This window comes from Labeo rohita, chromosome 2 (genome assembly GCF_022985175.1).
Source record: "Labeo rohita strain BAU-BD-2019 chromosome 2, IGBB_LRoh.1.0, whole genome shotgun sequence".
NCBI lineage: Eukaryota > Metazoa > Chordata > Actinopteri > Cypriniformes > Cyprinidae > Labeo > Labeo rohita.
Genome location: NC_066870.1, coordinates 14,733,151 through 14,802,751, shown reverse-complemented (window position 1 = coordinate 14,802,751; position 69,601 = coordinate 14,733,151). Strand labels below are relative to the sequence as shown.

Below are 69,601 nucleotides of genomic sequence, written 5' to 3'. Positions count from 1 at the left end.
AGTATGACCACAATGGTGGCTTTTATAATTCTGAACCCCTCAGCGGGGATACAACCGTCTAAGTCATCAATCCCTGCACAGGCCGCTGCTCAACCTAGCATTTCGGCATTGCCGTACGGCATTGTGAGGAAGCCCAAGCTGTGATAACCCAGCTGCATGCAGTATTTATCCAACCAGCTGCTGCCATATGCATATTGGAGGGTCTCCACTGGGGTAGCATTGTCGGCAGGCATCGCTGGCATGGCGGCTGTAGGTGCAGCACTGTCGACAGCCATTGTTGGCTCAATATCCATTGGTGTAGCATCGTCATTAGGCATCGATGGGGAGGTATCCATAGGTGTAGCGTTGTCATCAGGCATTGCTGGTACAGTCTCAGGGGTATTGCTGTAGCAACAGGCCGGTGACAGATCTTGAGACATGAAGAGATCACGTTTCACGTGAGAAACTTAATCATGCTAACTCCTTGTTTTTTCTTTGGTGCAAAAGTTAACTCTTCTCTCATTTCAGCAGGACCTCTAGTTGGAGAAATACGCAGCACATTTCTGACTGAATTAGCGTTTTTTGGAGTCGCAGCAGTCATTGTAGAGATCGAGTGAAGAATGTCTTCAATACCTTAACCGCAATGTCCTAAACCTTATTTAAAAACCTACTAGAAGGCTTGATGGCCCAACCCCTCCGAGATTACGTAACGCATCATAACACACGGTAAAACAAAACGGCTGAAACGTCTCCTGATCACAAAATGGACCCTGCCATAAACAGGTGTCATCAGGAAACAGGAACAGGAGGTCAGAAGTGTCAGATCAACACATGGAGGTCATAAACATCAGGAAACAGGAGGTCAGAGGTGTCTGTTGGACACCTAGGTGTCATAAACAGCAGGGAAACAGGAACACAACGTCACATAAATCATGGGTCATAAATCAATTTTTGACACATAGTCCCCCATATTTTCTTCTACAGTGGATTTTTACCACAATCTAGTGATGCATTAAAAACTTAAAAACTATAGTGTTTCCTTTTTCTTGACAAATTTACTCTTCTTTCTGTCCCAGCTGAGCTGAGATGAGATGAGAAGGACATGGAATAACATGTTAGAATAGCCTACACAAGTCATGTGCAGACAGGAGGGGATATTAGTCTACATCAAGTATCTCTAACCCAAGAGTACCTAACCCAGGTGTCATAATGCTTTATATTCATGTCATGACACATAAAGGCAAAACCGGCTATTAGAGAAGTAATCACCAGCAATTGCAATGAAAAAGTAAAGTTTATGAAGATAAAAAACATTATGAAATTACACTACTGAGTTCCCACACCATTTTCCGTCATTCCCTATAGCTGGAAAATAATAAAATAATAAAATAATAAAATAAAATTCTGTAATTAATAGACCTAATAATAGATAGACATTTACGTCACTTATCCAGGTTAAAAAAGATGGAAAAGTGAAATTAGCCTAAGTATGATGTCAGCAGATCAGTGTCACAATTATGACATTGTTATATTATAACTTTATATCATCTAATAATAAACAAATTATAAATAGCAAAATACACTTATGTCAAAATTATGACACGGTTAACTAATACTAACTGTTGGATACAGTTAAAGAATTAGTTCACTTCCAGAATATAAACTTCCTGACAGTTTACTCACCCCCATATCATTCAAGATGTCTTTCTTTCTTCAGTCGAAAAGAAATTTTTTTTGAGGAAAACATTCAAGAATTTTTCTCTATATACTTCAATGATGTATGAATGTTGTTTCAGTGCAACTTCAAATGGCTCTACATTAATCCAGTCAAGGAATAAGGGTCTCATATAGCGAAACGATCTGTCATTGTCTAAAAGAAAAAAGAAATTCATATTTTAATTTATATGCACTAGCTTGACCTCACACATTACATAATCGCACATGCATGACATAGGCGGAAGTACAGACCCAGTGTTTACAAACTGAACATGCAAAGGAAGTCAAACACATTCTAAAAAATGTTGGGTTATTGTTTTTTTTAAACCCAAATGCTGGGTTCAGCTTATTGGGTAATTTTATTGGGTTGTTTTTAATATTTTTTACCCAGGTGCTGGGTAGTTTTTCCGTAACTAATAAGCTGGGAGTGGTTCTTAACGCCACTGATTTGGTGCACTTTTTCAGTGAATTAAAGGTTTGTGTATGTTTCATTTCATTTATAAAGTTTTTACTGTGCTGTAAATTACATTAGTTTATGCAACGCAACATACAAAGAGTAGATGTCAGTCAGCTGCGCCAGCAGCCATTGTTTTGCATGATGGAAATGCCCTTTGCCTTGCATAACATAAAGTGATTTTATCTGTTAAACACTGAATTTAATATAATTTGATGTTAAAATATGTTCTTTAATCTCAGTACTGTTTGTTTATATGTCAGATTAAGCAATACTGTTGTCTAATTTACATCCCTGCTCTGGCATCGAAACAATGGAGATCTGACTGTTACATCTGATCTGAGGTAAGACGCTCATGTCAATCAACTATCGTGTGAGCGGCCTCTGTGGGTGTGACGCCACACCCACAGGCATCTGAGAATGGCTCGATTTGAAAAAGGGGATATTAATTTTACAGATTAATTAAAAACCACTGCATGGATTTTTATCATTATAGGGTAGATTTGTACATACACTGCCAACACACATTAATGTTCAAACAACATGAAAAAGTGAAGTTTGCATCCGATGACCCCTTTAAATGTACGTAATATTGTAAACTATGCTGTATTCACCTAAATATATTTAATTAGTCTTTAATTTCCAGCCCATTTTAAGCCAGCAATATAATAATTTTTAAACAACAACTGACTTAAATAAAACAACGACCCAGTGCTGGGTTGCCAAAAAACTAAAGTTTTTTTTTTTTTTTTTTTTTTAGAAAATGACAGATCGTTTTGCTAGATAAGACCCTTATTCCTTAGCTGGGATAGTGCAAAGGCCTTTGAAGCTGCATTGAAATTGCAATTTGGACCTTCAACCTGCTGATCCCCATTGAAGTCCACTATATGGATATATTCCTCAAAAACCATCTTTTCGACTGAAGAAAGAAAGACATGAACATCTTGGATGACATGGGGGTGAGTAAATTATGAGGACATTTTTATTCTGGAAGCAAACTAATCCTTTAAAACCTTTGAGGTTAAAATCTTAGCTTTTCACACTATACTTTCATGCTTGCTTTTAAAAACAATATGACCCTATTTACGCTCTAAAAAATTCTAAATTAACATACAAAATAAAGCAACCAGCTGCAAAGCATTTTTGAGTTTTGTCAGCTAATTTTTGCAATTTAGACCAGTTGTTCAGCCAAACTAATGGTTTAAGTTAAATGAACCTTCATGAGCATGTACATTTTGTGGCTTTAATGGACAGGACAGTAGAGAGATGACGGGAAAGTACAGGGCAGAGAGAGAGGAGTAGGATCAGCAAAGGACCTTGAGACAGGAATCAAACTTGGGTCGCCACGAACACAGTTGTGCTTACGTCGGTGCACTAACCACAAGGCTATCAGCGCAGACACACCTTTATTTTTAAGAGTGTAAGTAGGACTATTTGTTAAATAGAGGGTTGAAAAACTAGTTGGTTATTTTAACTTCAATAAACAAGTTTCCACAACTAATAGATTCTGAAGTCGACTACAAACCTAAAAAGTAACACACATTATGCTAATGGTGACTTAAAAATAAAATAAAACCTCAAAAATACTAAATAAATGTTTTATCCTTTCATTATAAAAAACAACTAAGTGATCCCCATGTTTTGACCAATTACATAAAATTAAATTATTCGAGCGAAAGGGATTATGGGTATTCCCTCCAGGCCTACCACAATGCTTCTCCAGTAGATATGCTCAGTATTAGACTCAAACAATATAGCTTTATTTACTGTATTGAAAGCAAAATCAAACTGTCCACTTTTCAGGTAAATACATGTGCCAAAATAAAAGTTGTAAGTGTCAGGGTTTGGACTTTGTTTTCCGTGTTTTCCCCCCAGCCTTAGTTCCTGTATTTCCTTATTTGGTCTCCTTCCTGTTTTTGTTTAGTTCATTGATTACTCCTCCACCTGTTCCTAATTTTCCTGTGTATATTAGTTGTGTGTATGCCTGTCCAGTTTCCCTTCGTCTGGTCTTAGTGTTCTTTTGCTGTACATGTGTTTACCTGCCCCTGGTTTTGGATTTTCCTTGTTTTACTTTTATTAAAGACTGTTTATGCTCCGTTTCTCCTGTGTCCTCCCTACAATGTACACCATGTGCCAGGGTCTGTGTTTTGTCTGTTTATCTCTTTCTGTGACAGGCTGGTTTAATTCCTCTACTGTAATCCTATTACATCACACCATATTATTACTGAGATGTGACCATGATGTCCATAGCATTATTATCTGAGGCGGTGGACAGCAAAGACAGGTACTCACAGCACAACACTCAGGTAAGAAAGACAGTTCTCTGAGCTTTCTGTTCTTTACTATACCTACATACAATGGATTGAAATATTAAAATGTTAATGACCACTTTAGAATGTTTCTTTGAGACCGTTTTTTCAGGTATTATTGTATGTATATATGCAGGACGCTCAAACAAAAATGTGGTGTTTCTGAAACTGCTCAAGGCCTAGTTTAGACAGGACAATTTGTTAAAACAAAAATAACCTGGTGAGCAATATATTTGACCTTATAATGTTTAATTATGCAAAATAAAACACAATGATTTCATTTTTGGTGTTTAGGTCTATAATACTGAAGGAACAAATCTAAATCCAGAATAGGCCTTAGATAGACTTGCTGTGCATGAATACTTTAACTAGCACTTTTTCCATTGAAACTTGTTGATGTGAGTGGAAATCTGAGATAAAATAGAGGGATGACAAAGCAGTCTCTAGAAGCTGGATTGAACAAGATTACTTCTGACGTATTTCCAAGTATGTCTTGTTGGTAGAATCCAGTGTCGTAGCTGATCAGCACATTTCCTCGCTAAGATCACATGTACATTTTTAGTGTTTTGAGAAAGCCACGTAAATGTAGGTGGTTTGATAAGATTGATATGCTCAACAATTCCTTATTCAGGTGTATATATGTCACATTAGTACAATACTTTTACATGCAAAGAAACAGGAGCACTGTGAGCAAGCCCATTACTCACAACAATATAATCTGATTGTAATTCTAATCCAACACCTATAAGAAAGTAATCTGCTAATTCCACCTCAACCTAGATAATTGTAACATACTCTGACAGTGTCAAGAGCTCACGCAACACAAATAAAATCTACTATGATTACATCAGAATAAGTGTACTAGCGTAACCCATCATAACAAAAACTTCCCATCTGTTTGTTCATCTCATATTGTCTGGAAATGTAAAATGGACAGAGGAAACGTCAACCACTGCAGGCCATTTCTTAGAGGAAGTTGCACAAAATGGGCATATTTAGATGGAGCAACAACTTACTATTAACTGAAACCACAAGCACAAACAAATGAATAAAGACAAAAAATGTCTCACAGGAACATTCACTTTCTATCATCAGGTCTCCTCTGAGGATTCAACATGTCAGATTCACCTGAGATCGAAGAACTACCAGCAACACATACAGGTGAAATAAGATTTAATTACTAACACTGAAACAAATAATTATAGAGTATCACACTGATTGCAGATCACATCCTGCTAACAGCTTTGTTGTTATGTACAGTAATGATGTCGTAATACTGGAGATTTCTTTCATTATGCTGTCATACATACACCCAAGATTATCTGTAATTAAAGACTGCATTATACTGTAGATCTGAAAACTAAATTAACAGGATTTATCCATCAATCCATTGATTGATGACAAATTCAGATCTTAAATGACAAAACACCTTCGCATCTCAGGCCCCAAAGGTGTGATCCATGACTGGAGAAAGTTCAAACTTGAGAGTGAGGACCATGAAAGCATTCCTCCCAACAAGAGAGAGCTCCTTAGACAGATGTCAAACCCCAAATCCAGTAATGACGACAACAGGGAAAAAGTCAACCGCAAGGTAACAGTAAAAAAATTCCCAGCTGACATCTACGTATAACAAGCCAAACAGGTAATTTTACAGGGTTAGTTCACCCAGAAATGAAAATTCTGTCATTAATTACTCATTCTCATGGCGTTCCAAACCAGTAAGACCTTCATTCATCTTCAGAACACAAATTAAGATATTTTTAATGAAATCCAAGAGCTTTCTGACCCTGCATAGACAGCAATGCAACTGACACTTTCAAGGCTCAGAAAGGTAGTAAGGACACCATTAAAATAGTTCATGTGACATCAGTGGTTCAACTGTAATGTTATACTTTCTGTGTGCAAAGAAAACAAAAATAACAACTTTATTCAACAATTTCTTCTCTTCTTTGTCAGTCTCTGAAGCACTTTTTTCCTGAGAGTACCATGACACATGAAATGTTTGTGGAAACCACATTTATTTAACTAGTTAGGGGAAACCACAAAGCATTTTTAAGGATTCTTTAAGAACAGGAAGTTAACAGTATTTTTGTGAAATCGAAATCATTTGAAACACTCATTTGAATTATTTTTTCAACCCTCTGGTTGTGTTCGGATTCCTGTCACACTTGTCTTGTTCCTGGTCAAAAATGACCAGACTCCAAACAATTACTTATAACACCACAAGTGGGACTTTGTGCAATTTTGTACAGTTTTGCCTACTTTCAGACAATGAGGCCTATGATTAATCTGATGCAAATAGAAACACAAAACCAGGCCTAAATGAAAGAAAACAAGTCGACAAAAAGATTGAATCCAATATTTGGTGATAATATAGCATAATGAGAGATTTATAAGCAGTTGTTTAGAGTCTGGTAATTTTTTGACCGGGAACACCACAAGTGTGACTTTTTGCAATTTTGTACAAAATAAAGGCCTTTAAAAGCAAACTTCCTTATTAAACATTAAAACACACTAGTGTGATACACTGTGCAAATTTTCATCATTTTTTTCTCATATTGTGAAAATTATTCAAAAAAAAAAAAGATTTTTTCACTCAAAAAACCTGAACACAACCAGGGGGTTAAATCTTACTGACCCCACGCTTTTGTACAGCATATGCTGGACATTTTTTGACTGCTTTTCCTTCGCTATTCGGTCTAAATATATTAATAAAAACTAAGCAAAACAAGATAGAATTTAGGTTTTGTAAAGAAATGTAAACATACAGGAAGCACAATTTGTAGTTTAGAATTGTTTTGCACTTTAAGGCGAGACACTACAGGTAAAAATACTGTTTATTTTGGGCTTTTTGGCTTTTCATGAAGTAAATACTTTTTTGCGAGTTTCTTTTGTCCACCTTTTTCTTCACATAAGGGTGAGCACGGCCATTTGCAAATTTTATGGGTCAGGCTTCCGGTCTCATCCGCGTCCAGCTATTTTTAGCTATACAAAACGGCTCGTTTTGCTGCTTGATATTGCAAGTCGGTGTGTCTTACCATATTATGATCACGCTGGTTTGTAGTGCAAACAGTTTTACTGTTTACTGCAAGTTGTTGTTGTTCTTGTTATAATCTTTACGCTAATGACACGGAAGTTTCACTCATAAGCTTACTTCTGCAGATGGATTAGCATTTTCTAGACTGTTTTCTTTCCACTAGTCTGAAAAAATACTTCTTAAAAAAGCCAAAACACCCAAAATCTCAAAATCGACAGGTACATGAAAAAACTGTATTTTTGCCTGTTGTGTCTCACCTTACAGGGCTAAACACTTTAAATTAGTTCTGTAGCTAATTCTAAACTACAAATTGTGCTTATGTATAAATTTCTTTACAAAACTTACATTCTATTTTGTTTTATTTTTTATTAATGTATTAGACTGAATAGTGAAGGAAAGCCAAAACATGTTAAAACATGTCCAGCATATACTGTTCAAATGATTTGAAGAAAAAAATTAACCCTTAAATGCATGAATGTTTCGCCAATCATTATTACATATTCAGGTCTTTAACGACCCGAACCTATATATCCAGCACGGATGGATCTCTAACTTCTGCAATAGCAAAAAACTCTCTTGATATTTAAGAACAGAAGAATAAAATAAAGCATATTTCATTACCTTTTGAAACTTAGAAGTTTCTTAGACATCTCAGACATTTTCTCAAAACTATGGTTTTTAATGACTTCAGAGTCAATATTTTGATCGCTGGCAGCTTATTCACCACATCCACCATCAAATAACAGTGACATTTATATTTTATTGCTTACAGTAATTGCTCTGCAGTAAAGCCATTCAAACCAATTAAATTTCTGCTGATGATATTCTTTTCTTTTATGCCTGAGTGAAACATCACATCATTATTGTCCATCAGACAGTGCCACCTCGAGGAATGTGAATTGCACGTATTGAGTTATCAGATATTTACATTTTTTTGTGCACAAAAAATATACTTACACTATTACACACCTCGGGTCTCTAGCGACCCTGTACACTTTTTCCAAAAAATAATCAGAAAACAGACAATCTTTTATCTTTTATATATATATATATATATATATATATATATATATATATATATACATACATATAAATTTTTTTTTTCTTGTTATATTGTTTATAATTAACACATTAAGGAATACTAAGAAAGTTGATGTCAAACGTAAAAAAATGGAGGGAGAGGGTTGTGAATGACGTTCCGGGTCGCTAAAGACCATAAATATGCATTTAAGGGTTAATACTTTTATTGAGCAGGGATGCATTAAATTGATCAAGTGTTTCAAATGATTTCTATTTAACATAATTACTGTTGTTTTGAACTTTCTGTTCATAAAGAATCCTTAAAAATGTTTTGTGTTTTCCACTAATTAACTAAATAAATAAATGTGGTTTCCACAAATATATTATGCGTTGTGGTACTCTCAGGAAAAAGTGCTTCGAAGACTGACACAGAAGAGAAGAAACTGCTGAATTAAGTCGTTTTCTTTGCACACAAAAACCACTGATATCACATGGACTATTTTAACAATCTCCTTACTACCTTTTTGGGCCTTGAATGTGTCAGTTGCGTTGCTGTCTATGCGGGGTCAAGCTCTCAGATTTCAACAAAAAATATCTTAATTTGTGTTCTGAAGATAAACAAAGGTCTTACAGGTTTGGAACGACACAAGGGTGAGAAATTAATGACAGAATTATCATTTTTGGGTGAAAGGTTTTTAAGAATAATTTTAGAATTCAAGTTTATCCAGTATGTTTACTGGCACTGTAAGAGTTGCTTTGCATGTGTATTAAAACTGCTGTGTCTGACCACATGTAGATGAGCGTTCAGGAGTACGAAATGATTCAAGAAGAAGACGAAAGGTGTCTGCGTAAGTATCGCAGGCAGTGCATGCAGGAGATGCACGAGCGTCTGAGTTTTGGCCCTAAATTCGATGCTGTGTTTGAGTTGCATAGTGGGGAGGCCTTCTTGGATGTCATAGAGAATGAACACCACATGACCGTAGTGGTTGTGCACATCTATGATGACGGGATCAGAGGATGTGATGCTCTCAACAACTGTTTGACTTGCCTGGCAGCGGAGTATTCCACGGTCAAATTCTGCCGAATCCGAGCCTCTGACACAGGAGCGGGTGAGCGTTTTTCAGACGACGTTCTGCCCGCCCTACTGGTGTACAAGGCTGGAGAGCTGCTGGGCAACTTTATGTGCATCACAAAGCACCTGAATGAGGAGTTCTTCGCCACGGATGTGGAGAACTTCCTAAATGAGTACGGTCTGCTGCCAGAGAAAGAGTTTGCAGCCTGTCCCGACGAGGAAGAGAATGCTGACGTGGAATAAAAGAGAAAATACTAAGGGTGGAAGTGAATTATATTAGTCAACCTGTCAGACTTGTTTCAGAGATAGATCGTGTAATGACGCTCTGACTGCTGGGCCATGACTCCAACAAACACGCACACCTCGAGGCATTTCCTAACACGCGATTTACAGCGGTTAAGTACTTCATAGTGCTATCAAAGGCACAGTCATGCTCATTTCATTTGCCAGGGTTCCCACAATTTTTGACTAATGAGTTTACAAGACTTTCCATGCCCTTTCCAGTTTGTGGTTACTGGATAGGGATTTTTTAAAAACCATTCAGATTTAGATCCAATCACTCATAAGTCATTCTAAGTGAATCAATGGGTTTGTGTAAGAAAACTATTTATATTTTAAAACTTTACAAACAGTAGTCTCTAGCTTCCGCTAACTGTTGTACAAGTGTTCACGAAAGAGTGGCGTTCCAGCAGATGACGTAGGCGTAATGTAAGCTCAGATGAGAAGTGACAAGTACGGAATTGTACAAAACAAGGATTTGTAAAGAAAAATGTTAGAGGATTCAGAAATAAGCGAAGAGGAGACTGGTTGTCCTTTTCTGTAAACAAACCTTCGCCTCTCGCAAGAATAGCATATTTTCATCGGAACATACGTTACACCTACGTCTATGTGTGCAATATTGTCTGCATTAATAACGTAATTGTTGTTTTAACTATGTGCGATTCAACATTATCGAGTATATCATGAAAGCAAACAAAACAAACCTAGTCTGTAAGTCTAGTAAATTAGGTTAGACTGTTCATTTAACAAGAAGTTAATATTTAAAGATACTTACGTTTTAGACAACAAAAAATCAACAAAAATCATTCCAAACACAACCACAGCACTGCTTTACGTCTTTGAGCAACATGGCGGTGTTTCGTTCCTGAATGAATCAACCATTTAAATGATTCGGTTCAGTCGCAATGACTCACTTAACAGAAACTTGCTGTATTAATTTCACATTTTAAAGTACCTTTGCATTTTTAAATAATTTCAAATCACAATTATTCGACGTTATTAGAACATTTTTTATGTATGTGTAATTGCAAGTTTAATTCCATGTCCCTCTGAGCTGCGTTAAACAGTGTGTAAATACATCAGCAGCTTCTGTTTCCTCTGCATTGCAAATATGAATTTTGTTGATACTGATTTAATTTGCTTGTTAATAGCCCAAATGTAAGAAGTTGACTCAAAGGATGCACACTTTTAGAAAAATGGCTTTATAAGGTAAAAATTTCAATAAAAAGTAAAAATCATTTTATAAATGTTTTGGACAATATTAATTTCTATCACTGCTGTGAACTGACCACACAGAATATAAAGAATATGAAAAAGCCAGGAGTCAGCTGTCCACAGTAGTCCTTAAGATACCAACTCAACAGCACACTCAGGAAAATATCGTCTCTGATTGCATTTGTCTGAAAGATAAAAGACATCTAGAACGGCTTGTTGGTAAATAAATAGGGTAATTTTTATTTTTGGGTGAACTATCCCTTTAAGACAAAAAACGACCCCAAAATATTACCATGTTACTATGTTATATTACTATGTACACTATGTTTGGGTGTCAGTATTTGCACAAGTTTGGGGGCAGTATTTTTTTTTTTAAAGAAGATAATACATTCATTCATGCATTGAATTAATCACAGTTGATTATGACATTTACATTTTTTTATTTCAAATAAATGCTATTCTTTTGAAAATAAGCATTCAAAGAATCCTGTAAAAATGAAGCAGCACAACTGTTTTCAAACCTGACATTAAGAGGAAACAACATATTAAAATGATTTCAGAATGATCATGAGTAATGGCTGCTAAAAATTCAGCTTTGCCATCACAGAAATAAACTACGCATCAAAATACACTTTAAAAAGTGTAATTCACTCAATATTACTGTATGTTTAATTAAACAAATGCAGCCCCAGTGAGCAAACCTCAAACTTTTAAACAGTAGTGTACATTAATTACAGAAATTGATTTTTTTTCTGACATTTTTTTTTTAGGTCTAGAAAACAAGATTTTAAATATCCTCTACAATTTCCTTTTTTTCCATAATTATGGGAACTCTGATAGTAGCCATCTAACTTAAGCATACTTTGGCTTGCCACATGGAGCAAACTTACATGAGAGTCAAGCTGTCATACTGTGACACTGTATTTGTCATCCACTCAGTATCGAGTCGCTATCTGCTTAATGAATAAAACATATGAGATAAGAAATGTGATTTCATATGTTGTAATGCCGCACTACATTACATCAGGGTGACTTACTTCAATAAAACACAGAGAGGCAACCGACACTCTTTGCTCCTTTATGTCTTCATGACTAGTTTTGTGCTACAAATGCCATTCCAGGTAAAATGTGTCCAGACACGTCCCCAGCTAACTCCCAAATCATACGACTACCATGTGTATGAGAGAGTATTTATGTCTAAGTGCACGTTTAAGGGTGCACGTGAGTGTGGTTTAGGTCACTAAATGACTTTAAGGATACACCATTTTGATGATTTTGGGGTCCTTAAAAGGGGGTCCAACAATTATGTAACTACATATAACAATATAGATATATTTACTAAAAACAAACCTAAAGTTCATCTAAATGTTTTACTGCCCCACTGCATTAAAATAAAAAGTCCTTGATCTGAAAAATGTTTTAGAAAGGAGTGTCATTAACTTTCATCATTACAATCATCATAAAAAGTTTTTCTTTTGATCTGTTATTAAAGCTGTATGAGTGAAAACATGCCACTAGTCCTCCAACAAAGAAAATTAGGAGAGAAAATACAATATTATTACTTACAGATTTAAAATATATTTTAAGCTAAACTATATGGCCAAAAATGTCAATGCAACATTATAAAATGACATTCTGAAGAACTGTTTCCTTTAGAGCCTATTTCCTGCATGAAAAAGTAATTTCCGTAAAGAAGTGGATTTACTTGTCTGAACAAAGCCTATCACCCAACATCAGACCTCACTGGCGCTCATGTCTCTTAATGAACATTTAATTTCAGAAGAATGCTACCTACCAGTGAACATCAGTGAGGTTAGGCAGTGAATGTCGAAAACATAATTCTCTAGATTGTCATTGTATAGCATAACATTCAAATTTTTCCTGACTCAAATAGCCAACCTATTGATTAGAAGGGACATACTCTCCACATACTTCGCCATACATTTTGTTTTATATAGGGCTGTCAGTAAAATTTGTAATCGAATTAATTACATTATGTTTTAACTAAATTTGGCTGTGAAAATACCCACAAAAGACTATTTAAAGCTATTATTGTGTTAAATGAGAAAGTAGCAAGTAGACATTACAAATAGTAGCTTTAGAAAGAAATAATTTATTTGATTCAGCATAAAATGTATTACACATAAACATTTAGGCTGCAACGGCCTAACGTAAACTGTGGAACATAAAAGAAGATCATTTGAGAAACATCTCAGTATTTTTTGTTCATACAATGAAAGTCATTGGTAACCAAAACAGCTACCAACAGTCTTCAAAATACCTTTTTTATGTTCCACAAAAGAAAGGTTTGAAATGACATGAGGGTGAGTAAATGATGACAGAATTAATTTTTGGGGGGTGAAATATCCCTTTAATGTTTTTATTATTATTAGTGTTATTATTTTTATTTAATGGAATGATACTCCAAATGGCTGATTTGAAGTAAATGGCTCTCTTTAGAATGGGCCTTTGAATCATTGATTCACATGATTCGTTTAAAAACGGATTCATTCATAAACTAAACACCACTGTGTGGCTTGGAGACATACAATTCTAGTAAGTAAATTTCTAGTATGCCTAGTAAGAGCTTGATTAGCTAATTCAGGTGTGTTTAATTAGGTGTGTTAAAAATTCAGGAAGACAGGACCGAGTTTGGGCACCCCTGTGCTATGGCTTTGAAGGTAATATGTTCTCTGCAAAACTAATCAAAAACACATGATATTGTGCTTAAAATAATACATAATATCAACTTATTACTTACTGAACTGTTGTATAGATCAATTTACTCTCTGAAAACAGTGATGATGTTTTTTTGTGGGCGGAGCCTATCTGGTTGCAGATAATGAGTCAATGGAAGCCATGGAGTAAAAGAATAAAAAAGGTAAATTTGAGTTTATATTTCAAAATTCTGACTTTATTCTCACAATTCCAAGTTTATATCCCACAATTCTGACTTTTTTCCCCTCAGAATGGACAAACTCGGCATTGTTGAGTTAAATCGAGTTATAAAGTCCGAAATATGAGATATAAACTTGCTTTTGCGAGAAAAAAGTCAGAAAATGTGGAATAAAATAGGTTAATGTGAAATGTTATATCTTTAAATAGTATTTTACGCTGTAACTGCAGGGCCAATATAATATGTTCCCTATGAACTGCATATGTGAATATTATGTAGACCTATTGTTTAAATCAAATTTATGGTATAAAAGTAGAATATATGATTTGCATTCTGATTCTAACATCCGAAGTCACAACAATACATTTTATCTCTTATTCCGTGGATTTTTCCCATTTCTCTCCACTTGTTACCAGTGTTTTTCTGCAACCACAATGTGTGTGACACAACTGTGACGTCTACTCGAAATTGGTCTATAATAACACATAGATTGGGATAAAATCAGCACTCATGTCATATTGCTCTTGCTGCCTGTGTGATATAGTGTGATATGTGATATATAAATATGAGACAAAACACATACAGGGGCATTTCTTGTACCAATATCTTGAATTTTAGAGCATAACCGCATCTATGGAGTTGCTGCCCTGTATCATATTTTTCAACAACAATCAACTGTATGAAATATATGATGACGTACAGGTCTGGGGGCGGGGCCAGCGTGCTAACTGTGTTAAAAATTTTTAATTGTGTTATTTTTTCATAACTAATTGATTAAGTTAAACTGACAGCCCTAATTTCATATAATCCTATAATAGTCCAAATTTAAGAATTACATTTGAAATCATATTTAAGATCATTCAGTATATTATACAAATGTACACACTCACTCATACAAACATGTTTACTATTTCCATTGTCATTCACTGAGATACAGTAGAGATGTGGCTGTGGCAAGGAGAGCGATAGCTGCTGCTATGGCCACACCTGCATGTTTGAGAGAGAAAAGAGAGGTCATCAGTCATCAAGAGGTGGAAATGGAACAATGGGAATGTGAGAATGTTTCTAGGAATTTTAGGAATCACACAAAGGACAATATGGTCACATCAGCCTAACATGGAGTCACTCACACTGTATCATTATACAGTGTATTGTTATTATTAAAGGAGAAATCCACTTTTTGAGGGAAACATTTCAGGTTTTTTTTTTTCCATATAATGGACTGCTATCAAACAATTCAGCTTCAAACTATCCCAAATGCGGTTGTAAACGATCCCAGCCAAGGAAGAAGGGTCTTATCTAGCGAAACGATCGGTTATTTTCAGAAAAATAATACAATTTATATACTTTTTAATGTCAAATGCTCGTCTTGTCTCACTCTGCCTGAACTGTTTTTTTCCGGTTCATGACAGTTAGGGTATGTCAAAAAACGTCTCATGTTCTCCCTCAACTTCAAAGTCGTCTTATATCGCTGTTTTACCTTTTTTGTTAAGGGTGTTTAATGTTTTCAAAGATTGGGTTGGTACTTCTGCTGTGATGTAGGATGATTTTGAAATGATTTTTGAAGCTGAGGGAGAAAATACTGATAATTTCGAGTTCTTTACGGCTGAAGAAAAAAAGATATGAACATCTTGGATGAAAAGGGGGTGAGTACATTATCTGTACATTTTTTGTTCTGGAAGTGGACTTCTCCTTTAATATGAATAATTATGAATAATATCAGGCACTCACCAGCATAATATTGAGGGGCTTTCTGAATTTTGGGATTTTCTGCTTGAACTGAGGTGACATGCTTACTGGAATCATCACTGTGGCTGTCTGTTATCCCTGATCCAGAAACAGTAAAAAAATATTACTAAATACTAAAGGTGTGTGAAATACTAAAAAAAAAAAAAACAAGCGCAAACATGTAAAAAATGTAATTACTAGGTATAGGCTTGTACCATTGAAGAGGAAGAAATTACAGGAAAAAAAGGGGAAAAAATCTTGTCTTTCCAAGCTGGAGGTTGTGTTTTCACAGAGATGATAATCCAACATTCCCTGAAGGCCTTGTTATTAGAAGGGATCAGATATTCTATAGCCTGCAGCTAGTCATATTACCCCTTCCACGTTTTTCCTTTTAACCATACTTGGAAACCATTTGTGGGCAAACGTGAACTGGTTTGAACAAGAGGCGAGGTGTAGCTGGCTATTATTTTGGAGGAGAAATGAGGCAGGGTGTGTCACAAGAGGTCTGTATGCACCCATTTTAACAAGGTTTATCCTATAGTCACACACCTATACACATTCTTCACCGTTTAACCATAAATGCCCCACAATACTTGTGTCCAGTCATTCCTAATGACTTTGTAAGGGCTTGCTCTACATTGCACAATACCCTAGTAAAACATATGACGTCCACCTGAAAAAGCCTAGAGGTAATACAAATCAATACAATAGTGCGTTTCCATAAGTACCGACGTTTCATTATTTAAATAAGCCATAACATGAGACACTCAAATAAAGTGAGAGAATTACTGAACCCCACAGTCTTAAACATACATTGATTGCTCTCCAAACTAGTATCTATGTCCTCCTCTGGGGTTTCGCAGTCTAGCATCTCTTTCAGGCGCTCGGCCACATCAGCTGTACTTTCGTCTGGGAACATGTAGTCACACACAGACAGGCCGGCGATGGGCATCGGTGCAAACACACGTCGAGGAAGGGCCTGCTGCCCACTGCACAGACCTAGGGAAACAATATGGTAACTTATGAACAGTTCTGTCACTCACTAAAAACAACTGCGGCAACCTACTGCCATCTAGTGGTTACTTTTTGATGTTTGCACAAGTTTGTTGTGGAACTTCAAGGAATAGACCACCAAAAATGTAAAGATTTTGTCATCATATACTCATACTCATGACATTTAAAACTTGAATCTGTCTTCTGTGGAACTTAAAACAAGATCTTGGTAACCATTTTCATTCGTTTTTTCAGTTATATGGAAAAAACTGCAATGGAAGTCAAGGGAAACCAACTGTTTGGTTACCAATATTCTTCAAATATCTTCTTTTATGTTCCTCAGAAGAAAGAAGATACACGTTTTGAACAACACAAGGGCGAGTAACCGATGACAGAGTCCTTTATCCGATTTTTATCCTTTTGTAAGACGTGATGATGGACTACTGTACCTTTTTGACTTTCTTCATTCATTAAAAGATCTTCCAGAAACATCTCCACTCTGGAGCAAACCGTGTTTATGACGTCTCTCTTAATGGCCTACCAGTACAAGGAGAATTTAAATCAGAAATGAAAGACAGTACATAACAGGCAAACAGGAAAAAAAAAAATTAAAAAAATTTAGTGTATTTAGTCAGTTTTCTGATCATGACAAATATTGTGAAATATGTGAACTAATTTTCATGATATGACTGGTAATTTTTTTCTTTTGTATAATAGTAAAACAATAAAAATAATAAATAATTTGTGTTGTCAAACGATTACTCGTAATTAATCGCATCCAAAATAAGTTTTTGTTCAGATAATATGTTAGTGTACTGTAAATATCTATTATGTATATATAAATGTGACCCTGGACCAAAAAACCAGTCTTAAGTCGCTGGGGTATATTTGTAGCAATAGCCAAAAATACATTGTATGGGTCAAAATTATAGATTTTTTTTTATGCCAAAAATCATTAGGAAATTAAGTAAAGATCATGTTCCATGAAGATATTTTGTAAAATTCCTACTGTAACTATATCAAAACTTATATATGAATTTTTGATTAGTAATGTGCATTGTTAAGAACTTTATTTTGACAGCTTTAAAGGCGATTTTCTAAATATTTTAACTTCTTTGCACGCTCAGATTCCAGATTTCAAATAGTTGTATCTCAGCCAAATACTGTCCTATAATAGCAACCATACATCAATGAAAAGCTTATTTATTCAACTTTTAGATAATGTATAAATCTCAATTTTGAAAAATCGACCCTTATGACTGGTTTTGTGGTCCAGGGTCACAAATACACATATACACGCATGTATATATTTAAGAAAAACATGTTGTTTATATATTTAAAATATTTACATATAATGTCAATTATATGAATAGAAATATATACATGTAAACGTATAAATAAACACATATATTATGTAAACAAAAAATTATTTTAGTAGTGATTATTCATTTGACAGTCCTAAAAAATAATATTAAATTAACTGTTTTGAATGCTACAAATTAATTCAGCATTACAACATAAAAAAAATAATATTTACTTTGATTTCATTTAAAAGTGTTATTCAATTATTAGTGTTTAAAAGATTTTAAGTGAGTGTTAGATGATGGCAATTGTAAAGAAAAATAGTGGGAAATTATGACAAACAATTAAATATCCAATATCAATATATTTGATATACAGTTGAGGTCAAAAGTTTACACACACCTTGCAGAATCTGCAAAATGTTAATTATTTTATCAAAATAAGAGGGATCATACAAAATGCATGTTCTTTTTTATTTACTAATGACCTGAGTAAGATATTAAACATAAAAGACATTTACATATAGACCACAAAAGAAAAACAGCTGAATTTATAAAAATTACCATGTTCAAAATTTTACATACTTTTGATTATTAATACTGTGTTGTTACCTGAATGATCCACAGCTGTGGTTTTTTGGTTTGTTTGTTTAATGATAGTTGTTCCCTATCCCTAAGGGACTCCCTATGAAGAGTCCCTTGTTTGTCCTGAACCGTTAAACTGCCCGCTGTTCTTCAGAGAAAATCCTTCGGGTCCCAGAAATTCTTTGGTTTTTCAGCTTTTTTCAGTATTTGAACCCTTTCAAACAATGACTTTATGATTTTGAGATCCATCTTTTCACACTGAGGACAACTGAGGGACTCATATGCAACTATTACAGAAGGTTCAAATGCTCACTGATGCTCCAGAAGGTAAAAAAAAAAATGATGCATTAAGAGCTGGGGGGTGAAAGCTTTTGAATTTGAGGATCAGGGTAAATTAAAAAATGTTGTCTTCTGGGAAACATGTAAGCATTTTCTGTAGCTTCTGAAGGGCAGTACTAAATGTAAAAAAATGTACATATCACCATTCTGTTCAAAAGTGTACACCCCTGGCTCTTAATGCATCATGTTTCCTTCTGGTGCATCAGTGAGCTTTGAACCTGTTTGTTTTTGAATAATTTAATAAAATGATTACCATTTGGCAGATTCTGCAAGGTGTATGTAAACATTTATAACTAACTGTATATCAAACATTAGCTGCATCTCATTTCAGAGGCTGCGTCCTCCGGAGGTCACATTTGAAGGCTGCAAATTGGTAAATTGTTAAGTAAAAAATAAATTACAGTATTTTACACCAAGGAAGAAGAGTCCCTTTTATTTGTTACTTTGCTTAAAGAAGACTTCCATGATGATATATGCAGCCTACAAATGTGACATCCGGAGGATGCAGCCTCCAAAATGAGACCCAGCTATTGTCTCATTACAATATTGTAGTGAAACACTGAAACATCCCTAAGCATTAAGCAGTATGAGTAGGCATTTATTACCTGTGCTGCATGTCTGGCTTTGGGTTTGTTATTGTGGATGTAGGCCCTGCAGTGAACCACTCCTCGAACCCTCATGGAGCTACTGCACACCTGAACCAGTGCACTGCTTCGCTTATCCAGCTCTGCCTGTTCCTGTGGCGTTAATATACTTATTATATATTTGACAATACACACATTTATCTTCAGTGATAATCTTCACTAGAAGACACTATTATAAGAGAAGACGCTCACATCTGAGACAAAGATCCGTGCTGGCAGTGTCGGACGATGGGTTGTTTTTGGGTTCTTTTTCTGAAAAGAACAAACATGTGCCTCAGCTCACATGTACAATCAATATGTCAGAATGGTCAATTAGTGTCAAATTAAGATAGCTTTAATACTTCTTGAGTTACAGGCATACACATTTTTGAAAAAAAAAAAAAAAAAAATATATATATATATGACACTCAAACAGGTTCTATGCAATTGTTTTGATTGTTGTGAGGGAAACAAGATACAGTTCTAATTTCAACATTATTTCTTCTTTAGACATTGTTCTTTAAATAAAATAAGTATTAGCTATATACAAAGTGACCAACATTTGGTTTTCAACCACTAAAAATTGGTTATATTCAACAATTAGGACAAGAAGCCTTATTGAGATCCCCATATATAGGTGCATCTCAATAAATTAGGATGTCGTGGAAAAGTTCATTTATTTCAGTAATTCAACTCAAATTGTGAAACGTGTATCTCAACAAATTAGAATACTTTATAAGACCAATAAAAAAAAAACATTTTTAGTGAATTGTTGGCCTTCTGGAAAGTATGTTCTTTTACTGTATATGTACTCAATACTTGGTAGGGGCTCCTTTTGCTATAATATTCAGTGTGGCATGGAAGTGATCAGTCTGTGGCACTTCTGAGGTGGTATGGAAGCCCAGGTTTCTTTGTCAAGCACACCAACACCATGGTCATTTAACCAACTTAAATGGTTGCTTTTGGCAGTGTGGGCAGGTGCCAAATCCTGCTGGAAAATGAAATCAGCATCTTTAAAAAGCTGGTCAGCAGAAGGAAGCATGAAGTGCTCTAAAATTTCTTGGTAAATAGGTGCAGTGACTTTGGTTTTCAAAAAACACAGAGGACCAACACCAGCAGATGACACTGCACCCCAAATCATCACAGTCTGTGGAAACTTAACACTGGACTTCAGGCAACTTGGGCCATGAGCTTCTCCACCCTTCCTCCAGACTCTAGGACCTTGGTTTCCAAATGAAATACAAAACTTGCTCTCATCTGAAAAGAGGACTTTGGACCACTGGGCAATAGTCCATTTCTTCTTCTCCTTAGCCCAGGTAAGACGCCCCTGACGTTGTCTGTGGTTCAGGAGTGGCTTAACAAGAGGAATACGACAACTGTAGCCTCAGCCTCAGTCCATTCCTTGTGAAGTTCACCCAAATTCTTGAATCGATTTTGCTGGACAAGCCTCTCAAGGCTGCGGTTCTCTCGGTTGGTTGTGCATCTTTTTCTTCCACTCTTTTTTATTCCATGCTTGGATACAGCACTCTGTGAACAGCCAGCTTCTTTGGCAATGAATGTTTGTGGCTTACCCTCCTTGTGAAGTGTGTCAGTGATTGTCTTCTGGACGACTGTCAGATCAGCAGTCTTCCCCATGATTGTGTAGCCTAGTGAACCAAACTGAGAGACCATTTTGAAGGCTCAGGAAACCTTTGCAGGTGTTTTGAGTTGATTAGCTGATTGGCATGTCACCATATTCTAATTTGTTGAGATAGTGAATTGTTGGGTTTTTGTTAAATGTGAGCCAAAATCATCACAATTAAAAGAACCAAAGACTTAAACTATTTCAGTCTGTGTGCACTGAATTTATTTAATACACGAGTTTCACAAATTGAGTTGAATTACTGAAATAAATAAACTTTTCCATGACATTCTAATTTACTGAGATACACCTGTGTCTGGGACTAAACATTGTAGGGCCTTGAAAATTAAGATTTCAAAAGAAAAGTTTATTAAGAACTATAATCTAAAATCATATTGCGAAATCTTTAATACTTCCTGAGTTATATGCATGCAAACTGGTATGTTCAATGCAGTTGTTTTGACAGAAGGAAATGAGATACATCTCTAGTTTCAACATTATGTGCTCTTCAGACCTTCCTCTTTAAAAGAAAAGAAGTAGCACATTTTTACAAACTGACCCACATTTGGTTTTTGACCACTGAAAATGTACATTTTAACAATTTACTCCATATTGAAATTCTAGTATCTCTGGACATGAACCATACAGGGCCTTACAAATAAAAACGGCAAAAGGAAAGTTTGTTAAGACCCAATATCTAAAAAAAACTAGAGAAAAAAAACCTAAAAGTGCCATTTCCCCATTTTTGAATGGTCACCTTTGGCACATAATGCGACTGCTGCAGTCAACAGCTTTTACTAACAGACATACCAATCTCGGTGTAAAAATAACATTATGATGCTGCCATCTTCTTGAAGTAATTTTTATCCCCCCCTGTAATTTGGCTCTGAATCTGAAGTAAAAATGGCCAATTTGACCCCCCTCTACAAAATAGTGGACTACTCCGTAAATATTCATCCATGACATTTAATATTTTGGCTTTCCATTACTATAGATGTCTATCTTTTTAAAGAAAATTATTAGCAAAATCAAAAATTTGAGACGGGGACCTCTGGTTGAGTTGACCCAGAATGACCCAGAAGGAAGAACAACAGAATAAATTTTTTACCTGTCCTGTTATGAGTTCAGAGTCATCTAATGCCTGTCTGCCATTTATGAGACAGTAAGCAGCCTCAATTTGTTTAGCCCACCTCTTAAGACCATCCTGGACAAGGGAGGCAAATGAAGATTAAATTCACGACCTAGCAACCTACTCTCCTCATTTTCAAATGTACATTCTTTATTCTTTAGAAAATCCTTCACGAGTAAAACACTAACTTGTCACCTTCATGGACTTGTCTGTGTTATCAGAAGAAGATCCTGTCACAGGGATCTGCAGGTCCACCTTAACAGAGCAGGTCAACATGGGCCAGGATGATGAAACACCTGTCTGATACTTCCAGTCTGCTGGTTTGGCCGAACTCTATAAATTTGAAAGCACAAAACACAGCTGAATACAATACTATCTGCCACACAATTCCACGTTTTAAGACCAATAAGTGTCTCTTACCTTTGGATCTTTTACATCAAATGTTTTGCAGACAGTTCTGTACATTTTAAGTCAAGGATTGGGCAAACTTGTGTGGTTATTCATACAGAATGTTGCTTTTAGATCACAGAGTATATAATTATGTAGGGTAATAGCTGAAGATAGTATATAGGATACTTCTTTGTTTTGGAGCAGATATGCAGGGTGACACGATCAGTCACATCATCCTCTGACAATTCCCACAATCTTCCCTTAGTTATGTATTTATCCACGGCAAATATGAGCTATGTAAAGACAAACGCACAGACTGAGTGATGTTGGCCTACTAAATCATCTTTAATAAAACAAGCTAAAATGTGGTCCAGTCAATTTCTAAATTACTAGTATAATAAATTCTAATTAAAATGTGTTAAATTATTGAACAAAAATACAATTAATATAATACAAAATTATTTTGATTACATAAAATTAATAATATGGAGTTTATTCTAACAAATAAACAAATCAGAAGATTAAAAAAAAACAAAAAAAAAACATCAAAGACCATACCCTTTTAAATGTATTTTGGGCATCTTTGGAGAGTTCAGGTGGGGTTACTAAAAACAGGCCAAGAATACAAAGACCTCCTGGTAACATGCGGGACACCTAAAGTAGGGAAAGTCAAAAAATCTGTACAACTTGCGAGTAAAACATTTCAAAGCCCCCGTGCAAATTACATGACATCAGGGTAATCACCTGCTTGGCATGTTCTGTGACCCACTCCACATCAATGTCATCCAGTGGGCTGACCCCTTTCGAAGACTTCGGTTGCCCCTCATTCTCCCTGTGAGGAGTCTGCACAGCCAGCACTACAAAATCTCTCTGTGGAGAAGACTGTGAAAAGCAAAAGGTTAGAAATATAGAAAAAAAAATAGTTGTGTATACTGGGATTATGACATGAGTTTAGTTTCCTTACTTGACCAGCCAGGAGTCCAGTCACACAGGATCCAGGAGCTGCCTGAAGCCCACCAAGATATTCTTCCACAGCTTCATCTACAAAGTAACTCCTACCCATTTTGCCTCTAAACAAACAAAAGAAAAAAATAATTTAAAAAAATCAATATTGTCTCATATAACCTGCTTGCAACTGCAATAAACTACCAAACATACATTACCACTCAAAAGATTTTTAATGTTTTAGTCTTTACTGCTCACCAAGCCTGCATTTATTTGATCCAAAATACAGCAAAACAGTAAACATTTGAAATATTTTTACTATTTAAGACAACTGTTTTCTATTTGAACACAGTGGGGGGGGGGAATTATTTGATTCCCTGCTGATTTTGTATGTTTGCCCACTGACAAAGAGACGATCAGTCTATAATTTTAATGGTAGGTTTATTTGAACAGTGAGAGACAGAACAACAACAACAAAAAAAAAATCATAAACGCATTTCAAAAAAGTTAGAAATTGATTTGCATTTAATGAGTGAAACAAGTATTTGACACCTTTGCAAAACGTGACTTTGTACTTGGTGGCAAAACCCTTGTAGTCAATCATAGAGGCCAGACCTTTCCTGTAGTTGGCCACCAGGTTTGCACACATCTCAGGAGGGATTTTGTCCCACTCCTCTTTGCAGATTCTTTCTAATCATTAAGGTTTTGAGGCTGATATTTGGCAACTTGAACCTTCAACAGTGTTTTGTTGCCTTGGCCATGTATTTTGGGTCACTGTCATGCACCACAACACTTTCACCCAGTTCTTCTCGGAATCATTCAGATGTTCATTGGCAAACTTCAGACGGGCATGTACATGTGCTTTCTTAAGCAGGGGGACCTTGCGGGTGCTGCAGGATTTCAGTCCTTCAAGACGAAGTGTGTTACCAATTGTTTTCTTGGTGACTATGGTCCCAGCTGCTTTGAGATCATTGACAAAATCCTCCCGTGTGATTCTGGGCTGATTCCTCACCATTCTCATGATCACTGACCACGAGGTGAGATCTTGATGGAGCCCCAGATTAAGAGAGAATGACAGTTATTTTGCGTTTCTTCCATTTGTGAATAATCGCACCAACTGTTGTCACCTTCTCACCAAGCTGCTTGGTGATGGTCTTGTAGCCCATTTAGCCTTGTGTAGGTCTACAATCTACAAAAACGTACCTGTATAAAAGACATCTGAGAGCCAGAAATCTTGCTGATTAATAGGGGATCAAATACTTACTTCATTCATTAAAATGCAAATCAATTTATAACTTTTTTGAAATGCATTCTCTCACTGTTCAAATAAACCTTCCATTAAAATTATAGACTGATCATTTCTTTGTCAGTGGGCAAAGATACAAAATCAGCAGGGGATCAAATAATATTTTCCCCCACTGTTTTAAAATGTAATTTATTCCAGTGATAAAAACTAAATTTTTTTAGCATCACTATCGTCACATGATCCTTCGGAAATCATTCTAATAGGCTGATTTGTTGTTCAAGAAACAATTATTATTATTATTATTATTATTTACAATTCCAAAGATTAGCATATAAGAAATTATAGAAAGTAATACTTTTGTTCATCAAAGATACTTTAAATTGATCAAAGGTGATGATAAAGACATTTATAATGTTACAAATGCTGTTCTTCTGAAATTATTCGTAAAAAAAAAAAAACAAATCTATTCAGCTGTTTTCAATATAATAATAATAATAATAATAATAATAATAATGTTTTATTTTTATTTATTTTTTTTCCCAAATCAGAATATTAGAATGATTTCTAAAGAATCATGTGACTGGAGTAACGATGCTAAAAATTCAGCTTTGAAATCACAGAAATAAATTACATTTTTAAATATATTCAAATAGAAAACAGCTGTTTAAAATAGTACAAATATTTCAACATTTTACTGCTTCTGCTGTACTTTGAATCAAATAAATGCAGGCTTGGTGAGCAGAAAAGACTTCTTTAAAAACATTAAAAATCATACTGTTCAAAAACTTTTGACTGGTAGTGTATGTTACACTTCTGAAACAGATGCAAAATAACGTTAAAATACCTTTATACCATGTTTTCACTGAAAAAAATACAGACTGACTGACTTTGGACAGGTATAGTAATTGTTAAGGGGATTAATTTTATTATCATTATTATTATTATTATTATTAATTTATTTATTTTTTATTATATTATACTATTACTTTTTATTACCTGTAACGTGTAAATGAGCATTTAAATCTGTGTTCAGTCTTCTCAATAACAGTAAATAATAGGGAAAAAGAAAAAAAGTGTATTTAGTCAACCTTTTAATAACAATAAATTGACAATATTAAAATTCTGTGTCATTTCGTCAAAATAAAACACTTACAAATAAAAGTAATTGTTTTAAATGCTAAAAGTAAATTTAGGAATCACACATTATAATGTGAAGTATGAAAAATGAATATATTGTTATAATTATTTTATTTCGCGCAGTCACTACAGCTTAGTTCCAAAATAAAGAACAGAAGCAGTTGAACGTCTCACTATGAATGGAATCAAAAAGTAATACATTTCCAAGGACAAATTTATTTAAACACATATACATTACTGATATTTCAGGAAACATACAATAGAACAATGTTACAGAACATATTGCAAAAGAAAATCTTCAAACCTACCTTCAGATCATGCACACTTCTTCAGACAGCTGATGAGTTCTCACTGGACCCAATACGTGTGATAACGTCGCATCAAATACACGCTACTGCGTTCAAGAGACCTGATTGGACAATACGTCTGTAGGTCCGTGCTGCTTTGCGGCTTGAGTTTACATCGCTCAAATATGACGTAAGGTCAGCTAGCCGCTAATGCTAACTCTCGCAGTGTGCCGGAGTGATGGCGGCACTTCTTCAGCAAGCGCTGGAAAGAACCGAGATAAACAAACTGCCGAAAGCAATCCAGAACAAGCTCGAGAAAGTTCTGTCAGAGCAGCAGACGGAAATAGACGCAGTGAAATCACAACACGAGCGATATAAAGCAGACTGCGGTGAGTAACGGTAGCAAGTCGGGCCAGAGTCATTCAACAGTAGTGTTTCTAAAAACACTAGTGTACTGCCTGACTAGACAGCATGTTTAGGCATCAAAAATGAATTTATACTGATCAAAATCTTTAAAGAACAAGTTGTCTGGTTAATTGTTTTGTTAAGGCTTGTTTGTTTCGTTTTTGTCCACTTGTGTTTACTTTATGAGATCTTTAGATACTGAAACTATTGATAATTTGTTCTTACAATTATTATTTCTCTCCATTAATCATAAATGCCTTGTCATGAAGTTTCAAATGAACTGTCAGTATGAAATGTCCCAGTAAAACCTTAAATATTTTTGAATGAACAGAGCAACAGTACTTTAATCTTGAGAAGAAGCTAGCTGAGAGTCAGGAGCAGTTCTTGTCCCAAAGTAAAGAATATCACAGTATTAAGGAAGAGAACGGCCGCCTTGGTAAGTACTGTGTGTTATTCTGTTTTTAATACAACGTGGGTTATTGATGCAGTGTTGCTGTATAACATAAGTGTGCTTGTTCTTTCTTAAAGCCGAGGAACTTAAGAAGCTGAAAGATTTAGAGGAAGAGCAGGGGACAACGCAAGAGGTAACTGCAAGTCTCTCACCTATCATGCTTTATATGGATCTTCATATTTTAGCAGTTAAAGATGATGAAAATATTTCATGTTTTGCATTTCAGAGTAAGCCGCCAAAAGCCAAATATGAAATCGAAGCAGAAAACAGAGAGCTCTCGCGGTTGCTTGAGAAGAAATCTCAAGAAGTGGAAAACCTCAGCGGTATGAGTTATTTATCGCACTGTTTTTTGTGATTGAGGTACTTTAATGGACAACATTTTAAGGACCAAAATATCAGTGAATACATGTGAAATTTCATAATTCTCTATATCATAGCAAAAACTACTATACTTTTGAACACTTCTCTTTTTGAAGTTAATTATGAATATACACTACCACTACAGAGTTTGAGGTCAGAAAGATTTTCATGTTTTTAAAAGAATACTCATCATGACTGAATTTATTTGGTTAAAAATATGCTATAAACAGAAATATTGATATTAAAAATAAAATAGGTAAATAGTTTTCTATTAGTTTTCTATGCAAGCCTGCACTTATTTGAACCAAAGTATAGCAAAAACAGTAAACATTTGAAATATTTTTACTATTTAAAAAAAAAATTCTATTTGAATGTATTTTAAAATGTAGTTTATTTTTGTGACTTTCGGAGCTGAGTTTTTAGCATCATTGCTCCAGTCAAATGATCCTTCATGATTTGCTGCTCAGAAAACATTATTATTATATTGAAATTTGATTGAAAGTTTTTTAATGAATAAAAAGTTCAGAAGAACAGCATTTGTCTGAAATAGAAATCTTTTGTAACATTATAAATGTCTTTATCATCACTTTTGTTCAATTTAAACCATCCTTGCTAAATAAAAGCATTTTATTTAGCAAGGATAGGAAATAAATTTCTATAATTTCCTAAGATTCCATGCTTTTGAATGGTATAGTGTATAATGTTACAAAGCTTTTTATTTCAGATAAACGCTGATCTTTGGATATTTCTATTCATCAAAGAATCCTGAAAAAATGTGCTCAACTGTTTTAAATATTGAGAATAATAATAATATATATATATATATATATTTTTTTTTTTTTGGAACTGCAAATCTGCATATTAGAATGATTTCTGACAGATCATGTGGCACTGAAGTAGTGATGCTGAAAATTTAGAATTGATCACAGGAATAAATTACATTTTAAAATGCATTCAAATAGAAAGCCGTTAATTTAAATACTAAACATATTTCAAAATCTTATTGTTTTTGCTGTACTTTGGATCAAATAAATGCAGGCTTGGTGAGCAGAAGAGACAAAATCTTAAAAAAAAAATCTTAAAGCTGAAGTTTCAGTAGCCAGTACTTCAGTCTTCAGTGTCACGTGATCCTTCAGAAATCATTCTAATGTAAATAAAGTATCAATTAAAAACAAAATAAATAACGGTGGTGAAAATATTAGTAAATTAAATTAAAACAGTAGAATGTAGCCATTAGGTGTTTGTAAACTAATTAATATTAATTTTAATCAAGTAAACAGTTAGTCAGAAACAAATTAATTGCTCGCATGTACAGCTGCGTTGGTACTTAATTTTAAAATAGAAATGCTTTAACATCTGTAATTGCTAAAATGCATCTTATCGTCATTATACAGAGGATCTTAAACGTCTCAATGACAAACTCGTGGAGACCAACACAATCAAGATGGAGCTCCAGCTTAAATTAGATGAACTTCAGTCATCTGAGGTTTCCATTCAGTATCGAGAGAAGCGCATGGAACAAGAAAAGGAGCTTCTTCAGAACCAGAACACATGGTTGAATGCAGAGCTGAAGAGTAAGACGGATGAGCTGTACACAGTATCCAGAGACAAAGGCAAAGAGATCCTGGAGCTCAAGTGCTCTTTAGAGAGCAAGAAGGAAGAGGTGTGAGATGCTAATTTATCAGTTGAGCTATTTTCTTATTAGATCGCTTATCTCCAGCAATCTTACATACTGTATGTCATAATCAGGTGACCAGACTTCAGGACCAAGTGAACACGCTCAAGAAAAACAATGACAACATGCAGAAGAGTACTGAGGATCTGATGAACAAGCTCAAAGAGGTTCACTATTACCTTCCTGTTCTTTGTTAGTTAAGGATTTCACATGAAAGAGAAATTAAATTAAGGTTGTGTTGTTTGTCTTCCATTTTCAGGCTAAAGAACAACGGGCCTCCATGGAGGAAAAGTATCGCAATGAGCTGAATGCTAACCTCAAACTCTGTAATTTGTACAAGGTCAGTAAATGTTGATATTTCTTGCATTGGATAAAATGTTAATGCATGGTACGATTAAATCTTGAACCCTTTTGTCTTAACAGGATGCAGCAGCAGACTCTGAAGCCAAGAACACTGAACTGAACAGAGCTGTAGAAGAACTCAACAAACTGTTGAAGGAGGCTATGGAAGGTTTGAAAAATTAAAAAAGCTTCAGTTGCTTATTTATTTATTTTGTTCACTTATTTTTATTGTTAACCAAGATCATGGATTCAGTTTCTATGGACTTCATTGAACTGATAATGTGTGCTTTGAATGCAGTGCAATTTTATTTATTTATCTCTCCGATTGTTATTTTATCTACATTTATTTATCTTATTTAATTTTGTGTAAATTTCAACTTAATCTCTTACTTTCTCATAATAAAAAAATAGTTAAGATGAAAGCATTGTAGCAAATATTTTTTTTTTCAACTATTACAGTGGAAAAGGAAGGTTGAGCACATTGCATAGTGGGATATAATGCATAAAATACTGTGCGTAGTAAATTGGTAGTATGCTTCTCTGAACATATCTGTTGTCTTGTTTTGGGGTTATTTGCCAATTTTCTCTCATTGCTTCACTGCGTGCTGAGTTTAAATTTTGTGGTTTTAAGCAGATATTCTGCCTCTTCATCAACAGCCAATAAAGGCACAGAGAAGAAGCTGTCAGAGCTGCAGAGTGTGAGGGAGAAAGCAGAGTCTGATCTACACGAGAAGGTCAGGCATCTGGAGAAAGAGCTGGAGAACTCCAACACACGGCTTGCAGACTTTAAGAGGAGAGGTAATGAGCACAAAACCCCTGTCTTTGTTTTAGGTTGAAGAATCTTTTCAGTGTAACTAGATCTGACATTATGGGTTTATGGCAAGACTCTATTCTGCATTTCTGTACTTCCAACAGGCGTTCCAGCTCTCACAGAAGAGGAGCTGACAAACCTCTCCCCAACTGCGGCTGCAGTGGCCAAGATTGTTAAACCGGGCATGAAGCTAATGGAGGTATGACAGACGTTTCTCTCAAACTAATTCAGAATTTTGTTTACAATATGTGTAACTTTCCTATATTTGCTTTTAGCTGTATAATGCCTTTGTGGAGGCACAAGACCAGCTGCACCTTGAGAAACTGGAGAACAAGCGTGTGCACAAGGTTCTGGATGAGATCGTTCTGGAGGTGGAGACCAAAGCTCCCATTCTGAAACGCCAAAGGGAAGAATATGAAAACATGCAAAAGTCCATGACCAGCCTCTGTGCCAAGCTGGAGCAAGCTATGAAGGTTTGTATGTATTTGAGATAGATGACAGACGAGAGAGAACATGATGGTGATTCTGTATAACATTAATCTTGTCTTCTCTTGCATATCAGGAAGTCCATCGGTTGCAGAAGGAGACAGATGAAGCCAATAAGAGAGCTTTAGGCCTAGAGAGAGATAAGCAGAGATCAGAGCGACAGCTATCAGACATGTCTGAGCAGGTAAGTCACACAGTCTTTCTGTTACAATAAACACTGAGATGTAACCCTTAGGGGTTTACGATTATGTATCTTCTACAATGATATTGGAATTGTTGTTGTGCCTTAAAAGTATAGTACATCTAAAAATGTAAATTCTGTTATTAATTCCTCGCCTTCGTGATGTTCCAAATTTTTGTTCATCTTTGGAACACAAATTATGATATTTTTGATGAAATCCAAAGACTGCATCGAAGACTGACACGGAAGAGAAGAATTTGTTGAATAAAGTTATTTTTGTTTTCTTTGTGCACAAAAAGTATTCTTGTAGCTTCATAAAATGTAAAGTTGATACCACTGATGTCACATGAACTATTTTAATGATGTCCTTAGTATCTTTCTGGGCCTTGAACGCGTCATTTGCATTGCTTTCTACAGAGGTTCGGATAGCTCTTGAATTTCATCTAAAATATCTTAATTTGTGTTCTGAAGATGAACGAAGGTTTTACAAGTTTGCAACAACATGAGGGTAAATAATTAATGACTGAATATTTGTTTTTGGGTGAATTATTCCTTTAAGAGTGCACACTTTCTCTGTTATGTAGCTAAGTACAATGCAGTTATGACCCTAAAATTCAGTAAATTGGGGCAAAAATGAGTTTAATGTCTATAAAATATAGTCAGCAATATCACAAGCAAGTATGTTGTTTTTTCAAGTATCAGCGCGATTAGAAATGTAATGTTTATTAAACTGTTCTATAAAATTAATACTGTGAGTTACATTTCAGTCACAGTGTTGTCAATATTATGTTTCTGCTCTTTTTTTCAAATGAAGAGTGTTTCCAACAAAGCTGCAACACAAGAACACCAGAAGCATTTTGTCTTTTCAAGCAACACACAGTGGTGTTTCATATATTATTATTATTATTTTTTTGTCAATATCGCACACAGGGGTCATATGATGTTGCTAAAAAGGACAATTATTTTGTGTATTTGGTGTAATGCAATGCATTTACATGGTTTGAGGTCTTTCTTTTTTTTCTTTCTTTCATGATTCAGGTACGTGTGCTGCTGGTGGAGGTGGAGGAGGCACGTGGTAATCAGGTGGTGCGTGAGGACGTGAGCTCAGCTGTGAGCAGCAGCTCTGAGGTCCAAGGCTCACGGCAAGTGGCTTTCCGCAGCGTCAAAGAGCTTCAGCAGCAGAACCAGAACCTGCTGGCCCAGATCAGAGACTTGGAGGAGCAGAGAGAGAGGGACCAGAACCAGGCTAAAACTGCTAGGTACTGACTTTACATTGTGTTCATTTTAGAGAAGATCTCCCAGTGCATATGTTGCCCTGCTATTCTGCCATAACACCATGAAAATCAGTAAAAACAAACAAACATGCTCTCTCAGGCAAATAGAGTTGGAACAGAGTCTAGAGAAGGTTCAGAAGGAGCTGGAGCAGATCAAGGAACAGCTAAACCACCATAAACAGCTGGCTGACTCTGCCAGCCGGCAACGAGACATGTACCGTATCCTGTTGCAGACGGCCGGAGTCGAGCTTCCACCACAGAGTGAATATTTACGCTTTAGACAAAATGGCCTCTCTGTTTTTGCCTTTTATCCCTAATGTTCATTTAAGTAACTCATTTACTTGTGGTTGTGTTCAGGTTCAGAGACTGTGTCTCAATCCACCACTCCCAGCAGGCCAGGACCTATGGCCACCAGATCTACACCTCTGAGGGCTGGAGCTGCAGAATCTCTCCAGGCGACTCAGGCTAAAGCAGCACTTAAACAGGTTAGACATATTCAGTTCAGCTTCAGTTCTCTCCTTTTAAGAGGTTAGTTCAAAATGAAATAAATTTTCTTCCAAGCCTGCATGCTTTTGTTGAATAACAAAGAGCAGCATAAAAATTGTGCTAGACTCCTCTTTTTGTGTTCTTGTAGGTATGGAATGACATGCGTTTAAGTAAATTATAACAATTTTCATTGTTGAGTGAAATATTCCCTATAAATGACTTTGAAGCACAAGTCTCATTTGGACATTCACTATTAAGCATTAAACTAAATGTTTTTTTCCTCATAGCTTAATGATGCCTTTACAACTTATAAAAAGGAGAAGGCAGAAAACGACAAGCTTTTGAATGAACAGATTGAGAGACTTCGTGGTCAAGTGTCTGATCTGCACTCGCAAAAAGCAAAACTTTCCACTCAGCTGGAGTTCGCCTTCAAACGGTGAGCACAACTTGCCTGAAATGTCACACTTTGCTGGCAATATGTATTTAAGATTTTAATGTTTTTAGCTCACTTTAAAGGAGAAGTTCCTTTAAAGTTCCACTTCCAGAACAAAAATTTACAGATAATTTACTCACCCTCTTGTCATCCAAGATGTTTGTGTCTTTCTTCAGTCAATAAGAAATTGTTTCTTGAGGGGAAAAAAAAAATCAGGAATTATCTCCATATAATGGACTTCAATGGTGCCCCCAAGTTTGAGCTTCCAAAATGCAGTTTAAATGCAGCTTCAAATGACTCTAAACGATCCCAGAAAGGGTCTTTTCATGACCATCAGTCATTTTCGAAACAGATTGACAGTTTATATACTTTTTAACCTCAACCGCTCGTCTTGTCTAAGTCTGCGTGAACTGTTTTCTTCCGGTTCAATGCGGTCAAGACAGGGTATGTCGAAAAACTCCCATCTCATTTTCTACCCCAACTTCAAAATCATCCTACATCGCTGCAGAAGTACCGACCCAGTGTTTATAATGTGAACATGCAAGCAAGATCAAAAGAGGTCATGAAATGAAATTTCATTTTTTTGGGTTATTGTATTTGAGAATGCCTGGGTTTAAAACCCAAATGTCAAAATACAAATCGAATTGATGAAATAAACATTAAATATTTGTTAATTCAAGTTCCAACTCACATTTACAAAGAATTAATCAAAATCTGAATTGGTCCATGGCAGTTATGAGATGCTTCAGGAAAATGTGAATGGCTTTCGACGAGAGATTGAAACCCTCCGTGACAAGAATCAAAAGATGACTGCCACTCATCAGAGACATGAGCAAATCATTCACACAATGACTCAAGATCTAAGAGAGGCCAATGAGAAACTAGCCATGGCTGAGGTGAGCAAAAGTATAATGAACTGAATGGACTATCAGCAAACTATTCAGCTGGTATTCAGTTTTATTGTTGTATTTTTCCCTTTTTCTGTCAGGTGCGCCTTGAGAACATCCGTAAGGAACGAGACATTCTAAAACAGGTGGAGAACAGACTGGCTCAGGAGAAAGAGTCTGTCTTGACTGAGCAGCGAGGCCAGAATCTCTTGCTTACCAACCTCAAATCCATTCAGGTACAGTTTGTCGCATATCCCAACCAACTTTGTCAAAGCACTCGTACCTTTTGGCCTTTTTCCTATTAACTTTCTTATGTCACAGCTTACCATGGAGCGCTCTGAGACAGAGACCAAGCAGCGCTACAATAACCAGATTCAACGTCTGGAGAAAGAGATTGTGCAGCTTAAGAAGAAGCTGGAACAGGAAGTGGAACAGAGACATGCATTGGAACGCAACCAAGATGTAAGCTTAGTATGATGATTAACATTTGTCAACTAGTTGGTGGAAATATCTACACATGAAAGACTAATTTCACTCATTTCTATTGACTAGACTCAGCTGCTGGAAGCTAAGAAGCAGTTGGAGACACAGACAGCACTACATCAGAAGACTAAAGAGCTGCTAAGAACTGCTGAACAGCAGGTCACCTCCATGAGACAGCAACTGAACAACAACGAGAACCAGAGCACAGTGCCTAAGCAGCCTGTCAGGACATTACCCAGAGGTAAACATAGAAGTTAGATGAAATTGTGAGTGTTAAATTTTCCGGTGCAGTGTATTTCAAGGTCACATGTGCCGTTTCAGCTCCTGGTGTTTCTCAACAAGAAGTGGATGAGCTCCGTGCACGTCTACAGCAGGCTGAGGAACAGAACTCAGATCTAAAGGAGCGTTTGAAGAACACCACCACCAATGTAGAGCAGTACAGGTCCATGGTACTCAGCTTGGAGGAGTCTGTAAACAAAGAGAAGCAGGTATTCATGTGCATTGAGATTTGAACAGATATGTACAGACTGCATTTCAGTGAAAACACTAATAGCACTCAGAAATGTTATCAAAAAGTGGAAATTGGTTATTTTTTTCATTTTTCGGAGCAATTTCGTTCTTCCAGGTTGAAAAGTTTCTATGTCACTCGTTTCTGAGTGCTTTTCTGCATTTATTAGTAAGAAAGAGCTTGTTCAACCCAATCACTGCGCTGAAGTATGCATAAAAAATATCTGCTGTATTAAGATGGTACCGCTTCTTCTCTCAGTGTCATTCAGAGACATGTCTCAACATAAGTGCGTGTATCCTCAGTGCGACAACAAAAAATGTATTGTGTGCGTTTCCCTATGATGCGACCAGAGCTGAAGCTTGGGTGCAGACGGTTGGTTTTCCATTTTTGGTGACTATTTTCATGTCCTGTAGATGTGCAGATATGGTCCTGGACTGACCAATGCAAAACAGACATGATCTGTGTCGGACAGACGTCTCTGTTTGTTGGGAATATAAGTTTTTGTGTTTTAAAGTAACGACCAAGCGGCCAGCGGCAGAGTTTATCAGTCTATGTTTGATAAATTTTCTCAAATCACCACGACGCCTAAATTAAAATCTATACATATAAAACAGTTCAAGCATATGACAATGTGAGTTTAAACGTTAAACCTAGATAAATGTGCGCTGTTAGGCGCATATCCAATTGTTTGTGCGGAGAGTGGAGGCTAAAGTGCACTTTGCAGGACTTGGAGGCACCAGCGTGATCACTTGCATTTTTCAGTGGAAACAATTTAAAATGTGCTGCCATTTTTACTCAAAAATGTTAAAAGTAATACATCATTCGGAACTGTAAAGGGTCTACTTTTATGTGTGTTCTCACAATATCAATAGAACGTTGTGCTTTTAGAAAATAAAGTAAACAAACATGATGCGCTTTCTGCCGTCTCAAAATGAACCGAAACTCAGCGAATACATGCATCACAAACATGATAAATGTATATGTAGAAAGCTTTAAATTACTACTTAACGAAATAAAACAAATTAAAAACAAAAGCTTTTATGTAGCTAATCCGTAAAGATGCATTTCTTTCTAAAGGCAGTTCCAGTGAGGAGATGGTGAGTCCGGATCGCCAACTTCATCCTTGCTACACTGACTCAGAAAACACTAGTTTATTGAAAAAAAAAAAAAAAAAAAAAAAAAAAATAATTCAAATACCTCCTTACTATTTCTCCCCACACATTCATGGCAATTACTTTTGCAGGTGCTTTGTGGCAAGATTTAGCCTGGTGCATGCACTTGATGCAATAAGCTAAATTTCCCGCTGAAGTCGCGCTCGCTGCTCCTGGCGGCACTAAACACTGTCCGAGCCACTTTTGACAGTTGCGGTAGTCTGGTCTCGTGTTTTTTCCACCAGCGCTGCAAAAAACATAAGAGGCCCGATGCCCGGTCGGCATCTGAACTATGACATGAAAATTGGCCCAAAGCCCGGGGCCAAAAAAAGTCGGGGTCTGTTGGGCCCTGGCTGAAATGCAGGGCTCTGTTTGCAACTGCAATACCAGTGTGTTATTTAGCTGTCTTTATGCGTTTGATGACACTCCCCTTTTTATGCCAACCCTTTCTTCTTTCCACACATTACCCACCCACTTTATCACAGTAGACCATGCCGCTTTTTGGAACCCTTTTCAAATTGGAGGTGTGAAAAAACACTGCTGCAGCAGTCCTAAGTAGTGATGGTACAAAACATATGTGTGTTGTGTTTCACTCATAGTTGGCTGAGCAGGCACGGACCTCCACTGAGAGCCAACTGAAGACAGCACGGGAGTTGAACCAGCAGCTGGAAGCCCGGCTGGTGGAAGCAGAAAAGGAAAAGCTGGAGCTCCAGGAGGAGAAGATGAAAGCTGTGGAGAGCATTGAAGAACGGGTATAGAACTCACATGGATGACAATTTTTTTTTATAGCTATTCTGAATAGGAAAGTTCTAAAGATTGAAACCATTTGTTTAGGTGAAGGAGCTGAAAAGGAGCATGACAGACATGCAGACAGAGCTGCAGGATGCCCTCCAGAGAGCTGTGGAAGCGGTGGCCCAGGAGCAGAGAGCTACACAAGACAGCAAACTACAGGTGGGGGAATTGTTTTTTCACACAACTACCCACTAGGTTTCTTGGATGTTTACTTACCTGTCTCTCATTTCGGGACCCAGGGTAAGCTGGCTGCAGAGGCTCAGAACAAATACGAGCGAGAGCTCATGCTGCATGCTGCAGATGTGGAAGCCCTTCAGGCCGCCAAGAAACAGGGACAGCAGTCAGCACAGACCATGAAGCAGCTTGAGGAGAAGGCTCAGAAAGCAGCATCTGAGCTGCGTCAGGGCCGCATGGACTGGGAACAGCAAGAAAAGAGACTGAAGGTAAAGTCTTGTGGTTGGCTGATGCCTAAAGATGTTAGAGAGCCTTAGGGATCACCATAAATAAAATACATGTATGCATTTCTTTTTTTCTGTAAAAACTCCAAAAACATTGAGGAATAGTTTTAGTCCCCATCGACTTTTGTCCATACAATGGAAGTCATTTGGAACTGAGGCTGTTTAGTTATCAACATTCAAAAGTCGAAATATTTTATTTTGTGTCCCACAGAACAAAAACTCATACAGATTTGAAATGACTTCACTAAATGATGAAAGTAAATTATTTTTTTCTACATTGTTTCTCTACAGGAAGATCTTTCTAAAGAGCAGAAGAGAACTGAGGAGCTGCAGAAGCAGAACACCATGCTCCATGAGCAGATGGAGAACCTGAGCAGCAAGATAACCACCTCCACCCAGCAGCAGACTGCTGGAGAGAGCAGTCTGAACATCTCTCTGAACGAGGAGGGCAAATCTCATGAGCAGATTCTGGACATTCTTAGGTAAATCCTTTCATTAGAGCAACCCTTTCAAAGAATGACATGCTGTTAAAATGCATTACAATACTGTACAAGAAAGGGGTAGTAGTGATGTGGCCTTTGTTTGTCAACAGGTTTGTACGGCGAGAGAAGGAGATAGCTGAGACTCGCCTAGAAGTGGCGGAGGTTGAGACTCTGCGCTATAAGCAGCGCATGGAGTACCTGGAGGGAGAGCTAAAGGAACTACAGGACAGCCTGAATGCAGAAAGAGAAAAGCTACAGGTCCTAAAAAGTTTTTAGGCTGTTTTCCCAAACTATCTGCATATGCTTTTAATTAGACCCACAGTGTTTATATTTATTTATTTTAGAACCTTTTTCAATAATGTGACATTTGTTAACATTTTAATGTATTAGCTAACATGAGCAAAAAAAGGAACAATACATTTATTATGTTATTAATCTTTGTTAATTAATCTTAGTTAATAAAAATAGGCGTTCATTGTTTGTTCATGTTAGTTCACAGTGCATTAACTAATGTTAACAAACACAACTTTTGATTTTAATGCATTAGTAAATGTTGCAATTAACATTCAATTAATTAAGATTCATAAATACTATAAAAGTATTGAAGTATATTCATTCTTAGTTCACAATAACTAAAGTAGTTAACTAACTAACTAATGAACCTTATGGTAAAGTGTTACCGTTTGTGTTTATTTGTTTATTCATTGTTTGTTTCATACTATAAATTTTTCAGTTTATTTATAGATTTTGTTGCTTCTGCATGTTTAGGTTTGATAAGAGATCAAGATGTTTAACGCTTTACCTAACTTGATCTGATTTTGAGAAATATCAAATGTCTTGCAATCAGTTAACATCTCAAATCTGCAGGTTACAACGAAGACCTTGGCACAGCAGGAAGACATGATGAAGCGAATGGAGAGCATGAGTGCTCTGACTGAGACCAACAAGATGCTAAAGAATGAGAAGAACAGACTGGAGCATGAACTACAACAGACTCAAGCAAAGGTAAGACTTCAAGAGCACACCATGTGCATCATCTTAAGGGATAATTCACCCAAAAAAAACCCTGTCATTAATCACTCACCTTCATGTCGTTCCAAACCCATAAAACATTTGTTCATCTTCGGAACACAAATTAAGTTATTATCTGAGAGCTTTCTGACCCTGTATAGACAGCAGCATGTGTGTATATGTGTGTGTGTGTATGTATATATATGTATATATATGTATATGTATGTATATGTATATGTATATGTATATATGTATATGTATATATATATATGTATATGTATATATATATATGTATATGTATATGTGTGTATGTATGTGTGTATGTATGTGTGTGTACATATGTGTGTGTGTGTGTGTGTATGTATATACACATATACATACATACACACATACATACATACATACATACACACATACATTTATATATATATTTATATATGTATATATGTGTATATGTGTGTATATATATGTGTGTGTATATATATGTGTATATATATACATATATATACACACACATACACACACACGAGGAGTCTGACAACAGCCTGTGGTCCATACAAAAATCTCACTGGATTATTATAATTAATAATTGTATGTGTATATATATATATATATATATATATATGTATATGTATACGTATACATATACATATACATACAATTATTAATTATAATAATCCAGTGAGATTTTTGTGTGGAGCACAGGCTGTTGTCAGACTCCTCGTGCAAACAGAGATCTGATCTCTCCACCATTCAGTCCAGTCTGTCTTAAGAAACAGCAAAAACAGAGACAGACTAAATCCAGAAGAACTATGGCAACATCTCCAAGATGCTTTAAGAGACCTATACCTACAAAACTACAGTACTGTTAAAATGTTTTAGGCAGTTAGGCACATAAAATGAGGATGCTGTCAAAAACAATGTCATAAATAGATTTTCTTTATCAATGAGCTTCTATTAACTAAAATAAATCAGCATTTGATGTGACCATCCTTTGCTTTAAAGCAGCTTTTGCCCTATGTGCACTTGTGCACAGTTTTTCAGGTAGCTTTGCAGGTGAAATGTAAACTGATGTTTCCTACTGACACACTACAGCAAAAGATAGAAATAACTTTTATGTATATATACATAAAAGTTATTTCTATCTTTTGCTGTAGTGTGTCAGTAGGAGAACAAAAATATATTGTGAAATGTTATTACAGTAATAAATAATGGTTTCTATTTTAATATACTTTCAAATATAATTTATTCCTGTGATGCAAAGCTGAATTTTCAGCAGCCATTACTCCAATCCAACAGTTGTGCTGCCAATATTTTTTTTTTTTTTTTTTCAGGATTCTTTAAATAAAAAGTTAAAAAGAACAGCCTTTATTCAAAATATAAATCTTTCCAAACAATATAATAATAAGTCTTTGCTATCACTTTTTATCAGTTTAACACATCCTTGCTGAATAAAAGTGTTAATTTCTTTCAAAAAAAAGAAAAGTACTAGTCCCAAACTTTTAAATAGTAGTGTATATTGTTAGAAAATATTTCTATTTGAAATAATTGCTGTTCTTTGTAACTTTAAGTTAAAAATCCTAAAAATAGTAAAAATCCTAAAAATATCACAGATTCCCAAAAAATATTAAGCAGCACAACTGTTTCCAGTGCTGATAATAATCAGCATATTATAATGAGTTCTAAAGGATCATGTGACACTGGAGTAATGATGCTGAATCAGCTTTAATCACAGGAATACATTAGATTTTAATGTACGTTAAAATAGAAAAAACATTATTACATTGTAATAAAATTTCACAATATTACTTTATTTTTGTTCAAATAAATGCAGCCTTGATAAGGATAAGAAACTTCTTTCAAAAACTTACTTAAAACTTACAAAATCTTACTGTTCCTAAACTTTTGAGCGGCAATGTAAATTTATTTGCTTAACTAGTTTTTTTTTAAAAAGTATAGCACTGTGTATATATGAAGTTGATTGTCATATGATGTTATAGATGCGTAAGCTGGAAGCAGACATCAAGCCCCTGCAGGACGCCAATGGTGAGCTTAGTGAGAAGAGTGGCATGTTACAGGCTGAGAAAAGGCTCCTGGAGGAGGACGTCAAGCGCTTGAAAACTCGCATACAGGTATCAGGATCTCTCTGCTCATGCATGAAATTCTGTACATTGAATGTAACACATAGAATCTTATATTAAGCACTAGTATGTTCAGTCAGTTTAATTCAGTCAGATGTGTTTAAACTTGACTAGTAGTGTGATTCTCTGTATCTAACTCTGATTTAATTGTTCGTGCAGCAACTTCTTAGTCAGCAGAAGGACAGCGATCAGGAGGAAAGTAAGAAGCTTCATTCTGAGAGGGAAGCCCATATCAAACGCATCCAGCAGCTCATAGAGGAGACGGGGAAACTCAAGAATGAGGTGGCCAGGTCAGTGTGCAGTTTGAATGATTTAACTTTTAAAATGTGAGAATTTTTGTTTTCTGCAAGAGTTTTTAATAGAGCAATCTTGATTGCCTACCAAACAGGAGCCAAGCTTCAATCACCACAGCTCAAAGCCAGGTGCAGAACCTGCAGGATAGCCTAGGGAAGGTCACCACTGAAAGAGACAATCTGAAGAAGGAGCTGGAGGCAAAGACCATGGACATCCAGGAGAAACTCAAAACCATCACACAGGTCAAGAAGATCGGCCGTCGCTACAAAACCCAGTATGAAGAGCTCAAAGAACAGCATGATAAGGTACATTGTAACGTATGGTGGTTCTCCTTTTTTTACATTTTTACCTATTTAACCAATGAAAAGGTCCTGAATTAATATGACTTTGTCATATCTCTCTGATAGATGGTGGCAGAGGCGGCTTCTAAGCCAGCACAGGAGCAGGAAGACCGTCAGGCTTCAGTGCAGGAGATTCAAAACCTGAAGAGCTCACTGAGTCAGACACAGAACAGAACCTCAGAACTGGAAACTCAGCTGGACAGCATACAGAAGGTATTTATTTATGGTTTAGTGTGCTGCTCTGACAAACAAGTCTCCCCGCAGGTGGGACAAACGATTATGTGAGATTATTCTTTCATGGAGCCCTCTACTGGATCAAGCAGTAATTATCTTTCATTCATGCTGTGCAAGTACATGAGCACAAGTGAGCTTGTTCCAAACCCTTAAGATCAACCATGAACAAACCTCACTTGTTCTTGCGGAAGCTGAAACATGCTCATTGGTTTGAGCTTCTGTTTACCATATTTGACATACATGTATGTTGATCATGTTGTATATGGGTCATTCTATAATTGGGTAAATCTCATGTCCGTGAAGTATATTTTTTTTTAATATATTTTCATCAATATAAAGCCCAGATGCTTAATTTTCTAGTACACAATTATATTTTTCCAAATCACACTGTATGTTGAAAAAGCCATATCTTTTGTTCAAAAATGTTCATATCACATACAACCCTGCTATTTAGCTGTCCGATTTTGTAAAGTTGCTCATTCTACTCTGAATTTAAGCATGAAAATTACCTCAAATATAAATGAATTTCATAGTTTTGCCTTCAGTTAGATTAGGTTATCAAGACATTTGGGTGTGCGCTTCAAAAATAATAAGTGTTTATTGCGATATAACTTGTGTTAGTTGTGTCCGAAAAACCATTGTCAACTAGGTACCCACTAGAAAACCTCCCCTCAGAAAGGAATGGTGTGTCCCATTCTCGCATAATTTTCACAGTATGATGATATTTCCTCTAGAAGCACATGGATGAAACACTAGAAGTTATGTTCTCTCTCTTTTCCCTAATATTGGTTAAACAAGCAAACCTGTCAAGAGTGGATTAATTGACTGTCAACAGTGTTACACAAGTATTATTGCTGCAAATTTTAACAAGGCAATTTAACTAAAACTTATGTTTTGTTTATGAAAATATCGGCCTATATATAGGCCTAAAACACTAAAAATGTCAACGAAGTTACTTGTCAACTGTGTTACCCAGTAAAGGTAACATGGTGGACAGTATGTATGCATGTATTCTTACAGATCACCTTTATTTATATAGCGCTTTATACAATATAGATTGTAAGGTCATGTTTGGGTTTTTGGGAAAAAGAAAAACTTTTTTTCTTCACATCGTCAAATTCTAAATGTACCCCTAATTATAGAATGACCACATGTGAATAAAAGCCTAAATTAAGTCTTTAATTTTTGTGTTTTTACATCTGCCTTAGAGTAAACTTTAACATACAAATCAAACAAATAATCCTTCCTCACAATAATTGCTTTTACAGAGCTTCAGTTGTATAATCCCTCAGAGCAGTGTGACGTCCGGTTTTGAGCTGTAAAAGTACACAGAACACAATCATAAACATTGCCTTCTCTGGTATGGCTCACTTTATATAACTGTAATAAAAGCGTTTAATCTAGGAAGTGAGAGAGTAACAGTGTTTTTTGTTCATTAACTTTTGAGACAGTGAAGTGTGAAGTTAGTTTGATGGAGTGAGATGAATGTTTTGTTGGGCTTTAGTGGGCTTTTTTGGAAAAGAGTTTAAAGAGGTTTTTTCTGTTCTCTGAAGTGTTTGACGACTTCATAAAAGTGATGAAGTGAACAAACTCACTGAGACTGTCAGCATTGCATTCAAAACATATGTGATGTTTGTGTGTGCAGACGGTGCAGGAGCGTGAAGCCGAGGTGAAGAACCTGCAGGAGCAGCTGGCACAGTTGCAGCCAGAGCTCAGCCGACTGAGAGCAGAGCTACAGGAGAAGAGTAACCTGGAGGAGCAGCTCCGACAGCAGATCGCTGATAAAGAGGAGAAGACCAAGAAAGCCTTCATGGGTGCCAAGCAGAAGATCAACCAGCTCAATAGTTAGTAAACCAGAACATGTGACAAGAAAAATGAATCCTGCTGTTTTTTTTTTTGTTTTGTTTTGTTTTTTCAAATGTCCTTGCACTTCATGAATTAGTTCACTCCAGAATTAAAATTTCCTGATTATTTACTCACCCCAATGTCACCCAAGATGTTTATGCCTTTCTTCAGTCAAAAAAAGGTTTTTGAGGAAAACATTCCAGGGTTTTTCTCCAATATAGTGGTCTTCAATGGGGATTAACGGGTTAAAGGTCCAAATTGCAGTTTCAGTGCAGCTTTAAAAGGCTCTACACAATCCCAGCCAAGGAATAAAGGTATTTTCTAGCAAAACGATCAGACATTTTCTAAAAAAAAAAAAAAAAAAAAACACATTTATATACTTTTTAACCGCAAACGTTTTAACGTCTTGCACTAGACCAGTTGTTCTCAACTCCAGTCCTCGGGGCCCACTGCACATTTTGTATGTTCCCCTCATTTAACGCACCTGATTCAGATCATCAGCTCGTTAGAAGAGAAAGATTCATGAACTGAACTGAGTGTGTCAGATTCAGAAACAGATACAGAGCAGTGGGCCCTGAAGACCGGAGTTGAGAACCACTGCACTAGACTGTGTCCACTTCTTCACGCATTACGTAAACATGTTGGGAAGGGTCAAGTGTGACGTAGGTGACAGTACCATCTCAGTGTTTATAAGGCAAACGTGCAATGAAAGTCCTTTGCAACAAAAAAAAAAGGTGCAATGATGTTGGATGATTTTGAATTTGGACGGAAAAATGCGTTTTTCGCCCTATCCTACTATTCTGAACCACAGTACATGGACAAAGAACTAACCACGCTCTACCGTTCCAACGTAATTATGTATTGCATGAAGTCATGGGTGTGCATCGTAGAGCTAGTGCAAGATGAGCATTTGTGATTAAAAAGTATATGCATTTCTGTTTTGCATGAAGAAAATGACTGATTGTTTTGCTAGACAAGGTCCTTATTCCCCCGCTGGGATCATGTAGAGCCTTTTGAAGCAGCATTGAAATTGCATTTTGAAAAACCTTATTTTTTTTTAGACTGAAGAAAGACATGAACATCTTGGATGATACAGCGGGTGAGTAAATGATCAGGAAATTTTAATTCAGGAGTGAACTAATCCTTTAATGCCACATACCGCTCCCTATCAAGTAGCACATCATGGTTTTGAGGGTGTTGGCCTTTAGTTATGTCCTACATCCTTACATCACTGCATCCTTACATCACTACGTCCACTAAATCCATGTGTTTTAGGTGCAAAGGAGCAGCTGGCGAAAGAAAATGAGGAGCTGAAGCAGCAGAGAGAGGAGCTGGAGGTGAGGATGAGTGCGCTCAAGTCCCAGTATGAAGGTCGTTTGAGCCGACAGGAGAGAGAGCTGAGGGAACTCCGTGAGCAACAGGAGAGACACGGAGATCAGAAAGATGAAGCTCAGGAGCCTGGCCAGAGCAAGGTACAGCGCCACAAATGAGGCACATACTGCCCATATGTTGTCTGGCCAATGCATGTACAAGTACTATGTGTTGTGTACGAATATTATGTGTCCTTATTTGCTTTTATGGGTTTTATATATCTGACAAGAGACTTTCTGTGCTTTATTTACTGAATTAAAGGATTTAATATAATGTCCTCAATATTGATCTATGTACTTGTGATCTTTTCCAGGTTCAGGAGGCACAGAGGTCATCAGATGCTCGCCAGATCACTCTCAAACCCACACCTGCTACTGACAGAGGAAGGTAATGGTTCATATCTACCTCATTTGCACCATGAAAGTAAGCTATTTTCTATTTCCACGCATCTTTTATTCTAGCTGTGTTAAACCGTTTCTCTCTATAACCTGTTTCCAGTGCCAGTACATCTGAGCCGCCCACTGCTAACATCAAGCCCACACCAGTAGCTGCCGCTCCCAGCAAGCCATCACCAATCGCAGGGAGCAAGTCCACCCCTAGGGCAAGCATCCGTCCAATGATAACACCCGCTCCTGTGACCACACCTACTCCCACAGCCACAGTCATGCCCACCACACAGGTGGAAACGCAGGAAGGTATGGGTGGAGATCAGGCTTTGACATCTGATAGGATGTATATTAGTGTAAATTGTAAGTTATAAGTTTTCCTTGATTTGTTCCATCAGCTCTCCAGTCCACAGAGGGTCCAATGGAGCACGTGACTGTCTTCGGCAGCACCAGCGGCTCAGTGCGCTCCACCAGCCCTAACATACAGACCACACAGCCAATCCTCAGCCTTCAGCAGAGCCAAGCCACCGCTTTCGTCCAGCCCACTCAGCAGCAGACCACTCAGGAGCCAGCAACAACCATTATGGAGGCAGTACATAGCTCACAGATGGAGAGGCCGTCCACTTCCACTGCTGTCTTTGGTACAGGTACAAAGAACCATGAAGAAAATGCAAACATTTATAGTTGACATAGGATCAAACACACTTGTACATGTTCTTACTCTTGCTTTACTTGATTTATTTTATTTAATAGAAAACATTTAAATGAGTTGAGGTCTGAAATAATGTTAACTAGCCTAACTATTATAATAAATAATAAAAGACCCATTTATATGTTGGGGGAAAAAAATAGTATATTGTAGTATACTGTGATATTTTACATGCACCAATGTGAGATGTAATAAATATTAAAAAAAAAAAAAAATTATTTACTTTTTAATGTATTTATTTATTTTATTTTTTATTTTTTTGTTTTTCCCCCAACCACTTTTTTTAATGAGATTTCTGACTAACGTGTCATTCTTCTGTCAGTGTCGGCAACAGCAGGCTCATCTGTGCCCAAGCGAGTGCGAGAGGAGGAGCAGGAGAGCTCCACGGAGGTGACCGACACCACACAGGATGACCCAACACATCCACCCATCACTAAGAAGCTCCGCATCATAAGAAAAATGGGCCTGGAGGTGAGCAGTGTATGTACATGTGCAGCTGTCATCTTGTGGGAGTGGCCTGAGTTATTTATTAATAAATATGTCTAAAGATATTAAAGATTAAAAAAAAAAAAAAAAAAAAAAAAAAAAAAAATTAATGAGGGTTTGGAAAAAGTTCACATTTTACTCTTGTGCTATTGATTAACCTATTTATAAATCTATTTGTTCATCATTATTGAGATAAAATGTAAAACTAAATCAACTAAACTTTATATATTAAAATTTATATAATAAACTAAAATTGATGTATTTTGTTTGAAAAAAATTCCATTTTTGATAGAAATGAGTATGTAGGTTTAAATGCTGGTAATTCTTTTAATCTTAGACTTTAATCTTAACATCATATAATAGTGATTTAAATAAAAATTCTCAAGATTTGTTTTATATATAGTGATTTTGCTATAGTTCATGTACAGTTTTTAATTTCAAATAGTTTCTCAATTTTTTTTTTATAGAACAAATGTTGCAATGAACTTTTGGGGAAAAAAAATTGCATTCACTCACATTGAGTAGTTATATATCAGGTACAATATAGTTTTATTTTTTTGCATTTTGAAGTACCGCATTATATTTCACAGTTCTGGGGAAAAAAACAGAATTGTGGATTTATATGACAATTCTGAGAAATAAAGTCAGACTTGCGAGATGTAAATTCGAAATTGGAGGAAAAAAAAGTCAGAATTGTGAGATGAAAAGTCGCAATTACCTTTTTTATTTTTTATTCAGTGGCGAAACGGGCTTCCATAGGTAACGCCAAAATTCAGGGAAAAAAAAAAAAAGATTTTACGCTCACTTGAGGTGATTTTTGACTTGTGTGAAAAAGTTAATGTGAATAATAAGATATGGAAATGCAATTTGTGAGTAAATTTGTCTATGCGGATCAAAAAATGTTTACGTTGTGCTATGGGATGGCCTAACCTGACTAGCTAGCAGAACGATCTCGTTGCACAGCATCTGAAATGTTATGGTCATTCTTAAATGGCCAAGCTAAGTCTATCATCAAAGTATTTCTGAATAATTGCCTCCCAGAACTGTCTTATATAACTGCGTTCCCTAACAGCAAGCATTCACCTCAGAAAGCATTTACCACATTTATTGTGTTTTGTCTGCTTGTTCTGAGGTGCAAATAATTTATTATATAAGAATATTATTATATTTAGTGGCTTCCCCTACTCTTCTTGATGTTTATTGGCACTTTATCAAGAAGTGACGATTTTGTTCTCTTTGACTCATTGGATGGAAATTGTGCTTATTCGCAAATGCGATTTGTGCATAAAAGTTAAATTTGCGACTTTGGATGGAAACTGAACGGCTACTGAAGGCAATGAAGGCATTCTGATAAAAAGATGTGGAAAAGCCCCATTTTTAATTACCCATAATTCTTTTTACAGGATGCTTCCGGCACTGAGGAGAGTAATGATGCTATGGGTGAAGCTCCAGGAGAAGGCCAGCAACCTCCTGATGCCAGTGAGGTAATGACAATTAATAATCGTTTAATAACAGTATAACCACAACCCAACGCCAAACAAGCAGTGCACTGATCGTGTCTCTTCATCTCTCACAGGAAGCATATCCTGTGTTAGGAGAGGGAGATGAAGAATCTTTGTCTCAGTCTGTCCCGATGGATCAGGTGAGCGAGTCCCAACCCTCCGAGTCTCAAATCAGCGGACAGGACTCTTCCGAGGAGTATAAGCATGACGTCATCGTCATAGAGACTGATAGCGGCACTGAGGAGGAAGAGGAGGAGCAGGAGGAGACCGGACAGGTCAGTCTGTTTTTCAGAGAAGCAGAAACTATGTAATTAGCAGCATATATTAACCTGCCTTCTTTGTGCAGTATGAAGATGATGATGCAGAAGATGAAGATGATGAAGATGGTGACGGAGGGATGGCAGAAGCAGCAGAGGAGAGTAATGAAGGCAGTGGGAGTGCAGATGCCAATGAGGCCTGCGAGGGGGATGAAGCAGAGGTGAGCCCTACATTTCTAATACTCTGGGGCATAAGCTGCTTATGTAATGATCCTCAGCTGGCTACTAGAATACAAGTTGTTTCATTGAGCCAATCTTCTTGAAGATCCATGGCTTGCTCTGTCTCTGCAAACAGTGTGATTATATCTTAAAGGGAACCCTGGGTATTATAAATTGTATGGCTTAATAAAACGTAAATTGTCTCTTATTGAAATGTGTAGTAAAAAACACATGAAAGACTTGCGTTATTTAAAAATCCACATTGTTTAATACATGTTTTGGACTATGGGGGGCACCATGATATCAATGACTTCCAGTGGTTGCACACAGTGAGCTGCTGGCGCAGAGGCTTCTGACAGTTCTCTCCACTTTAGCCCTGATGCTTTTGATGTTTTTAGTAGACCACAGCTACTGAAAGAGCTTACCTGCAGCAGAGACAAGAAACGCTAAATGCTATTTTGGCAGGATGTAAACATGTAAACATACAACATACCGAAGCTTGATGCCACAGCCACTAAAAGAGTTTCTCACCATGGATTTCACTTGATATCCAGTGGCGTTTGGACTCTTTGTTGGGGGAAAAAGCGATGGTATGGCATTTATTTTAAGCCCACACTTATATCCATCGTTACTGAAGCTCACCAAGTGCAATAATTTTACATCATCAAAATAATGGCGCCCCCCCAAACTCCAAAATATGTATAAAACAATGTGGATTTTTTAAAATGACGTAAATCTTTCATGGGTTTCCTACTACGTGTTTCAGTAAGAAAAATTAATTACGTTATATTAAGCCATACAAGTCTTAACACCTTGGGTTCCCTTTAAGATTGGAGATTGGAATTTTTATTTATTTTTATTTTTATTTTTTATTTTTTTTGCAAGTTTCTGTGAATTGATTGTGATATTTTCACTATGCTTATCATTTTTGTAGTTTTGATGTGATTTTGTGTTGTGTTAGCAGGGCGATGGGGCCGCTGATCCAGGCATTGACAATGAAGAGAGTCAAGAAGCATCTGATTCAATCCAGAAGCAAGCAGATTCTCAGAGCAGTGGTACAAAAAACACAAAACATTCATTTCCCATGCTAATGCTGCGATACACTGCCATTCGAAAGTCTAACTGGCTTTTAAAAAAATGTTTTTGAGAGAAGTCAAGAAGTAATTTTTGTGTATGTGTGTGTGTATAAAATATATATATAAAAATATATATATAATATATATATATATAATATTTGTTTATTTATTTTTCTGTTTATTTGCTGAATCGGTTTTAACTGGTTGTTAACTAGTTTTTAATGTTTCTTTTGCTAACTCAGCTTAGGTTTTGCAGGTTTTTTTTTTGTGTTTGTTTTTTTTGTTAAATCAGCTGGTTTTAAGCATTTTTTTTGCTACATCTGCTGCTTTAGCTGGTCTTCAGCTGTTTATTTGCTGAATCATTGGTTTTAGTTGGTTAACCTTTTTTTTTTTTTTTTTTTTTGTTTTCCTTTTGCTAAATCAGTTGGTCTTTTAGCTGGTTTAGGTGTTTTTGGTAAATCAGCTGTTTTTTTGTTTTTTTGTTGTTTTTGCTGTTGTTTGCTAAATCAACTGGTTGTAAGCTTTTTTTTTTTTTTTATTTATTTTTTTATTTTAAAGAGTCAGATGGTTATAGCTGATTTAGCTGTTTTTTTTAGCTCAGATTTTTTTTTCTGTTTATGTTAGCAACATGTTAACTCATGCTCACAACATCCTAGCAACCATTCCAAGTATGGAAAGTAAGCCTGTCTGTTTTTCTATCTATCAAACATTCCAGCTTTGAAAGTTATTCAACTAAGACTTAATTATTTCAAACTTAAAACTTCTAAACTTAAAGCTGTTCAAACTTTATGCCTAGGCTTTCTCAAGCAAACTTTGTTTGACTGTATACAAACTCATCTAAGTATAAATAGCATTTAGAAATGTATTTACTGACACTTTTAATCACTTTAATGTGTTCTTACTGAATAAAACTATTAATTTTTTGCAAAAACAAAATCAAAAATAAGAAATCTTTCTGACCTAAATGTTTGAATGGTAGTGTATACTTTTTACATTTTCCCTGTTCAGTCCAGCAAGCCCATCATGGAAAAAGGGTTATACAATCAAGTCTAGACTATGAAAGTTTCCATTATGAAACCTTTAGGAATAAGTGAGTTGTTTATTTGCAAAAACCGATAAACGCCACTTTAAAAAAAAAAAAAGGGGGTTTGTGAACAGAATTTGTTTTTGCAAATAAACTCTTCAAGTGACAGATCTGTTTATATAGCATCCGAAAAGGTTACCTGTGTGTTCACAGGTGAAGCTAGTGTCAGCACCCTGGAGGCCTTCCCTGCTGAGCCTGTAAGAGAGCACCAGCCAGTCCCCAGCACCACCACCACTTCCTCTCTGGGTCCACGTCTTCCCCAATCCCCCCGGAGACCGCATCACACCCCACCCCCGCGCCTCAACATCCACCCTGTCCCTGAACTTGGACCCCCCCATCATGCAGGTATATAGACCCATGTCCTATACTTGAAAGCAGCTCAAAACAAGAGTTCTGATTTGTTTCTACATAAATCCAGTACTTTCTGTATTACATCATTTTGATGACTCTACTATTCTGTGCAGAGGCAGTCTGGACAGAGCAGACGGCCCTCGATGAGTCGTGCACCCCAGCTCACACCTGGAATTGGAAGCATGGTGAGTGAACTTATTTTGTTTAACCAGTATAAACATCCTGCATCTTTAGTGCTTCATAATTTCTGACAGAGTGTTTTGGTTCCTTCAGCAACATTTCTTTGATGATGATGACAGAATGGTTCCTAGCACTCCCACCCTTGTCGTGCCACACCGCACAGATGGCTTTGCAGAAGCCATTCAGTGAGTCAATGTAGCTTTTACTCTTTTATAGTATGAAGGGACACGTCATTAAACACCTGGATTAATGATGCATCCCTCCATCTCAGTTCCCCCCAGGTGGCTGGAGTTCCTCGCTTCCGTTTCGGCCCTCCCGAGGATATGATGCCCCAGGCCAGCTCCTCTCATTCTGACTTGAGCCATCTGGCCACACATGGAGGTGAGTACAGACATGCTAACGCTGCTTTCACATTGTTTCCGAATGACCTTGATTATGTGATGACAACCTTTGTGTTTGGGTTTTTGAGCCATTTATGTCCATGGATTCAAGTATTGGTTTCTGTGGCAACACTGAACAATATTTTTTTTACAGTATTCATTATTATATAATTTAGATTTTGTAAAGCACTACCGTTCAAAAGTTTGTGGTTGGTAAGATTTTTGATTGTTTTTGAAGTTTTATTTATTTATTTACTTATTTTTTTAATACTCACAAAGCCTGCATTTATTTGATCTAAAATATACTAAAACAGTAATATTGTGAAATAATATTATCAAAATAGAAAACAGTTATTTTAAATGGTAAATTGTAATATTCCTGTGATGGCAAACCTGGAAACTCCAGTCTTCAGTGTCACATGATCCTTCAGAAATTATTCTAATATGCTGATTTGGTGCTCAAGAAACATGTCTTATCCATGTTGAAAACAGTTTTCCTTTATAATATTTTGATGGAGACTGTGATACATTTTAAAGGTTCAAAATTCAATACTATTTTGTCTAAATTAAAACAGGAAAAACAGAAATCAATTATTTAAAAAAAATACATTTTGAGTTAAATTATTATTGTTTTTTTTTTTTTTTTGTTTGTTTTATTTTTTGTAATTTATTAAAAGTTTAACAGAAACTACATTTTTAAGGCCCTGTAAGACACACACATTCAAATCCAGTTTTATTTTAAACAAATTTTATGTTCCCCATCATTTTTCTGGATTCCATTTTAATGGTTTCTTTTTTTTTTTTTTTTCTTTTTTTTTTTTTTTTTTTTTTTACAATCAAAGGCATCTCTAATTAATTAGCTTTATATTAAAAAAAAATGTATGTATTTATTTTTCAGAAATACTGTGCAGCTCTTTTTTTTGTGCTAATAAATATAGTTAATCTAGTAAATATTCCTGAAAAAAAGAATGTTTTAAAAATATGATGTTTTAATATGAATGTTTTAACAAAAATGTTTTAATTATAATGTTAGTAGTAGTAGCAGCAGCATTACCTTAAATAATATTATTGTTACAATTTCTTTAAGTTAAACCGAACTTTTATTTTGACAGGTTGGTGTGAAAACTTTAAGTTTCTGTTTGTATATGATATGACAATAAAATGCTCCTGAAGTGACTCTCAGAGCAGTTCTAGAGATTGCTTGTGTTCATGTAGTCATATTGAAGAGGCTAAAAATACCACAAGCGCTATGTGCGCTTCAGTGTATGAACTAAACCATTCATTCACATACAAGATTAATATTTAAATAGTATTTTAGCGGCTTAATATTCAGAGACACTAGTCCATATTGTGATTTGATTTAAGTGCACTTGATCTACTTTTGTTTTATTCATCCAAAATTTGGCATGGAAAAGTATTCAATTGCTTAAATTTGCATTTCAGTCAAATGAAATAAGTGAGAGCTTTCATAACATTTCATTGTTTCCAGCTTGAAAATTGTAATGTTTTTGAGAAATTAATTGAATAAATTGTAAATATTCTAGAATAATATAGCAGTCTAGTATAATTACTGTGAACACAAAATAATACCTGACATTCATCCCGTCTCTTTTTAGGGTTGGGCATGTATGAAAGTCCTCTCTTCCTGCCGGCTCATGATGAAGAGTCTGGAGGCAGGAGTGTCCCCACTACCCCTCTACAAGTGGCTGCTCCAGGTGAGCAGCTAGTGGAAGTCATGTCAAGTTTGTTTGGTTGATATCCCAGTCAAACCTAACAGCTCTCCTCCTTTCATTTGTCTTGACAGTGACGGTATTCACAGAGAGCCACCCCTCTGATGTGTCAGAGACGGCCTCTCAGTCAGTTCCCATGGTCAGCACGTCCACCGCCAGTTTGAATGCACCAGGAGAAGCTGTCCCGGGAGACGATGGAGATGACGTTTTTGTGGGGGAGGCTGAGAGTGAAGGGTAGGCACTCACAACAGAGTTTCATGGTTTACCTCAGAACGGCTCAGTTTATTCGGTAGGGTTATAGTAATTGTGTGTTCTCTGTGTAGGACGAGTAGTGAGGCATGTCTAGAGGGCCAGTCGGAGCTGGAATCCGCACAGCCGACTGATGATGCCAGCCTGCCCTCCACTAGTCAAGAGCCCACGTCCAGCTCTGCAGGTACACACCATTTCGCAGACTTGCTGCCTGGATTTGTTTTTTGTGATTACTCACTTAACTCCCACAGATCATGATTTCATGCCACTTCAAGTCTTATTTTGACTTAAAGTGGTTATATCTTAAGTGTGCAAGTTGTTTACTTACTACTATTTTTTTTTTTTTTTTTTTTTTTTTTTATATATATTCTTCCCATTAATGTCATTATATTATTTGTTATTCTCAATTACCCCCAACCAAACCCATTACACACTTTAGGGTGTCTGTTAAAACGGGGGAGGCGAAAGACACACAAAATCCTGGTGTAACTTTACCTGCTGTGTCACTGTTGGACAATGTTTCTTCAGAAAAACAAGCGATTTATACACTTCATGTTATATTTGTAATTTTGGAGTTTTTGTACTGTGAATTTTGTATTCTTAGATTTAGCAATTTACTAAGGACTTTCAAGGACTTTTTTTGAGCACTGCTTTTTTGATTTTTAAGGACTTCAGTCAGAGATCTCACTTATTAAACAGTGTCATCCAAATTCTTAAAGATAAATAGATAAATAAAAATATACTGATAAAATTATGCACAAAGTTCTGATCTAAATCAAATGACTCCTGAACCCGCTTCAAAATCACGTTTTAAATCAAAAGATTCAGATATAGTGTACTCGCCCCCTTGTCATCCAAGATGTTCATGTCTTTCTTTTTTTCCAGTCATAAAAAAATTGTTTTTTGAGGCAAACCTTTCAGGATTTTTCTCCATTTATAATGGACTGATATGGTGCCCCAAGTTTGAACTTTCAAAATGCAGTTTAAATGCGGATTCAAACGATCCTAGCCGCGGAAGAAGGGTCTTATCTAGCGAAACGATCGGTTATTTTCATTTAAAAAAAAATACAATTTAAATACTTTTTAAGCTCAAACGCTTGTCTTGTCTTGCTCTCCATAAACTCTGTGTATTCTGGCTCAAGACAGTTAGGGTATGTTGAAAAACTCCAATCATATTTTTTCTCCAATCATTATTATTTTTATGAAAATAACCGATCATTACGCTAGATAAGACCCTTCTTTGCTCAGCTGGGATCATTTACAACCGCATTTGGGATCGCTGGAAGCCGCATTTAAACTGCATTTCGGAAGTTCAAAATCGGGGCACCGATAACTGAGTTTCAATAATCCAAGCACTTTTTAAGTACCTCTTCAGGAATGTTGCTATTTTCAAGGGTTCTCCAGGCCTTAAATTTCAAAAAGTCAAATTCAAGTACTTCAAGCACTGTAAGCACCTTGTACAAACCCTGATTCTCTTTTTAGATACAAGCACCAGTACTGGTCAGGCCAAGCCTGCAAGCCGTCTCCTTTCTCAACACCAGCTGCCCCGGAGAAACCAGATCATCAGGAGAGGTTAGGACCTCATTTTTCACTTATCTGTTTCTACAGTACCTTGCAAAAAGTATTCATACCCCTTCAATTTTTTCCCCCTTTTTTTTTCCTTTATGTTGCAGCCTTATGTTAAATTGCTTTAAATAACTTTTTTCCCCCACATCAATTTACACTCCATACACCATAATGACAAAGCAAAAAACTGATTTGTGACAAATCACAACGACCACAGCATGAGGCTGCTACCAGCACACTTTATTTTTGGGATGGTACTCTGCAGGTGATGAGCAGTGCTTGGTTTCCTTCAAACATGATGTTTGGATTTGATGTTCATCAAACCAGAGAGTCTTGTTTCTCACAATCTGAGAGTTCTTTAGGTGCTTTTTTGCTAATTCCAAGTGGGTTTTCATGTGTCTTCACTGAAGAGAGGATTGAGTTTGGCTACACTGCCATAAAGACCGGGTTGATGGAGTGTTGCAGTGATGTTTGTCCTTCTGTAAGTTTCTTCCGTTTGCATATATGATCATTAAGTTCAACTAGAGCTTCTTGGTCACCAGTATAATCAAGCCCCTTCTCCATCAATTGCTCAGTTTGGCCCGGAGGTCAGCTCTAGGAAGAGTCCTAGTTGTTTCAAACATCTTCCACTAAGATAATGGAGGCTACATGCTTCTGTGAGCCTTCAGTGTAGCAGATTTTTTTTTTTTAACTCTTCCCCAGATCTGTGAACTTAAGCAAGCCTGTTTCTGAGCTCTACAGGCAGTTATTTTGACCTCGGGCCTGGTTTTTCTGATATGCATTTTCAGCTGTTAGAACTTTTTCTGAGAGGTCTGTGCCTTTCCAAACTATACTCAAATGAATTTGCCATAGTTTAACTCCACTCAAAGTGTATTAACATCTTTTAGCAATATGCAAGCTCCTGAGCTGAATTTAAAGTGTCCCAGAAAAGGGTATGAATACTTATGCAATGGAATCATTTTTTTTTTTTCTAATGAATTTGCAAAGTTGTTACAAACCTGGTTTGTGCTTTGTCATTATGGTGTATGGAGTGTAGATTTATGTGGGGGAAAAAAAAAAAAAAGTAATTTTAAAGCAGTTTAACATAAGGCTGCAACAACAAAATGTGAACAAAATGAATATGAATACTTTTGCAAGGCAATGTACAGCCATTCTCTTACTTGTATCATTAGTCACCCATTTCCTCACAAAAAGTAACCACACAGACTGGGTTTTAAAACTTTTCAGTTTTTAATGAAGCAAAGAATACATGAAATGCATACAGAAGCTTTTCCTTTGTCAGTTTGCGCTTGATTGGATATTTGGTGTCTATTCTGTGGAAATTTGAAATCTGAGATTTTCAATGAAAATTGATTTGATTTGTCTGGGTCTGTATCTCAATCTTCTCCTGTAGGTGGTGTTTTGCCTCGTGGAGGTCGGGGTCGAGGACTCAACAGAGGCACTCCCTTCTAAATCCACCCGCCGTTACAGCGTCTGCCCAGCAGAAACGCTGATCACATGCTCGTGATTGACTCTTCAAAGTACCCAGAATCAGCCTACTGCTGTTTTACTTTGTTTAATGTTTTGTTTCAATGTGCTTTAAAACATTGGTTCAAAATTATTTTATATTTTGTGAGTAATCATACTGACGCTCTGTTCAATGGTTTTGCTAATAAATGGAGAATTTTTCTCGCCATGCAGCTGCTTGTGGTGTTTGTTTCATGCTGGTCTTTCAGGCGCAGTTGAGCCACTTGCTGATGTCATTCTGCTGGGAGGAATGGCTGACAGGGGCCGTCAGAGCAGGCAGGTCACTGCTGATCTTGATGTTCAGGACTTTAGCTGTTAATCATAGAGATGGTGTTATTAAATGCATCACTTTAAATGTACTGATCAGACTCAATAACATATTTTACAGTTAAATCTTACAGTCAGTCTTCGCTTTTATTACACAGGAAATTCTTATTGTGCACGACCAAATGTTGTCACTTACGCCATGAGAGAACAAAGTAATCGAAACCATCTGACTTCCTGGGGTTGGGCATGGACAGGGCTGATGTCACAGGGGTGGGGAAGCCCTTCATTTTGAGGCTGATGTTTATCTCTCCTGACAACTGGATCTCTGTCAGATTAGAATAACATCGTAAAATAAATAAATTAAATTTTTTCTGTTGCAGCATTAACGTTAACTAAAATGAACCCTATTAAAATCTGGTAAAACTGTACAATATGGTGTCATTTGTTAACATTAGTTAATGTATTAACTAACATGAACGAAGAATGAACATACATTTATTACAGCATTTATTAATCGTCATCAATGTTAGTTTATGAAAATACAATCGTTCATTGTTAGTTCATGTTAATTCACAGTGCGTTAACAAACACAACTTTTGATTTTAAGAGTTAACATTAAAATTAATAAATGCTGTAGAAGTATTCATTTTTGGTTGATGATAACTAAATTAGTTAACTAATGTTAACTAGTGAACCTTATTGGAAAGTGTTACCTAAAATATTTGTTTTATTTATTTTTTATTTTATTTTTTATTTGAAATAAAGCTGAAATAAAAATATAACCATTTGATGAAGATAAAAAAATACTAAAATATTTATTAAAAAAAAAAAGGACACATTGGTAACACTTTACAGTAAGGAAAGTGGGAAAGTGTTATCTAAATTTTTATTATTTTACTGCTTTTATTTTGAGGTAAAGCTGAAATAAAATATAATCATTAGATGAAAATGTTGCTTTGGCAATTAAATGCAATAAAAAGTACTAAAATTAAAACTGAAGTAAAAGTTAAAGCTAAATATAAAAAATTAAAATATTTTTTAAAAGTGTGTGTGTGTATATATATATATATATATATATATATATATATATATATATATATATATATACATACATATATATATATACATACATATATATAGGTAACACTTTACAATGAGGTTCCATTACTATGTTGGTTAATGTATTAACTAACATGAATGGATAATGAACAATATATTTATTACAGTATTTATTAATCTTTGTTAATGTTGGTTCATGAAAATATAGTAACTCATTGTTAGTTCATGTTAATTCACAGTGCATTAATTAATGTTAAAAAAAAAAAAAAACTTTTTATTTTAATAATTAACATGAACTAAAATTAATAAATGCTGTTGAAATATTGTTAATTCTTGGTCCGTGATACCGGTTAACCAATGAACCTTATTGGAAAGTGTTTTTATTGTTTTATTTTATTTATTATTCAAAATAAACAAAATAAAACGACTATTAGATGAAAATGTTGCTTTGGTAATTAAACGTAATAAGTACTAAAATTGCTCAAAATGAAACTGAAATAAAATTTAAGCTAAATAAAAAATACTAAAATATTTTTAAAAATGTAAAAAATATTGATAACACTACAACATGTGTCATTTAATGTGTTATTTAATGTTATTGTATGTAATGTTAATGTATTATTTAACATTATTTAATGTATTAACTAACATGAACACAGAATGAACAATACATTTAATAGTTTTTATTAATCTTTGTTAATGTTAGTTAATAAAAATACAGTTGTTCATTGTTTATGTTAGTTCACAGTGCATTAACTAATGTTAACAAACACAACTTGTGATTTTAATAATGCATTAGTAAATGCTGACATTAACTAAGATTAATAAATGCTGTAGAAGTATTGTTAATTCTTAGTTCATGTTAACTAATGAACCTTACTGTAAAGTTACCAAAATATTTAATGCCAATGAAAACTGAAAATGAACAAATAAGTTTTATTTCTATACTTTTTAAATACTCTTTTTAATGCATTGATTACCTCGATTTAGCATAAAAAACAATTCATTACCTGCTTGTTTGCCATTCTTTGAAGCTTTGTCTGAATTTTTGGATTTCTTTCCATTGCAAGTTGGGGCATTTCCAGAGGGAAAAGTTACTTTCTGAACTGTGCCTCCTGATTAGAGAAAACACATCATGATTAGTTTTCTCATTTTGGTCATTTCTAATTATTCGAACCAAACATAAGACACAGAGGGCTCCAGTCAGCACCTTTCTTGAAGAAAAACACAGACTCTGGTTTCTTTCTGGTGGCTGGGATTGGCAGAGCAGCAGTGATCTCACCGGTGAGCCCACCGAAGTCCTGGGACACAGATCTGGGATATCCAGGTGCCACAGCACCGTTCTCCAAAACCCAGTAGTTGTCACCCTAAGTAAAAGAGAAACTGACAATTTAATAGATGTTCAGTGAACACAGTCAGTGATGGTTTTCCATGTTCTTCGATACCTTAATGATGTAAGTCTTTCCCTGGCAGTTGCAGCGAGTGAAGGCCGTATCGATGGGAGACGGGATGCCCAGTTCTTCAGTGATTCTACGAGCAGGACCGGCTCTTCTAGTCTTGGGGTTCAGCAGCCAAAAGAAGTGACCTGAGATGGATAGCACTTTTCTCAATTAGTGTTTTTAGAAAAAAAGGCAGTGTTTAACAGTGCATTTATACAGAAGATGTACCTCTGAAAACTATGATGGAGTTGTTGGAAAGAGCTGCCATTCCATCAAAGGCAAGGCCACTGCAGATATCAGGGTTTGAGTTGGCATCTTAAAAAAACAGAAATTAATAGTTCACATATATTCACATTTAAGTTTATTAGAATTTAACTAGTTTTAATTAAGAATTTAAGTAATTTCAAATATTTTCCGTATATGGGTGGTCATTTCAGGGATGTGAACAAATTCTATGGTTCTATGCCTGGTGCTGCAGGGCTGCTGGCTGCCAGGGCCTGGGCGATGTCTGCAAGAGTGCTGGGTCTACTTCCAGCAGCGGCAGGTTCGCTGGACGGCCTGTCACCTTGTCCACTGATGGAGAGGGAAACCTGCACAGGGATGGTTAGAGGATTGCCAGAGGATGGACCTGCCGCCTGTAGTGGTCCAGCTGCGGGAGCAGGGCCGGATTCTGGCAGAGGAAAACCGGAAGGGTTGGAACCCAAACCTGTGTGGGTATTTTTATATATTTTGATTATCAGCTCACATGTATTTAACTTTCTTATAAATTTGAATTTGTTGTCTCTTTCCAGTTAAAAGTCAAATTAATTCTTGATTCTTTTTAAGGAAACACATTATGCTGTTACCGGGTATGTCAGTGGGCGTCAGAGGAGCGAAGATGTCCTGGGGCAGAGGGACACCAGCAGGAAGTGATGCAGCATCAGATGGAGCCATAAAGTTAATCAGTCTCCCTGAAAAGAGAAAGAAGACATATGTACACTGCCGTTCAAAAGTTTGGGATTGGTAAGATTTTTAATATTTTTTAAAGACTTCTTTTAATATTTACTTGATTGAAAATGCTAAAAACAAAACAACAACAACAACAAGAAAACAGTAATATTGTGAAATATGATTACAGTTTAAAATAATGGTTTTATATTTTCATATATTTTAATAATTTATTTCTGTGATTAGTTACTCCAGTCTTCAGTGTCACGTGATCCTTCAGAAATTATTCTAATATGCTGATTTATTATCAATGTTGGAAACAGTTGTGCTGCTTAATATTTTGTTGGAACCTGTGATGCTTGTTTCAGGATTCTTTGATGAAAGAACAGAATTTATTCAAAACAAATCTTTTCTAACAATATAAGTCTCAGTTTTTTATCAATTTAACACATCCTTGGTGAATAAAAGTATGAATTTCTTTAAAAAAAAAAAAATAAATAAATAAAAATTACTGACCACAAACTTTTAAATGGTAGTTTATATTGTTAAAAAAGAATTCTATTATAAATAAATGCTATTCTTTTTAACTTTATATAATTAATCTTGGGGAAAAAGTATCATAGGTTCCAACAAAATATTAAGCAGCACAACTGTTTCCAACGTTGATAATAAATCAGCGTATTAGAATAATTTCTGAACAATCATGACACTGAAGACTTAAGTAATTATGATGAAAATTCATTTGCAGCTTTGCGTCACAGAAATAAATTCCATCATTTTAAAATAGAAAACAGTTATTTTACACTGAAATAATATTTCACAATATTACTGTGTTTTTCTGGATTTTTGATCAAATAAATGCAGCCTGAATGAGCAAAAGAAACTTCTTAAAAAAATAATAATTAAAACATTAAAAATCTTAATGATTCCAAACCTATTGGTCAAAGGTTTAGGATCAGTAAGAATTGTATTTTTGATTTTATTTTTTTTATTTATATATTTTTTAAGAACTTGACACTTATATTCAGCAAGGACAAATTAAATAGTTTGAAAGTGGCAGTAAAATGATTAATAAGCACTACATCAGCATATTAAAATGATTTATGCAGGATCATGTAACAGTGAAGACTGGAGTAATGCTGCTCATCACAGCAATAAATTACATGTGAATATCGAAACAGAAAACAGTTATTTTAAATAGCAACAGTATTTCATAATATTACTGTTTTACTGTATATTTAATGAAATAAACACAGCCTTTATAAACATAAGAGGCTTATGTATAATAATAAATGTAAGTCTGAACTTACCATCTCTCACGAGATCTGGGTTTTGCTGTGCTGCGAGACACGCTGCCATACACTGCTCAGTATAATCTAAAAAAACAGCAAATAAAAATACATTTTGTCATTATCCAATCTGAATTTAAGAGAAAAGAGCAGGGTTCCAGTCCGGCCCTGACTTCTTTCTGCCAAAGTACACTCTGTTTAACTGTTTGTTATCTTCTGCTTCTACCTTTGTGCTGTTGAATGGATCTTAGTATCTTATTTGTTCTTTAGTTTATATAACACTGTGTTTAGTAACCTGTCATCAGTGAGATAGTTTGTCTTCACTATTAACCTCCACAGACTAAACATAGGGCTACATGTACCTGCCTCCTCACTCCTGCTGTCTGAAGACTTCTTAGGTGCTCTGAGGGGCTTCAGATCAGGCTTCTTAGGTGTTTTGGTTTTGGGAGGGACTGAAGACATTTGGACGTTATATCTAACATGATGTAGATTGAGTGAATGACCTTTTCCTAAATAACATCTACAGAATCTACAGCTAATCAGTACTAATGGGCTTCCTCAAATTGCTAAATGGGTCACAACCATACAGAAAAAGGATTAAACATTAAAATGATACCTGTTGGTTTGTTTGGTGTTGAGCTTCTTGCAGCTTGCATCTGGGAGAAAGCATCTGATGATGATGAACAAATGATGAACATTTGAACATTGAACATTTGCTGATGATATCAAAGGAGAAGTCCATTTCCAAAACAAAGATTCACATATAATTTACTCACCCCGTTGTCATCCAAGATGTTCATGTCTTTCTTTCTTCAGTCATAAAGAATTTTTTTAAACGATCCCAAACGCGGTTGTAAACGATCCCAGCCAGGGAAGAAGTGTCTTATCTAGCGAAACGATCGCTAATTTTCATTTAAAAAAATGCAGTTTAAATACTTTTTAATCTCAAACGCTCATCTTGCCTTTCTCATCATGAACTCTGTGTATTCTGGCTTAAGACAGTTAGGGTATGTCGAAAAACTCCAATCGTATTTTCTCCCTCAACTTCAAAAATCATTTCAAAATCATCCTACATCGCTGCAGAAGTACCGACCCAGTCTTTGCAACGTGAACATGCAAAGATGATCAAACACCCTTAACAAAAAAGGTAAAACAGTGATATAGGATGATTTCGAAGTTGAGGGAGAACATGAGATGGGAGTTTTTTTCGACATATCCTAACTGTCATGAACCGGGACAAAAACAGCCGAAGCGGAGTAAGACACAACGAGTGTTTGGCATTAAAAAGTATAGAAATGGCATTTTTAAAAAATGAAAGTAACAGATCGTTTCACTAGATAAGACCCTTCTTTCTCGTCTGGGAACGTTTACAACCACATTTAGGATCGTTTGAAGCCGCGTTTAAACTGCATTTTGGAAGTTCAAACTCGGGGCACCATAGCAGTCCATTGTATGAAGAAAAATGCTGAAATGTTCTCCTCAGAAATGTTTTTCCTCAAAATTTCTTTATGATTGAAGAAAGAAGGACATGAACATCTTGACAAGGGGGTGAGTAAATTATTTGTAAATTGTTGTTCTGGAAGTAGACTTCTCCTTTAAGTAGTAGCTTATACAGTCAAGTAATTTTTGGTAGTGTTTTTATATTGTGCGTCCTTGAGTTTTTTTTTTTATTTTAATTTTTTTTTTTAAGTCTGTAGTTCAGATAAGAGTCTTGTGTCATACCGCACTGCTCGTTGTAGTCGGGGCAGCAGGAGTTGTGGAGGACACAGTTTGAATCGCACTCGCACTGTCTACCGCGCTGGAATGTCTCACCACAGCGACCCCTGCAGGAGTCACCTGCAAGTTACACACAACAGCTTTAACCCTATGAAATCGACCGATCCCATTTGATACATGTATTTCCAGGGCCTCTAAATTAGCAACATGAGCAAACCTTTTTTTACGTAAATGTCAGTAATAAATAGGTTACATCAGGGTTTTGAGGAACATTTATTTGTACGTCACTGATTCATTGTGTTGCATTGTTTTATGTTTTGCCCCTACAATTAAAACTAGCTTTGCTCATAAAATAAAATAAAATAAAATAAAATAAAATAAGAAATACTACCTGTTATCTTACTAAAAGACTGAGAGATTTTTTTTCTAGTTTGGGCCTCTGAGTAAAGTTTAGGTGCTGTTTTTTCCTTTCTTGAGTGTCAAATAAAATAATATTAGGAGAAGGTTTTAAAAATGAACTCATTATAGAAATGATGCATAAAAATTATCTACAAAATGTTAAGGTACATATATCAGTTACTAATTACAGTAATACTTTCATAGTCGCTATAAAGTTTTGGACCTATACATGAAAAATCTTAAGGCTTTTTACATAGATAAAATTTTATTTATATATATATATATATATATATATATATATATATAAAAAATTAAAATAGATGAATTGGACTAGGTAGTGGAGCTTTAGCTTTCTAAAATAAAATAAAAACTTTTTGGTTACTACCTATTTTACTTTTATTCAAATTACAGAAATATTTCTGTAATTAAAGTTTGGGATCAGTAAGACTTGTAATGTTTTTTTTAAAGAAGTTTCTTTTGCTTTTGCTCATAAAGGCTGCATTTATTTAATCAAAAACAGAAAAAAACATAAATGTTATTACAATATAAAATATACTTATATACTTCAAAATATAATTTATTCCTGTGATGCAAAGGTGAATTTTTCTTCAGCCATTACTCCAGTCTTAAGTGTCACATGATTCTTCAGAAACCATTCTAATGTAGGCTATAGAATTATTATTAGAATTATCAATTTTGGCAACAGTTGTGCTGCCAATTTTTTTATTTTTTTATTTTTTGGAACTTGTGATAACTTGTTTTTCACAAGTTAGGATTTTTGATGAATAAATGTTAAAAAGGAACAGCATTTATTCAAAATATAAATATTTTCTAACAATATAAGTCTTTGCCATCACAGTTTAACACATCTTTGCTGAATAAAAGTATTGATTTCTTAAAAAAAAGAAAGAATATAAATTCACTAAATTAAGAAAAGTACATTTTTTTCTTAAGACTTTTGAACAGTACTGTATATTGTTAAAAAATATATATATTTCTAATAAATGCTGTTATTTTGACTTTTTATTCATCAAAGAATCCTGAAAAAATGATCACAGGTTCCAAAAATTATTAAGCAGCACAGCTGTTTCCAGCACTTATAATAAATCAGCATATTAGAATCATGTGACATTGAAGACTGCAGCAATGATGCTAAAAATTCAGCTTTGTTCACAGAAATAAATTAGATTAAAAACGTTATTTTACATCATAATAATATTTCACAATATAATTAGATTTTCTGTATTTTTTAATCAAATAAATTTTAATCAAATAATTAAAAATCCTACTGATCCCAAACTTGATGGATCATTTTACTATTATTCAAATTTAAAAAAATACTTAAATAATAAAAATAAAAAATATATATTTTTTGGTCACTACATAAATTCATTGTTTTCATTTAATCACTACTATTTAAATTTCAAAAACGAGTAAATTAGTAATACAAAATAATCCTCATTGTGAGATGGTAAGAGTCTTACCAACAGTGCAGACATTCTCAAAATCCTTGCAGCACTCGCCGTGGACAAAACAGTTGTAATCACAGTTACAGACCTGTCCACGGGTGAACGGCTCGCCACATCTGCCCACACAGCTGCCTGCACACAACATCACAAACTGAATCCAACCAAAACCCCACCAGAACCAAGATAAAAAGATCCAAAAATGATCCGACTCACCTTGAGCAGCACACAGCGGCAGAAGTACACAGGCCAGGGCCAGGAGAAATGAAACCAGAGCAGATCCAGTCATGATAACCCTCAACAGAGCAGCCAACACTGAGGAAATATATGTCTATATGTCTAAAAAAAACAAGGTATGAACTCAAAACAGCAGAGTTTCAGCGATTCATCAACAAAGTCATCTGTGTGCAGAGAAGACTTACCAAAGAGAAGCGTCTTTCTGAACTCACCTTGTTGTATCCTCACGCGCTTTGTCTCTTTTATACCGTATGACAGCTGGATTTCTCCTGTTGGCTAAAAACTTTAATTAACCACCACAGCCCAATTAAAGCATGATGATGTAAAGACTAACCTCCTACACAGTAGACAACAGCAGAAATGTGTCCACAATGCTGACAGAAGTGTCGGTGACCTCTGTTAAAATGTCCTTGGATCTCAATGTTCCCCATGGGATGAATGGTTAATTTGATTTTTTTTATTATGGCTATTAAATTTTCAGTGTCCAGTGGTTCTGATACTAGATTTCAGGCATGAATGTTCATAATGCGGTCGAAATGAAGCTTTTTAATCAAATTCACAGCGACCCAAACATGTGACTGCTGATGTCCTGCACTTTTCCAGACTTTATTTAGTTGACACAGCTGGTGTTTGACCTTTCTAATGTGGTCATGAAAATTAAACTATGTACTTTTGACAAAAGGCCTCACGAATCGCTCGGTTTGGTCCAAGAGTTGGTTTCATGTAGGAGGTCATGGTCAGTGTTTGGTAACTGTTTAGGCATGTATATGTCTCGCATTGCTGCCAAAACTGATTCATTAGCTGACCCAAAAAAGACGTTGGCGTAATGACCTCCTAATACCCAAAATCAAACCCAATCCAACAGTGTAGTCATTAAAACACTATACTGTGCTATGTATTAAATGTTTCGGCTTTTCTCTCAGTTCCTGTCACAATAAAATGACCATGCGCTGTGAAGAAACTTAAGCACAAGAGAAAACATCCTCTTTATGGGAAGTGGTTTTGGTTCTGATGTAATGTCTTTCAGATGTTAAACAGTGTACCACACCTCCAAACACACTGCAGTGATTATTTCAATCTTCTGGTTTGGTCATGCGCTTCAAAAAGTCAACATTGCCTCAGGGACACCCACCATTCAGACGCATTGGTCCACGTGTCACCAACAGCAAAGGCAATAGATTTTCTGGTCAGACGTCGTTGTTGTTAATAGTCTGAAAGCTGGAGAAATTGAAAAAGCAAAACCTTAAAGACAGATCATGTTCTCACTGTGTTTTCATTTATTGTTTAAATAAAAAGAATTTATAGGGACAATTTGAGCCATTTCAGTCAGTGTCTCGCATCACAGTATCTGTTGTTCTAGCCCTGTTAGATGTATCTGTCTTTGCACCCAAGCTGTTATTGACACAGGTACTTTAAGGTTTGCATCATCCGCAGTCACGGCGTTGTAGTCTAAAGATTTGTAGATTTTTTAAAAACTAACCGTGTTACCTGGACGGATTTTAAATGTGTTTGAAAGACGTCTTTAATACTCAGCAAGGCTGCATTTACTCAATCAAGAATACAAAAACAAATAAAAATGAAATTTATTCTTATGATGGCAAAGCTTTTCAGCAGTCATTACTTCAGTCTTCAGTATCACATGATCATTCACAAATCAATCTAATTTGCTAATTTGGTGCTCCAGAAACATTCATATTATTATCAGTGTTGGGAAAGTTACTTTTAAAAGTAATGCATTACAATATTGTGTTACAATGTCTGATTTTAAAATGGTTTTCAAAGGATGAATTTTGAGATTTTAAGTTTTCAGTTGATGTATAATTTCTATTGCGTGATAGGGAAAAAGGTAACGAAGAAAGTCTTTTTGTGACAAAAGTCAGAACTCCTGTTATGATGTAGATTTTTGAGGTGCACTCTTGTTGTAAATTAATTTATTACTTTTCCTACATAATTTGTAACACAAAAGAGTGGTAAAATATCTATTTTATAGTCTTAGACCTTCCCAATGATATATGGTTTGTCATGATAAGATTAGAATTAATTTGTAATATGAAGAAGTAAACTTAGGCGTCCCACAGAGCGGACGGTGACAGTTAAAGGGTTAATATAAGAAGTTCTATTTTTAACACAAGTAAAAGCCCTTTCACACCAAAAAGTGAAATGAATAAGCCTCAGGCTGAGAGGAAAATAAATTTTTGTCCGTACAGTAGAACTATAAGAGATAAGTTCAGCACTCTTCAAAAATGAAGCACATTTTATGAACACTGAAGACAAAAAAATGAACACTGGTTAATAAAATGGAATTAAATTCATAAAGGATATTTATGTTATTTGATTGAGGTTTGCATCATATTCTGAGTTTGCAATTCTCTATTCATTTTGAGTTTGTTTTTTGTGAGAGAATTAATGCATGTTCACATTTAGTCTAGAACAGTGACATCATGTTTGCACAGACCACACAATGCATCTGCGATTTCTCCCAACATAGGGACAGGAGACTTGTCAGTCAATAAACAGGAAAACAAAGTAAGTGGCGTTACTTATTTGGAAAAAGTAACTCTGATATTTTCTTGTAAATTAAAAAGTAATGCGTTACTTTACTAGTTACTTGAAAAAAGTAATCTGATTACATAACTCGCATTGCTTGTAATGCTTTACCCCCCAACACTGATTATTATGAATGTTGAAAACAGTTGTGCTGATCAATATTGTTGTGAAAACTGATACATTTTCAGTAACATTTTAGAATAGGGAACACATACTCACTATCAGTTGAAACCCTAAAACACATTTTTTTTAAGGTGTTACCATACAGTCAAACCAAAAAATTATTCGGACAACAGATATAATTTTTACAAGTGGGTGCAGGACACTTTAGTTCATTTATGTACACTCTTAAAAATAAAGACTCCGAAGGGTTGTTTTTGCAGTGATGCCATGGAAAAAAACATTTTTGGCTCTACAAAGAACCTTTCAGTGACCAGTTCTTAAAAGAACTGCACTTCTAAAGAACCTTTTTCCTTTATAAAGAACCTTTTCTGCATTTCTGCAAAGTTTCTATGGATGTTTAAGGTTCTTCATGGAACCATCAAGAGTGTAAGTGAGGATAGCAAAATAAAGTAAACTGTGACATATTATACCCCAAAAAAGTGCTTTTTCTTTAATTGCTAATACGACATTTTACACCACAGACTGAACAAAATTTAGCATTGCTTGGTAATTGGTCAACAAAGTATTAATAGATGTGTAAATATTGTCATAGCTATCTTTCTATCAAAGTTATCTGACATTATCAAGATGATGTTTTTTTTTTTTTTTGAGCTACTTCGTTTTTCAGGTTCAAAAAACAAAGTTGAACCAACGTCATGAAAAGTGACGTATATGCAGTCATTTGGAGTGGTGATTGGCTGCCGTAGCTGAAGAGTACATATATATCAGTTTTCTGAGCTTTTCTCAGTATTATTCACAGGCCCGGTTCTGCAGGGGTGCTAAGCACCCTCAAACAAAATCAGTAGCACCCTCAGTTAAAGCTGTAATAATGGCATTTTATTGCAGATAACTATCCAGTGCATTATGGTTTGCTCTGTGGAGATCTCCGTTTCTGTTTCAGCGTGTTTTCGCTGCATTGAGCAATGTAGCCAATCACGCACATATCTGTTGAGTTCTTGACTCAGATGTGTTTTACTTAAAATCCATTAGTATCTATTAGTTTTTTTGAGGTAACGTTACTGTGTCCAGGAATCATCACATTATAACAACATAGATGTGATGTAAATAAGAGAGATTCGAACTTCATTATACATACATACGTACATATATATATATAGAGAGAGAGAGAGAGAGAGAGGTAGGTAGGTATAAGGTTAGAGCACGCTCAGTGATTTGTTTCTGGAGCCGGGCCTGATTATTCATGAGGTA

At 35.6% G+C, this 69,601-nt stretch overlaps 4 protein-coding genes across 11 annotated transcripts; 2 read left to right on the top strand and 2 right to left on the bottom strand.

The window, feature by feature from the left end:
• Positions 1–4,365: 4,365 nt before the first annotated feature.
• Positions 4,366–11,397, top strand: pdca (phosducin a). The gene is made up of 4 exons (XM_051134552.1): positions 4,366–4,455; positions 5,554–5,619; positions 5,901–6,049; positions 9,312–11,397. Exons 2-4 carry the CDS (start codon positions 5,574–5,576, stop codon positions 9,828–9,830), a joined length of 714 nt encoding a protein of 237 aa, XP_050990509.1. The 5' UTR covers positions 4,366–4,455; positions 5,554–5,573; the 3' UTR covers positions 9,831–11,397.
• A 3,061-nt stretch (positions 11,398–14,458) lies between these two features.
• Positions 14,459–26,419, bottom strand: odr4 (odr-4 GPCR localization factor homolog). Of its 2 annotated transcripts, none has more exons than XM_051134529.1 (14): positions 26,323–26,419; positions 23,651–23,756; positions 23,431–23,568; positions 23,245–23,340; positions 22,873–22,979; positions 22,717–22,753; positions 22,492–22,629; positions 22,276–22,371; positions 19,760–19,819; positions 19,529–19,660; positions 17,148–17,235; positions 16,519–16,704; positions 15,709–15,804; positions 14,459–14,964 (listed from the first exon to the last, which is right to left on the bottom strand). In XM_051134529.1, the coding sequence occupies exons 2-14, from the start codon at positions 23,747–23,749 to the stop codon at positions 14,897–14,899; spliced, it is 1,341 nt and encodes a 446-aa protein (XP_050990486.1). In that variant the 5' UTR covers positions 23,750–23,756; positions 26,323–26,419; the 3' UTR covers positions 14,459–14,896. The 2 variants fall into 2 exon arrangements, with proteins under 2 accessions (XP_050990486.1, XP_050990496.1); XM_051134539.1 differs by lacking the exon at positions 26,323–26,419 and adding an exon at positions 25,874–25,896.
• Positions 26,420–26,477: 58 nt separating this feature from the next.
• On the top strand, positions 26,478–56,914 carry tpra (translocated promoter region a, nuclear basket protein). 5 transcript variants are annotated; one of them, XM_051133718.1, is made up of 50 exons: positions 26,478–26,690; positions 27,038–27,142; positions 27,235–27,290; positions 27,384–27,480; positions 28,912–29,180; positions 29,267–29,359; positions 29,452–29,532; positions 29,616–29,703; positions 30,192–30,332; positions 30,450–30,544; positions 30,621–30,818; positions 30,908–31,015; positions 32,051–32,271; positions 32,387–32,547; positions 32,644–32,771; positions 33,060–33,208; positions 33,939–34,101; positions 34,194–34,328; positions 34,414–34,554; positions 34,645–34,816; positions 34,897–35,063; positions 36,834–36,986; positions 37,069–37,185; positions 37,266–37,469; positions 37,776–37,966; positions 38,077–38,224; positions 38,834–38,971; positions 40,978–41,109; positions 41,278–41,408; positions 41,507–41,717; positions 41,820–41,966; positions 43,633–43,831; positions 45,108–45,304; positions 45,517–45,590; positions 45,702–45,898; positions 45,988–46,236; positions 46,621–46,769; positions 48,188–48,268; positions 48,361–48,561; positions 48,633–48,764; positions 49,727–49,817; positions 51,076–51,258; positions 51,370–51,458; positions 51,547–51,638; positions 51,725–51,834; positions 53,450–53,548; positions 53,638–53,797; positions 53,887–53,996; positions 55,295–55,384; positions 56,772–56,914. In XM_051133718.1, exons 1-50 carry the CDS (start codon positions 26,540–26,542, stop codon positions 56,828–56,830), a joined length of 7,053 nt encoding a protein of 2,350 aa, XP_050989675.1. In that variant the 5' UTR covers positions 26,478–26,539; the 3' UTR covers positions 56,831–56,914. The 5 variants fall into 5 exon arrangements, 1 of the variants encoding a protein (XP_050989675.1); XR_007829572.1 differs by lacking the exons at positions 53,450–53,548; positions 53,638–53,797; positions 53,887–53,996; positions 55,295–55,384; positions 56,772–56,914 and having other exon boundaries at positions 46,621–46,778; positions 51,076–51,267; positions 51,387–51,458; XR_007829571.1 differs by lacking the exons at positions 53,450–53,548; positions 53,638–53,797; positions 53,887–53,996; positions 55,295–55,384; positions 56,772–56,914 and having other exon boundaries at positions 46,621–46,778; positions 49,724–49,817; positions 51,076–51,267; positions 51,387–51,458.
• Positions 56,915–57,048: 134 nt separating this feature from the next.
• Positions 57,049–66,187, bottom strand: prg4a (proteoglycan 4a). Of its 3 annotated transcripts, none has more exons than XM_051133732.1 (14): positions 65,896–66,187; positions 65,663–65,785; positions 65,465–65,581; positions 63,588–63,701; positions 62,482–62,535; positions 61,887–61,952; positions 60,495–60,599; positions 60,116–60,355; positions 59,878–59,964; positions 59,656–59,795; positions 59,421–59,577; positions 59,221–59,325; positions 57,348–57,476; positions 57,049–57,196 (listed from the first exon to the last, which is right to left on the bottom strand). In XM_051133732.1, the coding sequence occupies exons 2-14, from the start codon at positions 65,733–65,735 to the stop codon at positions 57,090–57,092; spliced, it is 1,494 nt and encodes a 497-aa protein (XP_050989689.1). In that variant the 5' UTR covers positions 65,736–65,785; positions 65,896–66,187; the 3' UTR covers positions 57,049–57,089. The 3 variants fall into 3 exon arrangements, with proteins under 3 accessions (XP_050989689.1, XP_050989706.1, XP_050989697.1); XM_051133749.1 differs by having other exon boundaries at positions 65,663–65,761; positions 65,896–65,906; XM_051133740.1 differs by lacking the exon at positions 65,896–66,187 and adding an exon at positions 65,869–65,888.
• Between the last annotated feature and the right edge of the window lie 3,414 nt (positions 66,188–69,601).

Excerpts from the sequence above, each read along its gene's own strand:
- tpra (XM_051133718.1), top strand. The coding sequence starts at position 26,540 with ATGGCGGCACTTCTTCAGCAAGCGCTGGAAAGAACCGAGATAAACAAA. Across the intron at positions 29,360-29,451 it reads TGATGAACAAGCTCAAAGAG|GCTAAAGAACAACGGGCCTC; the intron begins GTTCACTATTAC and ends TTCCATTTTCAG. Across the intron at positions 41,110-41,277 it reads GCTTGAAAACTCGCATACAG|CAACTTCTTAGTCAGCAGAA; the intron begins GTATCAGGATCT and ends TTGTTCGTGCAG.
- prg4a (XM_051133732.1), bottom strand. The coding sequence starts at position 65,735 with ATGACTGGATCTGCTCTGGTTTCATTTCTCCTGGCCCTGGCCTGTGTA. Across the intron at positions 65,582-65,662 it reads GCCGCTGTGTGCTGCTCAAG|GCAGCTGTGTGGGCAGATGT; the intron begins GTGAGTCGGATC and ends TGTTGTGTGCAG. Across the intron at positions 60,356-60,494 it reads GACGCCCACTGACATACCCG|GTTTGGGTTCCAACCCTTCC; the intron begins GTAACAGCATAA and ends ATACCCACACAG.
- pdca (XM_051134552.1), top strand. The coding sequence starts at position 5,574 with ATGTCAGATTCACCTGAGATCGAAGAACTACCAGCAACACATACAG. Across the intron at positions 5,620-5,900 it reads ACTACCAGCAACACATACAG|GCCCCAAAGGTGTGATCCAT; the intron begins GTGAAATAAGAT and ends TTCGCATCTCAG. Across the intron at positions 6,050-9,311 it reads GGGAAAAAGTCAACCGCAAG|ATGAGCGTTCAGGAGTACGA; the intron begins GTAACAGTAAAA and ends GACCACATGTAG.
- odr4 (XM_051134529.1), bottom strand. The coding sequence starts at position 23,749 with ATGGGTAGGAGTTACTTTGTAGATGAAGCTGTGGAAGAATATCTTGGT. Across the intron at positions 22,754-22,872 it reads ATCTGCTCCAAAACAAAGAA|AACTGTCTGCAAAACATTTG; the intron begins GTATCCTATATA and ends TAAAATGTACAG. Across the intron at positions 22,630-22,716 it reads TTGATGTAAAAGATCCAAAG|AGTTCGGCCAAACCAGCAGA; the intron begins GTAAGAGACACT and ends TCAAATTTATAG.